The 72,089-nt window shown below is 34.8% G+C and overlaps 4 protein-coding genes across 4 annotated transcripts; all 4 read left to right on the forward strand.

Annotated features, from left to right (window-relative positions):
- Window positions 1-11,909: 11,909 nt before the first annotated feature.
- On the forward strand, window positions 11,910-12,860 carry LOC119506581 (olfactory receptor 6M1-like). The gene has a single exon (XM_037799588.1). The coding sequence runs from the start codon at window positions 11,910-11,912 to the stop codon at window positions 12,858-12,860; it is 951 nt and encodes a 316-aa protein (XP_037655516.1).
- A 17,511-nt stretch (window positions 12,861-30,371) lies between these two features.
- Window positions 30,372-31,304, forward strand: LOC119506186 (olfactory receptor 2G2-like). Its single transcript, XM_037799163.1, has one exon. It carries the CDS (start codon window positions 30,372-30,374, stop codon window positions 31,302-31,304), a length of 933 nt encoding a protein of 310 aa, XP_037655091.1.
- Window positions 31,305-40,132: 8,828 nt separating this feature from the next.
- Window positions 40,133-41,116, forward strand: LOC119506582 (olfactory receptor 2G2-like). The gene has a single exon (XM_037799589.1). It carries the CDS (start codon window positions 40,133-40,135, stop codon window positions 41,114-41,116), a length of 984 nt encoding a protein of 327 aa, XP_037655517.1.
- Window positions 41,117-50,896: 9,780 nt separating this feature from the next.
- LOC119506240 (olfactory receptor 2G3-like) lies at window positions 50,897-51,841 on the forward strand. The gene has a single exon (XM_037799230.1). It carries the CDS (start codon window positions 50,897-50,899, stop codon window positions 51,839-51,841), a length of 945 nt encoding a protein of 314 aa, XP_037655158.1.
- Window positions 51,842-72,089: the final 20,248 nt, after the last annotated feature.

The raw sequence follows: 72,089 nt of genomic DNA on the forward strand, positions 1-72,089 counted from the left end.
AAGCATTTATTGGCTCATGGTTTTAGAGGCTAAAAGTCCAAAATGAAGTCACTGACAAGGGCATTCTTTCTCCCAAATGTACGTAGCATTCTGGTGCTAGTTTGCTGAAATCATTGGGGTTCCTTTGCTTGTATCAATGCCTCCCCTCACATGGCAATCTCTCTCCACCTGTTTCTTTTTTTCTGCTTTTTGCTGCCTCCTGGTTTCTGGCTCTTCTTCATGTGTTTTCTGACTATTGGCTCATACTCTCTTTAAGGTCTCTAGTAAATTGGATTAAGACTGACTCTGATTTAATTGGGACATACCTTAACTGAAAACAATATCTCCAAAATTCCTAATTAAAAGGAGTCCACACTCACAGGATCACTAGATTAAGATTTAGAACATATTTTCCTTTGAGGTGCATAAATCCACCCACTACAACAACTAACTTCATACTCAATAGGGAAAGACTCAAAGTTCACCCCCCATCACAAACAATACCAGGATGCCAGTATTCACCACTGATATTCCACTTTTATTGGATGAATGAACCACTGAAATTAGGAAAGAAAAAGTAATTAAAGATGCTCATTGGAAAGGAATACTTAAAACTATCTCTTTTAACAAATGACATGGAATCATACCAAAAAAAGCCCCAAAGAATCTACATGCCAAAAAAATATATATGGCTAATGAAGTAACTCAACAAAGTTCAAGGTAAAATGTCAACATGCAAAAATCAGATGTAATTCTATACACTGCCAATTGAACAATCCAAAGGAAATTTAAAAGAGCAATTCCATTCACAATAGCATCAAAATAATAAATATTAGAAATGATTTTAACAAAGGAAGTTCAGGATTTGTAGAGTGAATATTATAAAATATTGCTGAAAGAAAGTGAAAAATACCTAGGTAATTGGAAAGTCATGAAGTGTTCATGGACCGGATGACTTCATATTATTAAGATGGCAATATAGATCAAAATTCTATCAAAAATCACTATCAAAATTCCAACAACCTTCTTGCAGAAATGGAAAGGCTAATCCCAAAATTCATACAGAATTTCAAAGACTCAGAATAGCCAAGATAATCCAGGAATAACATTGTAGGACAAACCCTTTCTGATTTCCAAACTATTTACAAATACACTGAAATCAAAACATAATAGCATTGGCATAAGGATAAATATATAGACCAATGGAATAGAATTGAGAGATAAGAAAAAGAAAACATATCTATGATGAATTGAGTTTAGACAGGATTTCTAGAACATCGAATGGAAAAAGAAGTTTCTTAACAAGCGTTGCTGGGATAACTGGATATCTGCATATAAAAGAATGAGTCTGAATACCTCCTTCACACTATAAATATAAATTGATTCAAAATGGATGAAAGACCTAAACATAAGAGCTAAATTGTAGAACATATAAGAAAACATTAGAGTTACTCTCAATGATTGTGTATATGACAATGGTTTCTTAGATATGGCATCATAAACACAAACAAGATAAAATAAAATTGACTGGAATGCTAAAAATGTCTATGCATCAAAGACTACTTTATGAAAATGAAAAGATAACCCACAGAATGACAGAACAATATCTACATATTGTTTTAACTATCAAATTTTTTGCATGTGTTGCCCATGCATCCATCTTACTTTGGTGAAGCCAGGTACTGAAGATAAAATAGAAATTTCAAATGGAGATTTACAGTAATATGTGTGTATATATATTATTTTTGCTTTTACTATGTAGAGCAGAAGGTAAAGACCTATCTTCTACTCTTCTCATAATGCCAAGTGTCTCTTGTATCTTTTATTTATTGAAATACAGCATGTTGTTTTCAGAATAATTTAAGTAAATTTAATTGGTGTTTTGCTCTCATCTTACTATTATGTTTGTCATATCACTACATGTAATATAATGTCTACTTTTCTTGCCCAACACAGTCTGCTTTTCAGTTTTTGTTAATGCAGAAAGTCTACATATTTTTGAAAAACATCCCCAGTCCAGAGTTAGAGTACCTAATACCACACATAAATGACATGTGAGCCTAATTTTTTGGTATATATAATTAATAAAAAAATAAGAAAAATATTTATCTTAGAGTTTTTGAAAGGGTTATGAGCTAAGCTTTCTTTGCACAAAATTATAATGTATGCTGAAACTATGGGCAGGCCAAAACAGGTTTGGGGAAATGTTCTATGTTCCTGTAACATATTCTTTGCTTATGGTGTCTGGATGTCCCTAGGATTTTCAAGAATATTGTTTGGTTAAAGCTTTGTGTATGGTGGCAGTTTATGATATCTCACTGAGAACTGCATAAGAGTAACCTCCAAAATGACCCCCTGACTCCATTCAAAATCTCTTAGCTGAAGCCAACCTGGCAGGTGAACTCACTGCCCTTCCTCCTATGTGGGACCTGACTCCCAGGGGTGTAAATCTCCCTGACAATGCAGGATATGACTCCCAGGAATGAGCCTGGACCTGGCATTGTGAGATTGAGAAAATCTTCTTGACCAAAAGGGGGAAGTGAAATGAAACAAAATAAAGTTTCAGTGGATGAGAGATTCCAAATGGAGTCAAGAGGTCATTCTGGAGCATATTCTTATGTGCTATATAAATATACCTTTTTAGTTTTTAGTGTATTGGTATAGCTAGAAGGAAATACCTGAAACTCTCAAATTGCAACCCATTAGCCTTGATTCTTGAAGATGATTGTATAAATATGTAGTTTACATGGTGGGACTGCATGATTGTGAAAACCTTGTGGATCATACTCCCTTTATCCAGTGTATGGATGGATGAGTAGAAAAATGGGGGCAAAAAGTAAACAAAAAACACGGTGGGATGGAATGATTTGGGTGTTCATTTTTACTTTTATTTTTTATTCTTATTTTCATTCTTTTTAGTGAAAGAAAATTTTCAAAAACTGATTGCAGTGATGAATGCACAATTATATGATGGTTCTGTGAACAGTTGATTATTCACTGTGGATAATTGTATGGTATGCAAATATATCTTCATAAAACTGAATTTAAAAACCAGCTTTCTTAGCTGTAGGAACTCTATTTTGTTTTATTCCTTTTTGACATTTCCCTCTTTTGATCAAGATTCTTCTCCAAAGTCATTGTTGAATAACATTTGATATTAATCCCTTGGCCCCAGGGAGGTTCATCCATAGGAATCATGTCCCATGTAGCAGGGAAGGTAGTGAATTTATTTGCAGAAATTGGCTTAGAGAGAAGGCCACATCTGAGCAACAAGGAGGTTTTCACGGGATTGACTTTCAGTTATTAATTGAAATTAGGCTTAATTTCATTATTAGAGAAGTAAGTTTAATAAGTACAACCCTCAAGATAGAGGGTTTGGCTCATTAGCATATTTCCATTTATGAGGCAAGGGTCATATATTCCAGAGTTTATTTTCATAGATCTCCATCTTATATATTCAAACAGGGATATTTTTTTCCCAAAAGGAGTGGATTTTAGAATTAGACCTTGCAACATTTCTTTATAACAGTGATAATAAATTGGGAGTCCTTATTGCTTGAGAGGATAGTAGGAATTCCTCAGGTGGGGAAGTTTATATTTGTATGCTTTTCTTCTCCAGTCTCTCAAGGGGTCTTGTATATGATTTTTCATTTTATGCATAGGACACTGAAATGTGTCAGGGTATTACATCTACCTGTACAGATTATCAAGATCTTGTTCTCTATTTTAAGTTCCATGCCAAATAAAGCTGAGTTAAGTGGTTCAAATAAACTGACTAGACAAATTAAATCAGATAGTGTGCCATGGAAAGTTGAAATTTTGGACAAAGTAAATCTCTCCTCCCTTGGTCTCACACAGAAATTAAGTCCCCAATACAAACAATATCACCCTCCACATTGTATTCTGATTTACCTTAGTCTTAAACAGATCAGCCCCATTCATATCCCCCATAGAAATGTGATCCATTCTTCATTGTCTTCAATAGTTTCAGTATGGGTGTTACCCTCAAGAATTAATAAAGCTCTTTTAGTATCTCCAAATTTGGAGAACTCCAACTCTGAATCTCAAGTATCACACTCCCAAGGTTTCAGGGAGCTACCAGGTCACACACAAATAGAAAAAGTACCTCCAAATTTAGAAATAACAACCAAAGCCCAGGAACAAATGTAACTGATAGAAGAGCATACAATCTAGGCCCTAATTCCCTTATGAATTATTTTCAGAAACAAAAATATTTGACAATGAACTTATATTGATTGCCATGAACCATAGATTATAGCAGGTTGTTTTTTTTTTTGGTCTCACAGTTACATTTTTAGTGGGGTCATGTTAATAACAGGTAGAATATATTCATATGCTTTCTTTGCTTCTCTTAGAAAGCCTTTTTTTGTTGAAGATGGATCTCTGATCTGTAACTGATTTTTTTGCACTTTTAGAGAAGTATCTGAGTAAAACAATATAACATACCAGGAAATTTGGTTATTTCCATGACATATAAACATTTTTCTAAGAATAACTAAAACTATCACCAATAATAGTATTTTGTTTCCTAATGTCATGCAGATCAGTCTTAAAAACATATCATGGACACTGAAAACACTGTCAAATCTCTGGGAATTCCATAAAATCTCTAAATATTTATATGAATAACATTTCACCCATACCAATTCAACCAACAGAATGTTAGAAAATCCTTTTTCACTGGGCAACACTTTCCATGCAGCTCATAACATACCAAATTAATCTATTTCTGAAACTGTGGTTAGGCCAACACCTGTTTTGGAGGGTGTCCTCAGTTTATGTAAACTTTTCTTCTGAGCTTGTTTAACTGCAGGTCACATTACCTGAGCATGTGCAGAAAACACTGACTCTTGTCCTTTAGACACCTCTGAGACACGAGGAACAGAGGTCACCTCCCTTGGAACCAAGATTACAAGGGGTCCGGGAGAAAACAGAAGCAAATCAAATGTGAGTAGCCCTTTAGTAAGGAAGATCCAGCCTGAAACCCACTCTGCTATATGTGGACAACTCTATAATTAACCATTTCAACTATGCCAAGTCAAATCTCCCCACTTCTGTCCACACCTCTCACCTCCCATTCTCATAAAATCTCCTTTAGCACTCAGTTTGGGGTGACAGATTTGACTCTTGTCTCCTGTCTCCAGGCTAGTCAACCTTACATCAGAGCACTTTCTTTTCTCAAAATCCTGATGTCATAGTATTGGCCTCTGTGTGTGTTAGGCAGCAAGCCCTCACTTGGTAACAGTGCTGAAAAATTAACATCTCATTCTAGTAATCAGAAGTCTGAATTTTAAAATTGCTTGTTTCCATTTCCCTAATTCAATGTGCTATGTACTGAATAGTACAATTGCACCACCTGGAGCATCACTGTCAACAATTCTCAGTCTAAGTCTATTAAAATGTTCCTATTTTTATGTGGCTGAAAGTAAGGTTTCTCTTGTTTCAAAATGTTCTTCTTGGCTGGTATTTTCCAGTTATTGATATTATCACTTCAAAGTGGTGATTCTGACATCTTGGAACATAGGGCAAGCAGCTAATCAACCTGAAATAAGATTAATTGTTCTATGCCTTACCCCTTCCTTTGCCGGGAAATCTTTGGTACTCATTAATGTAAATATAACTTTAATGAGCATGCTAATTTCTGAGAGCAAACACTAGTAAGTGGTGAGTTTTGAGTGGGGGAACTAAAGTTGATTCTTGCAAGGCATTAGAAGGCTATTTAGAATCTCTTTACATAAGACTAACCATATGTTTTAATTTCTTTGGCTACTAAACAAGGGTTATGCTTAAACAATGGGGATTTGTTAGCTCATAGTTATGTGATCTGGAAAAAAGTCCAAATCAAGGCATCACCAAAGGTGATATTTTCTTTCCCAAAACTGGTATTCAGGGGCCAGCTTCCAGCAATCTTAGGTCCTGGGCTCCTCTGTCACATGGCAATGCACATGGCAGTCTTCTGGCCTCTCTAGTTTCCATTGATTTCAGCTTCTGCTTCTGATGATTACTCTCTCTCTATCTGACTAAATTTTATTCTACTTAGAAAAGAATCCAGCAATAAGATCAAGACCCATCCTTATTGAGGTGGGCCATACCACACTGAAATAATCTCATCAAAAGGTCCTACTTACAATGAGTTCGCATCCACAGGAATGGATTATGTTTAAGAACATGTTTTTCTCTGTTATGTGCAGCTCCACACCACTAGACAATGATACCTTTGAACAGCCCCCCAAATAACAGAACCACACCCACACCCACACACAATTGAACAGTCATGTGCACACACACGTACACATTGTGCACACAAAACATATTTTCTGAAGTGAAGGCTTCTCAGATACGGAATAATGATGAATTCAGCCCATGTCAAAGAATGATAAAAGAATAGGGTGCAATTAAGCCATCTTGGCAGATGGTGCAATTTAACTATTTAAAATATAGAACATTGGTTTAGGAATATAGAAATAAATATTTTGAAAATTCAGTATACCAATTTCTAGAAGATGTTATTTTCTAAGCACCCATTACACTTTTATGCCCAGAAAGCCTACCTTGAAACCCTCTCAAGAACTCTAAGAAATTGTTTTTCTTTTTCTTACATAAAGTTGTTTCCTAGACAAGTTAAAGAAATTAGTTAACTAATATGTTTCTTATCAGGTTATGTATAGGCTCACCATATTAGTTATTGTCAAAGGAGGACACTATTATTGATGAAAGGAGGCACAATTAATAACTTACAGAGACAACAGGCAGAACTCAAGACTCCCTGAGTTTGGCAAACTGATGTGTATGCTATTCTACTGTTATATCTACTCACTTTAAAACAGGATAATGATACACAACTATATAATTATTGGTTTTTTTTTCCATAACATTTCACTCAAAATGTGGCCTTCATTTTTCTAAATGGAAGTGAGTATCTAATTTCTTCTTGTTTGCTTCCATTGCCCTATAATCTAGGCAAATTGAATTGCAAGCTATCCATTGTACCTGTGACATCTTTTAACCACTTCTGCCCTATTCGTGTTCAGCGTTTCCTTCTCCAGAATCTTCACTTCCCACTACCTTCAAAAGTTAAAATTCTACCACTTTTATTGGCCTCCTGAATTGCCAATATCTCCATGATGTTCTTCCATCCTAAGAAATTTCTCCTAGAGACTTAGTTTTATTATCTCATATGTCTGACTCTCCATAGTTCTTTATCTGCGCCTCTTTGATAATTTACATTATTTTGTACTGTGCATGGTTAATGTATGGAGTAATTGTGAAGGGTAGCATTCGTCTCTGTGCCTTCATAAATAATGGATAGATAAATTAATAATGTAAAATATAAATCAGGCACATAGAACATATGCTTGTGATGGGAGACACAACATATGCTTGTGATGAAAAACACAACATACGCTTGTCAAGGGAAAAAGCAGAACATAAAATTCTACATAATGGTATTGCTAAACAAATATGCATATATATAGAAATGCTCTGTAAAATTACTATGAGTATAAATGTTTTCATGTTTTCAAGCTAGAATAAATCCCTCTTCATGGTAATTTTTCATGTATTTCTTTGATTTTTAAATTTTCTATTTGAGCATCTTCATTACTTTCAGTGTGGGAATTGTATAACTGACATCAATAACTCCAGAAATCATCCCAGAAATTATGGAGATCTGTGGTGGGTGTATGAGGTATGTTTCTTGTAGATGGATAAAATTTATTTGGACATATAAAAGTAAGACATGAAGAAATCAAATACTGTGTTCCAACATTACCTAAATGATCAAATTGTGCACTTCTGATTTTGTAGCCATGGAGATTGAATGGGTGGGTGTGCAATGGAGTAATCTGGGAACTCCCTTCATAGAGAATTGTATTAAGTGATGCATTTAAGAAGATGACATGGAAAGAAGTTAGAAAGAAAAATGTGTTCCAATGGAGGTTAAGATATAACCTGGGGAAATTTTCATACATATTCTACAATTTCTGAATATGACTTATAAAAAGTAGAAGGAATTTAGTTGCCCTGAGAAGGAAAATATTGGGATAGAGAAAGCAAACCTTGTTCCCTTCTGCCTCAAAGGAATGTACACACACACACAAATTCCTTCACAAGTGTTTTGCTTCCTTTCCTAACCTTATGTGATGCCCCTTCTCAAATATGGCTCACTTGAAACCAAATTTAAGGTTATGACAAATATCACTGAATCCACTTTCCTATATACCCTTTATTCCCTTGACAACTCCCAAATTTTATATTTTTTATCTTCATTAATTTCCAAGCCATTGTGTGGAAATGTCATTTATAATGTTCCACAAAACAAAACAAAACAAAACAAAATCCTCACATTTTGGTACTCTATAATACTAACTAGCCATACTACAATTATTCTGTTAATCTGTTCATTCATACATTCATCAAATATTTCAACCACCTACTATGTGCTAAATTGATGATTGCTAAAATACCTTAAGTGACCTTTATACTGAAAAATTTCACTGCTAAATACTTGAGAGGTATAAAAATAAGTGGAATATAGAATATGTGCAGAACATTTAAACATAGATGTGCATAAAATTCCAGCAGAATACAGAGGGGATGAAAGGTAGCTGAATGTGTAGCTAGATAGAACACAAAAAGAGTGGGTATTAGTATTAGGTCTTGAAAAGTGAATTTCTCCTAATGGAAAAAAAAAGATAGAGGGACAATATAGGGAGAAGAAATTAATGTGGTTACTGCTTGATGAAGCATATAATGTATAGCTGAATATAATTAGAAATCAAAGTTGAGAGATACATAAAGAAAATTGTGTAAGATCCTACACACACAGGTAGGGCTACAGAGAATGCATAGTGGACCTTAAAGCAAATGAGGAAATGTGCCATGTCTGGAAGAACAGATAATAAAATGGTACCCCTTCTGGACTGATGAATATATAAAGAAAACCCACCACCCCTCTCAAACATGCCCCCCACTTGCTCTTTATGCATAGCAAAACATGCTTAGCCGTGCTGCCATCATACAAGCCTCAAAACAGCCATTTGGATAATATATGGACAAGTTATCTTCCACATTTATTAAACACAAGATAGAGAAAGCATTTTTGAATTTTCACCAGACTCATCCTCTGAAAATAATTTTTAAAAAGTAGAGGCAACATGTCCTTGTGTTATAGGGCAGCTAGTGTATTTGTAGATAATTCGAATTCTACCTTCATTGTTTTTAGGTAAGACTGCACAGAAAAAGATTTAATCATGTTATTTGAAACTCATTATACTTTTGTTCTTATCACTTCACCTGGGAAACCAGTTTTTTTCCCATTTATTGGAGTCTCTGAGGAATATACTCATTAAAAAGTTAGCAAACCCTTGCAGAGTTAGTGGAAACTTTCTTTATCTCCACTCAATCAGCTCCTCTTAAAGACTTGTTCATCTCTGAAAGTCTTTCTTCCTGACATAGTTTGTGCTTTTCAATTGCCCTGTAGTAATTTGTCCATCCTCACAAGGGGTCTGGGTTAAACAGTTCTTAGGAAAACCCATTCTCTTGGCTCTGAAGAGCAGTTTTAAGGGGGAAGAGTGGTGCAAAGATGGGTATTTCTTCTGATTTTTCTTAGTTGAAATTATTTTCCACTGGATGTGGGTTTTTTTTTTTTTTTGTTAAGGAAAGACTATGGAGTGATAGAGGAAAAGGTTTTCTGTGCTTGTAAAAAAGATGGGAATCTTACTGAGTATTTCTTAATTGTGAGAATATTAAGGATAGAATATACATGCACAGGTGAAGCTTCGGATTTCTTTGAAGGTGAGAGTCTACAGAAATTAGATGAGATCTTTATTCAAAATTTGTTTCAGGTAGATCAGAAATGATTCATATCAATGAGAAAGTAACTTTATATTCTCATTCATTTTTCTTTTGTGATGATGAAACTATGCTTCATCTCTGCAATGTTTAACTTTGTTCATTATTTACCTTAAACCCCTCTCACACTCCTAAAATCCAAGATTAATTCTGGGAACCTTCTCTGAATGGTTGATCAAAATTCTATAGCTATGGAATTTCTCCTATTATCTGAGGGAGTTTCTCTCCCTCTCCCTCTCCGTCTCCTTCTCTTTATCTCATATGAATGCATGTGGCATGGAATTAGGTTATCAAAATAATTGTCTTAGCTTGTGAATTCACTATCAAATGTTGAATGTATGTCTGATAGGTTTGCTCTTCTGTCCAGTTAATATTTCCTTGCCTTACTCCAATGTTTTCTGTCTCCAGATACAGAGTTCATGAAAATAATTTATTGATTTCAGATAGTATATGCCCTATTGAAATCTTTTATGTTAGTTGCTTGTTTTCTCTTACAATTTTCCAATGAAAGAAATAAAAATGGTTGAATGTGCATTTCTTAATTTCCTTTCATAAATATTATGTGATCTCTCATATCATGTAGTTTCATGACATTTCAACATTCCCTGGAAATTATAATATTTTCCAAATATTAACCTAATCAACATCTGCTTTTTTTTTTTTTTTTGGATTCACTTTGAGTTTTCTGCTCTGAAAAAAGTTTTCCTGCTCTTAATATTATCACACCAATTTCTGTTCTGTTTGTCTGTTTCTTTTTTCTGATGTCTTTATAATAATGCTTCTGTTTATCATTTTTTGTTTTTGTGTATATTTCTGGCAAGTTGCATATAGGCACATAGGGATTTTGTTCCTGTTTCGGACCAATAACTAGGAAAATTATTAAAATCATATTTATTTATACATTCTTAGTGCTGTGCTTTTATTATCATTATTATTTTTTAAATAGTACATTTAATCTTTTAATAATTTAATATTTGCATATGGATTTACTTCATTTTCCTCATTTTTCTTTGTTTAGAAAATCTTATTTGATGCCTCTTGTTCCTGTCAAAATCATATAACTCCCCATAGTTTATTATTTTGTACTTATTCCTTTTATATATTGTGTTTTAAACTTGGGTAGTATTTGTACACTCAACAAAGTTATTGTAAATTTAGGTTGGCCTAATCTTCACAGAGAAAATCATTGTCTCAGATCTTTTGCACCTGTGACTAATTGATCCACAAACCTTAGTCAAACTTTCTCATATTCCCATCAAAAATTGATTAAAAGAAAATTATTCAAAAATTGGCAATGACTTTGTAAATCTGTGCCTTTGTTTACATATACCATTTGCATGATCTACAAGGCTTTTAAGGATAGATGAAATCTCAATGGCCTTTGATGCAATTCAAAAGTAGAAAAAGGTTTGAATAGAGGAATATCTGAAAATCTAAAGATGCAATCATTTTAAGTATCTGAAGGATAATCTGATCCATTTTGATTTCTCTGCATTTTCTGTCAGTCAGACAGCTAAAATCCTGTGTAGGAAAGTCCTTCCATTTAATCGGCAACCATATGTGTCCACTATCAATTGTGAAAAATGAAGATGTAGCTGCACATCACAGACGTGGACCTGGAGACCTGTACTCTCAGATATTTCTTCTCACTTCTTAGACAGTGCAGACTCTACACTTTAAACTTTGAAACTTTGGTAACAAACTGTCATGATATGTACAAATAGCAAAGGAATACTTTATTGATACATTTATCAAAACAGTTACTTGACAAAAATTTTATTGTTGAAATAAATATTATTTTATTTTTGATATTATTTTTAACACATATTCCTGTGGGAACTAGGGAATATAAAAGGATAGGTGGTTAGAGAAGTTGATTTTCATATATTCACGTTAATTTTTGTAAAAAGATATTGCACTGAGCCATAATTTCAATTATGTTGAAAATGATCAAACTAACCTCTTCTAAATTTGTCTTGAATTCTGTGTTTTAATGAATGGCTCATATTACTGATCTACTGTAACTCTCTTTATAGTAAATAGTTCAAAATGAGGAAATGGGGAACTGGACATTGGTGACTGAGTTTATTCCTGTGGGAATACCCACCACCAGAGCCATTGGAGGCCTCTTGTTCTTCATTTTTTTATTGGCTTATTTGGTGACCATCCTTGGAAACACCCTCATCATTACCCTGATTTTTGTGGATTACAGGCTCCACTCACCCATGTATTTCTTCCTCAGCAATTACTCTTTCAGTGAAATATTAACCACCACCTGTGCTGTTCCCAAGATGCTGGCAGGCTTCCTATCAGAGAGGAAGACCATCTCATTTGGAGGGTGCTCTGCACAGTCTTATTTCTACTTCCTTTCTGGATGCACTGAGTTTATCCTTTTTGCTGTCATGTCCTATGACCGCTATGTGGCCCTCTGCAATCCCCTTCAGTACCCTATAATCATGACCAGCTCACTCTGTGTCTGTCTTGTCATCTTCTCTTGGGTGGGTGGCTTTCTCCTCATCCTCCCCTCCACCATCCTTAAGATAGGACTGCCTTACTGTGGCCCCAATAATATTGATCACTTTTTCTGTGATAGTGCCCCCCTCCTCCACTTGGCCTGTGCTGACATACGTATCATTGAACTGATGGATTTCCTCAGCTCCGTTATCCTGCTCATCACCTCCCTCTCACTCACAGTGGTCTCCTATACTTACATCAGCTCCACCATTCTGAAGATCCCCTCAGGTCAAGGACAACGCAAAGCCTTTGCCACATGTGCCTCTCACTTCACTGTGGTCTCCATGGGCTATGGGATCTCCATATTTGTGTATGTTCATCCATCACAGAAGAGCAACCTGCACCTCAACAAGATCCTCTTTATCCTCTCCACTGTCATCACACCACTCCTGAGTCCCTTCATCTTCAGTCTACAGAATGAATCCATGAAAGACGCCCTAAGGGACACCTTGGTCAAGGGGCAGAACTTTCTCAAAGGACTGAGGTACATGTGACAGAATCCTTGTGAATAATTCTAACCCTGTGGATATTCAAACTTACCAAGAATAATTCCAAACAAATCACATGGTATTTGTAAATGGCACATAAATTCTAAGTTATGGTAGCAACAACAATTGTGTTGTCATAATATATTGGGTTTAACTGGTTGTTAAAGGTGTATACCAAAAGACAAATAGGTAAATGAAATGAGGTACATGTATGCATTGAAATATGACTCATACATAAAAAGGAGTGAAGTTTTGAGACATGCTGCAACCTGGCTGAAACTTGAAGATATCATGCCTAGTGATAAAATCCAGACACAGAAAGACAAATATTTTATGATCCTACTTATATCACATAATACAGATTATGCAAATTCATAAAGTAACAAACTAGAATTCAGGTTACCATGGGCTGGACTAGTGGTAGGGAACTGGAGTTGATGTTTAATGAGTACAAAGATTCTGTTTAGGGTGATAGAAAAGTTTGGTAATAGATGGTGGCTATAGTAGCAAAAAAATTGCAATTATAATTAATGCCACAGAATTGTCTATTTGCAAGTGATTAAAAGGGGAAATTTAAGTTGTATATAAGTTACCAGAATAAAATAAAATAAATTATAAATCTGCAATATAATTGGTAACCCCTAATCAAAATGATTATAGTTAAAAGTATAATTTTAATAATATTGTTTCATTAATTGTTTCAAATTTACCACACTAATGCAAAGTGTTAACAATCAGGATATTTGTATGTATGAGCAGAGAGTACACAGGAACTCAGTAATTCCTACATGATATTCCTTTAAACCTACAACTTCTCTAATAAAAAATGAAAAATCATTGCAACTTAGAGGTGGTAATAGAAAGCAGTTTGGGGTAGAGTGCAGTATTTTACAAAGACCTACAATTGTATGTACTACTTGGTTGAGAATGTTACTGAGTGATTTGTATGTAATATGTTCAGTCCTGTGGAATATAGGGTGGAAAAGTTTCAAGGCACCCCACCTCACCCCAAGGACACACACTTATATACATAGAAATTCAACTTTAGAAAAAATTTTAAGATTTTCTTCTTTTTGTACATGTTTAAACTCTAGCTTACTTTGGAACAGAAATTAGATCATTAATTTTTCTTATTTTTCACTTCAGTTTAGTTTTAAGTTTGCGTTTTACTAAGTCTTTGTCTTTAATATTTGCATTTTCATTATACTTTAATTCAAACATTAACTACTATATTAAGTACATATTCTTTTCCAAGTGGAAAACAAGACTATTCTCCAGAAATAGTTCTATCATAATATTACCTATCCAGAGTCCTCAGAAATAATCACTAAAACAGTTCACCTCACTTCCTAGGAGAACAATCTTTCATTTATTTTAAAAATATTCTATTTGATCTTTATTCCTTTGAGACTAATAGATCTGGTATTTTCTTTGTGTTGCATATTCTTACATATTCATTAGCATTCATTCATAAAATCATATGGATCTGATATTTTCTTTGTGGCTACATTTTCAAAGATATAGTTCAAACAAACATGTTTTATTAGTTACTATGTATTGTTCTTTTTATCTGACTTAATTATAAGTTTTATTTGACATAAGTGTTTTATTCTATTAATATATTTTTCAACGTTGAGTATTTATAGGTTGTGCAGTAATGTAGCATTTATATGTAACAAGGAAAGAAAAGTCTGACATCAGCAATTTGTGTTTTCACTCTTTTCCTTTTGACAGTTCATTAATGCTTATCAGTATTTTCAACTGTAACATAAAAGTCAATTTTTATTGTTCTTTTGTTTATTTTTATTTTATGTTTCCTTACAAATTGATATGATAACAAATTATCACTAACTTAGAGCTTTGACATAACACATGCATATTTTCTTACAGTTCTTGCATCTCAGTAACCTCAAATTGGCCTCAATGGGCTTAAATCAAGGTTTCATCCAGACTGCATTCCTTCCCAGAGACTCAATGGCATAATTCATTTTCTTGTCTTTTTCTGGAGCTTCTGGAGCATACCCACTATCCTTGCCTCATGACACCCTTCTAACTTCAAAGCTAGCAATGACCAGTCATTTCTTTCTCACAATGCCATCTCTCTAGTTCTGACTCTAGTTACATCTCTCTTTTGCCTTTAGGAACCCTTGTGACTACATTAGGTCCACCCGTATAACTCAAGATAATCTCTTTATTTTTACATCAGCTGGATAGCCATCTTAATTCTATCTGCACCTTTAATTTCCCCTTGGCATGTAACAAAACATATTCACAAAATCTAGGGATTAGGATATGGATATCTTTGGGATTCATTATTCTGCCTATCACAGATATGCCCATAGATCAATGGAACAGAGAGCATAAACAGGCCCACACAAACATGCCCAACTGATTTTTAATGTAGGTGTAAAATGAATCTAATGGAGGAAGACAACAAATGTCACTGTAGCAACTGGACAACCATAAGCAAATTAAAATGAACATCAAATGATAGATTGCCCACTATACAAAAATTAATTGAGTGGATCATGGACTGAAATATAAAGTGTAAAACTATAAAAAAAAATTTAGGAAAATACATAAGAAACATCTTAGGAACTAGAGCCAGACAAAGTGTTCCTAGAGATGCCACCAAAAGCACAATCCACAAAAGAAAAGAGACATAATTGGATCTCCTCAAAATTAAAATGTTTGCTCTGCAAAAGACCACATGATGAGAATGAAAAGCCAAAAAATGGTCTTGGTGGAAATATTTGAAAACTATGTATGTGAAAAACAATACACTTCAAAAATGGACAAAAGACATGAGCAGTCATTTCACTAAAGAGAATATGCAAAGGGCAAATAAGCATGTGAGAAAATACTCAATTCCAATTGGCATAAGAGAAATTAACTAAACCCACAGTGATATATCACTACGAATTAGCGACATCACCAAATGCAGATGAGGATGTAGGGCAATTTGACCTCTCATATATTTCTGGTTGTAATGTAAAGTGGTGCAGCCACTCTGGAAAAGTTTGGCAGTTTCTTAAAGGCCTAAACATACAACTAACTTCTAACTCAGAACTATCACTCATTGGCATTTATACAAGAGAAATGCCATATTCTTGCTCTTGAAGGAGAACACAATATACAAAAACCCCAAAGGATTTGGATACTGAAAATGTAAAATATTTCACATTTCCCCTTGAAAAATTATCACGAGATGAAAATTTTTGTAGAATTTAATAAAGAGGGCAGTATTAGCTTAGTACATACTAAAAGACAGAATAAGCGTAATCCAGGATCTTACTCTTCTTCTTATTTCCTTTAGATCTTACAATTTCCGTCTTATTCTGGTCTCTGAGTGAAGAGAACATAAAAGTTCCACTTAAGGAATATATCCATGGCAGATGATTTCTATGACTTTGGACTTTGATTTCATCATATTTAAAATGATCTAAGACCTCAAACTGAGAAGTTAACTTAAAAAGTGACTTTGAACTGGTGATCGTCTTTTGGAAAATGGTACTGCAGTTCAATCAAAAACAGATTCCTGTAGATGAAGCTTTACCTAAATTGAGGTCACAATATGAAATTAAGAAATGAAGGTTAAAAAAAACCCTAGTAAGTATTAGCAGACATAACAAATAAAAGGTTTCAGTCACCAAGAACTTCTCAGAATACAGAATATATATACTGTATACTGTATATATACAGTAGATAGAAGCTCTGGAAAACTATTCTTAAGTTGATTAGATTTATAAAATAAGAAATGGAAAATGCCAGGAAATATATGATACTCTCATAGAAGTCCAGATAAAACTCTAAATGAAAAAGTCATAGAAGTTAAAAACTTCATGGATTAAATAGTGGATTAGAGGCCACTGAAAAGAGAGTTCATGAAGTAGAAGCTAGACCTGAACTCAGAACAAAGAGGAAAAAGGAGAGAAAGCATGAAAGAGATGGTGAGAGACATAGAGGATGAGAAGAATATAATCATGTTTGATTTCTAATTCATAGATTTTCACTGAGTTGTATGAATACACAACATTTTTCATTGAGGTGGTTTCTAATGTTTCTTTATTGCAAATTATGTTGCAGTGCTAATGATAAACATGTTTCCTTGTAAATATCTGTATATATTCCAAAAAAGTATAATCCTTGAAGTAGGATTTCTGGGGATAAGGAATGTGTTTGTCCAATTTATTTGCTACTGCCAATGGTTTTCAAAGGAGGAAGAGTGTTCCCATTACCCACCCCCCCTCTTAAATTTTCACCAACTGGATATTTGTGAAATTGTATCTCATTATTGCCTTAATTTGCACTTCCCTGATTATTGGTTAGGTTGAGCACCTTTGCATATAGTCATTGGCAGTTCAGTTTTACTGTTGTGTAAATTGTCAATATCATAGCGTATATTTCTATTAGTTGTCTATATTTTCTTATTGATTTTAGTGTGATATTTATGTGTTCTGGATACAAATGAGTTTTTAAGTGTTTCAAATATGAGCTAACAATGTAATTAACAGGTTATGGCTTAATTATGGTGTCTTATTGGGCCAAGGCTTTATTTTAGTGAATTTACCACTGTTATGATTTGCTCTTTCTGTTTTTTGTTTAAGAATTATTTCCCTGCTCTAAATTATAAAGATTGTATTAATCAGGGTTCTCCAGAGAAACAGAACTAATAGGAGATAGATAGATAGACAGACAGATAGATAGATAGATACACGTATAATTATTATAGGAATTGGCTTATGTAATTGGGAATCAGTAAGTCTAAATTCCATAAGGCAAGCCAGAAGCTGGACATTCCAATGAAGGTGAAGTTGTAGTCCACAGAAGAAACAGGCTGACTGATGAAGGAGCAGAAATTCTTTTTGACTGCTGAAATTGTCATTTCTGCTGTAATACTTCTAACTGATGGGAGAGGAAACCCCTCTCATTGCTGAGGACAATCTCCTTTGTTGTTTGTAGAGACAATCAGCCATAGATTGAATCAACTGACTCTACATGCCAATCTATCTTCGAAACACCCTCGTAATAACAATCAGGTCATTGTTGGCTTGATCAATCAACTATACACCAAGTCACACATGAAATTAATCATCACAAAAGGTTTTATCAAAATTCACTGTTGTATTTGGAGTGGTACTAATGAATAGAGGGGGGAGAGAAATAGAGATACAGATAGAGAGAGAGAGATACAGATATATTGAAATACATATATACATACACATCTATCTATAAATTTAAAACATATAAATTTATATGTAAATATAAATTTTTAAATGCTTTATTTCATATATACTTTTTTATTAGAGAAGTGAGAGTTTATAGAAAAACCATGCATAAAATACAGGATTTCCACATACTACCTTATTAATAACACCTTTCATCTGTGTGGTACATTTGTTACAATTGATAAAAGCACATTTTTATAATTGTACTATAGTTCATGGTTTACCTTAGGATTCACTGTTAACACTTAAACTGTGACAAAACTCTGCTGTGAAATAAAGTTAACTAGTCTCTATATTTTTATATGTTTTATTTACTGATTGGTTAATTGAGCCATTCTTTTAAATGATTTATTCTGTTTTATGAGTATGAATTGCACTGGAGACAAAAATAGAAATAGATACACCAATTAGGAGGCTAACAATTTCATCCATAAAATAAATGGTTGTGACTTGAATTATGCTGGTAATGATAGGATGGGACAGATGGACAGATCCAGGATATATTGATGAACTTGAGCTAATTGAACCAGTTAGATGCTCAAGTTATGGTTGTGTAGGTGAAGACTATGATCCCTAAGTTCTTGGTTTTGCTTGCTCTTACTCTTTAGTATTATGGTCATCTCCCTCAAGTGGGTCAGAATGGGTCAAATAACAGCATTCTTTAGGATGCTCTGATAAAGGCTATAATAGAGAATATTTTGGAGTCTCCAACTCCCTTCCTACTCCCCAGACCTGAATTACAAAGGTGAGACTGAGGTGAAGGTGTTAGCAAAGCAATAGCAGAGACATATTGGAATAACCAAAGAAATGCTTGCTTGGTCTGCTTATAGTATGGGGTAGAAATGTGCCCACAGCTACAATAAATACCTGTTTTCCTTTTTCCTAAGCATGTATTTCACAGCTTCCTTAACAATTAGGTGTTGCCCTGTGATTAAGGTATAACCAATGAAACGTAAGTGGATGATGAGCGACACTTCCACATCTGTCCCATAGAAACTTCTGTTTTTAGGTGACTGTTACATTTATTGCACATGCAGAGCTTTCATCAACCTGAGGAATGAACTAATATGTGGATTGATGTTTGTTCCTGCTCCTGATGACCTGGAAACAAACTGGACGTTATTTGAATAAGAAATAAACTTTTATTGCATTGAGTTCATTATAAATTTGGGTCAATTTGTTGCTAAAGCCTAGTTCACCATAACTAATAGAGAAATTGGAATTAGAAATGGAGGGTGCCATAATATAAACCTTAAATATATATTATTTTGGAATTCATATTAATAGACTTTTAGCCATTTGAACTGATTTTCTAGTTTTCATATCTCTTCCATTTTTATTAATTCTGTTTTACTTTCAGTGATTTTGTCCATTTATCTTTAGGCACATATTGAATATTTTAATTCAGCATTCATTGTTTAACTTTTAATTACTCTTTTTCCTTCTAAGATTATTTCTTTTACATAAAGGCCTGTTCTTGTTTTTATGGATGAAATATCATTTATTCTTCCTCTAAGATTATCATATCTTTATTTTAGGGTGACTGTGTCCTGCTCTTGAATTGTCTCTGATTCCTGTGAATTCTTTTGTTATTTTTATTCCTGTGAATTTTATTTGGCTGTCTATCTTTCATTTTTTAGAATTTCCTCAAATATCTGCCATCCAATCATATTTAACAATAACTGATAAATTTTGAAGTTTCATTCTTGTCTGGTCAGAAGGTGGGCTTGCCATTCTGTCACAAGAGCTATTTCTCTGTAGATATTTCTCCAGAAAAGAATCCTCCAATATCTACCCAACTGCAGTTATTGGGCAATTAGTATTCTGGGTGTAGCATGAAGGAGAGGGATTATGGACCTCTAACTTCGTTAAAAAGACTCTTATTTAGTATTCCTGTGCCTGGCATTTGGTAAATCTTTGCCTTCCACTGTAATGAGTATTCTCAGGATTTGAAATTATCTCATTCCAACTCTCCATTCCTTTATTCCACAGATACTTACTGGGACCTATGATGTGTCAAATTTATATAGAAACTGAAATCCCCACATATGTGGAGCTTTCTTTCTAGCTACATTTAATAAGCAACAAACAATACATTATAGCTATCATATTTTTCAGAATTGTATTAAAAAATGTATGAAATAGTCATTACATGGTATGAATGAATTGATCAATGTTATGAAAAAACTGAGCAGAATTACAGGAATTAGGAGAGTAGGATGTTGGGATGGGATTGTAATTTTAAATAGGATTTCCAGAGTGGACCTCATTCAGAAAGGATGATATGATCACACCTGTGAAGGAGGTAAAGGAGTTAGTCTTGCAAATACATGAGAAAGAGTATTCCACCCATATAGGACAGCCACTGAATAGGGGAACATGTCTCGTGTGTCCATGGAAAAGCAAAAAATAACATTGTGAAGGGGCCTCAATTAGCAAGTCAGAGCTTAGAGTAAGACGGGAAACAAAGGGGAGGTGGGGCCAGGTTGGGTAAAGTCATACCGGCCATTTTTTCTATTAATGAAATTGTGAGATTACAAAACAATAAAGTATAAAATATGGGATTCCCATATACCACCCCACTATCAAAACTCAGTACTAGTGTGTTATATTTGTCACAATTGATGAAAGCACATTTAAAAAATTGTACTATTAACTTTAGTCCATGATTTAACTTATGGTTCACTGTGTAGTGCAATTCCATGGATTTTTTTAAAAAATTTTATTCTACTGCCATATACACAAATTAATATTTTCTCTTTTAACCACATTCAAATGTACATTTCAGTGCCATTAATTACATTCACAGTGATGTTCTACCATCACCACCACACATTACCAAAGATTTCCATGATTCCAAATAGAAACTCGGTGTGTTTTAAATCTCATCTTTCCATTTAAGACTAACTTCCCCCAAATTCCTACCAGCTATTCGAAGGATTTTGGATTTTATTCCTAATGAGATGGAAGGTCATTGTTGACCTCTGAAGCTATTTTATGACTTGTTTTATAAATATATATCTTTGATCAATGTTAGAATCTGGAGAACAGAATATGAATCTTACCAGGAATCCCGTGAGAGGTGATGGTGATCAGGAAAGGTATAGCACCATGGACTTGGTAAGAGCCATAGACTTACTTGATATAACACTGCAATGTATTTTGAAAATTTGTATCACTTTTTAGTCAACTCCTTTTGGTTATAATGACATTTTTCTGTCCTGAAACATGCTAAATAAATATGAGAAGCAAAATTTGACATTAGAGTTTTAGGATAAGATATGTTCATTATTTGCTCAACATAATAGTTTCTTCTCAGAAAATATGATACATGATGTGAAACACATGGGAATTGACCTCCATGTTTGAATGAACCCAATATATTTTCTGCACCAGTGAGAGGACGATGAAGTAACCTCTATATACCTCATTGGTCTGTGATGTTCGTGGCTATTTCTCCATATTCTGAAGAATTCTCATGACAACTCAAAGTGCTTGAAAAATTGGTGAAGTAAATAGGGCAATAAAAAGAAAGAAAAAGGAATGAAAATAATAAAAACTTTAAGTGTACAATTCAGAGGTGTTAATTATATTCATAATGTCATGCTATCACCACTACCATCCATTACCAAAATTTTTCATCACCTCAAACAAAAACTCTGTACCCATTAAGCAATATCTCTCATTCCTCCTCCCCCCAGGCCCTGATAACCTCTAATCTACTTTCTGTCTGTATGAATTTGTTTATTCTAGATATTTCATGTCAGTGGAATAATAGAATATATGTTCATTGTATCTGATTATCTCATTCAGCATAATAGTTTCATTCATCCATGTTGTAGCATGTATCATTCTTTTTTTGACTGAATATTATTCTATTGCATGTATATACCATATTTTGTTCATCCCTTTATCTGTTGATGGACACTCGGGCTGTTTTCACCTTTGGGTTATTTTAAATAATGCTGATACGAACATTAGTGTGTAATTTCCTGTTAGAGGTCCTATTTTTAGTCTTTTTAGTATATACCTAGAAGTATATTTACTAATCATGTGATATCTATGTTTAAACTTCTAAGAAATTACCAAATTTTTCCACAGAGGCTACACAATTTTATCCTTCCAGTCACACTATTTTAACCAATTTTTCTTTTGTGCACACAAAATACATGCAGAAAAGTGCATACAACAAAAATAGTCAGGTTAAACAGTAATTATAAGGCAAATACCCACATAATTGAAAATATTGCTAATATCTCAAATCCACCCCACTGACAATGCTTTCCTTTTCCCAGAATTACCACTCCACTGACTTGACAGGAATTGATTTCTTTAAAAAATTTTTTTTACCACCTTTGTTTGTCCTGTAAATTATTGCACAGTTTTGCATATTTTAGAAATTTATATAACCAGTGTCATATATTACATTTTTCTCAACTTAATGTCTGTAATATTCACCCATAGTGCAGATTTATCTAAATCATTAACTTTTTGCATAATCCTCCATTGAAGAAATATACCAATACTTTGATCCCTTCAACTCTTGATGGTCAATTGGCTGTATCTGGATTTTGGTGCTTTTTTACAATGATATTATGTGTGAATTCTTTATTTTTTATTTTTATTCTAGTAACATATATACAATCCAAAATTTCTCCTCATAACCACATTCAAATATATAATCCAGTACTGTTAATTATGTTCACAGTGTTGTGCTAAAATCACCACCACCCATTACCAAAACTTTCCACCATTTTGGGTTGTCTTTCCATTGACCTATTTGGCTATTTGTGCTCTGATACCACATACCTTGAATTATAATTATAAGATATCTCCATATTATGGTAGAAAAGATTCTTCCACTTTTCTTCCTCTTTTTCAAAAGATTTTTTACTTTTTCCATCCCTTTAAATTTCCATTTAAATTTTAGAACTAGCTTGTGAAATGTCACTGAAGCTTGCTTTTATTTTGGTTTTGTTATCACAATGCATCTATGACTCATTTCCAAGAAAAAAAATTCTCCCATTTTCTTAATCATTTTTGGGTAATAACTTACTATTCCATAATAGTCACATTTGAAGGTGGATGAGATAATTTTATGTGTTCAATATACCATAGTTATCTATAGTTTTAAATTATTTATCCATATATATATGTAAAGAATAATAATCTTAATTAAATATCCATGTCCCTATCACCCAAATTAAGTTACAGAACATCACCAATACCTTTAAAGCCTCCTACATGCAATAGCATCTCCTTCTTTCCTCAGACATGAAGAATAAATTTTCTATTAAAATAAGCAAAACTACAATATTTCCACTTCAAATTGCATTCCCAACACATTGTAGTGTACTTTCCACTCACACTGCAATATTCTTATTCTAGTGCTTATTTCATGCATGAAGAAGCAAAATAATATTCGATGACTCTTATACCCTAACTGTACTGACTTTCTGACCACTATCACATGCCCCCTCTGAGGCCCAACCTTGCAAAACTACTTGAAGACGTACAATATGTTTTCTCCTTCTTGCTATTTTTGTCCATTATAATTCTTTTCCTTGGAATGCTTCTTATCAACCTTTCCTCATATTGCAGGCTAATTTTTGTTACTTTCTCAAAACTCAGATCAAACACCCTCTTCTTCAGAGAACTCTTTTGCTCTTTCAAAGTGTGGATTAAATGCTTGCTCTTTTCTCTTACAAGGTAACATAATATGTGACACTGCCTTGGCTTCAAAAACTTTTATCTCCCTTCTGTTAATGTGTAATTTACTTGAAGTCAAGTTCACCATCACATCTTCATTTAATGACAGTGATTGGAAGAAGAAAAGTACTCAAGAAATAACTGGAATGAGATTTTGTTTAAAAATGGAAGAATAAATTTTGCTCACTTAATGTTTGATTTAATTCAGAGAGTCTATTTTGGTATTGAGGACTTAAAATGATTAGGGGACATGATCTTATCCTTTATGAGCTTTACAGAGAAAGTGCCATATTGTACAAATAATTATGTCATATTATTAAGTTTTATATAAGTTCAAATAAACTTATTTCAAACGTGAAGGGAATTTTGGTTTAAATAATGGTGATATAGATGGACGGATTCAAATAGTTCTCTGAATTAAATAATTCTCTTAATTCTTTAATTCTCTGAATATTTACTGAGCAATTGCTTTATGTCACACACTCAGCTAAGTGCTAGAAATATGATTGTCCAAATATTCTCATTTCCTGCCTTTGCAAAGTTCAGAATCTAGAGTGGGAGCCAGGCATTGAAAACAATTGATATGTGATTTTTCAATTGTTTTACATCATAAGAAATAAAACTAACAGTATGATGGATTTGTTTCAGATTGGCAGTTTGGGCAAGGCTTCTGAGAAATGAAATATGGAGACAGGACAGACTGTGAGATGAATATTTCGGTGTGAGTGGAAACTATGCTAAAGTGTATCATTATGGAGATGACATGGAAACATCAGGAACATAAATAAAATACTAAGCAAGTCTGGAGCAACTAGTAACTAGGAAATAAGCAAAGGAAATGCATGATGAGCTTTGTAATCTGTGTTAAGAACTTTGAAATCAGTTTAAAAATAATGAGAATACATTAAGGGGATTTAAATAAAAATCTGAGATGGGAAGATGGATGGATAGATGAATGGATGAATGGACAGATGCATAGCAGACTGTGCATGTGTTCAATAAAGCCTTGAGAGCCTTTTCAGAACTGTTATTGAAATTTCATAGTCTAAAAAAATAATGTATAAGGTGATGAAATTTATGACTTTAGGGATTACAATATAGTGGTCTCATAGGGTGTTCTTCTTTGACGAATTTATATTAAAGAAGAATTTCCTGGTGGGGCATGATATCCCAGGGGAACAACCCATGAACTCTCTATAGAGTGTGCAAGGATCCACGCTTCAGGGAAACTAATAGCTTCATTTCTATTCTCTGGAAGTCAAGGAAAGAAGAGCATCTTTAGCCACTACAAAGACTGTGCTTCTCTAAATAAGGTTTGTAAAAAATTTAGCATCTTTTATTGCCAACATTTTCTAGAAATTTGGAGTATTCCAAAATCTGGAAGGATGATATGTTCCCAGGAATTTATGGTTGAACTAGCATGCTGGCCAAAGGGAAATTCCCATGATTTTAGAGTTGGGTAAAATGAGGAATTCATTCAATTGGTTTCTAGTTATGATCACAATTATCTTACTTCAGAGATATCTTTCTAAAGTGTTTGTAGCAGCTTTATTTCTGAGCCTTGTTTTTGGTTTATTATTAATGCATAGTCTGTTGACTTTTAAAATGATTTTAATTTTTCTATAACAGCATGTCCAGAAGGTATTTTAATTTTACTTTCCATTTTCCAAGGGAAGAGCCAGAAGCATCCAGAGATGAAGCAATGAGTTCAAGGACCTGCAATGAATTGGTGGCCAACCATTTTGGATTAATGTCACCATGCAGCAGAATAATAGTAAGTGAACCATGTGTTTCCAGAGAAATAGGTCAGTGAGTTTGTAAGAGATGGCTGCAGAATGACTTCAAAACAAAACATTGCATTTGTGAAATTTTCAAAATGTTGTTTTCTCCCTCAGTGTTGTGTTTTTAATTGTACCTCAACACAACTTTTTTCAATTGAACCTCCTTAAGAGTGATGCACAAATACTTGGATCTGATGGTAGCAAGATCACCCTTTCCCATGGACAATGCATATATTGTGGCTCTGATGAGATTTACATTTTTGCAGCTCAGAACTTTGACAGAACTTTCACAGTTCAATTTTCTTCTCTATGCTTTTTTTCCATTTCAGGAGAAGGTGAGAATTAGTCAACACTTTAAAAAAAAAAACACCTAATTACTTAATTACTGAGATCACGCTATATGACTCTTGTAAGAATGATCCCTCCAGAGTGAGGTTCATCTAAGGGTTTCCACTGGGAAGCTCAGAGTATCAGTTACATGTAAAGTCCTTAACAGATTTTTAAGGATGATTTTTGTAGGATTTCCTGTACCATTTTCTCATATAAATAACATTTAAGTACTTCACAATATCTATCCAGATATTCCCATAACACATTGACTGGAGTAGATATGCTTAGATATGCTTAGATTTTAGGGTTCTTCATGTTGAAGGATAGAAACATTTTTGGACTGCCACTCCTCTCCCCATGTTTTCTTGGGTGAGCATTTGTGGATCAGAAAATAATACTTGAGATTAAACCTTATGTGCTGGCCTCATTCATGGCAGGTTTTATTCAACTGGTTTGAATAAGTTAATATCCCCAGCTCTAAAAGTGGTAAAGCTTTACCATATCTGCTAGTTCTCCCGCAATTGCATTCCTTATACTCCTTGTCCCTTTCCTGCTGCCATTGGCTGCCCCTAATAATAATCAGAAGCCCATGTACCACCAGTTCTGCCTGCTTAATATATTTGTATTCAACCTTCCTTCCTCTCCTTACCCAAAAGCAGTGCATTCTACATGTGTATGTGAAATAGGAATTGTTATAACACCAAGGTGATGCTGTTTTCTATCTACAGCCTTGAAGTGTGAAGGTCTCATAAAGATACTGTAAGATACATAATGTTTAGTAGCTAAATATCTGAGGTTCCTTCAAGGGATGAGCATAGGCTGGGAAGCCCAAAACTAAACCTCGAAACAGAGCAATTTTTCATTAAACATATAACATAGGTAAAAGAAGAGAAGAATTTTGGGATGTGAGCTCCTGGGCTTAATTACTGTCTCTCTCCTAATGTCTCCTTGGAGTATATTATTTCACTAAGTAGTTTCATAGAGATCAAGTTCTCAGAACAGAGATTGGCACCTGGTGAGCTTTATTTAAATGTTTCCTATTATCATCATGACCAACAGGAACTACAGCCATATTCTTCACTCACAATTCATGGGGTCTTCTGAGAAATAATATTTTACAGCCAACGTGGTTCCAGTTCCTCTTGGCAAGATACCTTAGATGCAACAAGAAACTGATGTTAACTCCCTCACTTGGTATATGGAGAAAGTTGTTTCCAAGGAAATGAAATCATTTCCCAAGGTGAGCAAGTGAGTCTGTGACCACTATGAGAGCAGTATCCAGATCTTATCTTCCCTCTCTTGAACCCCTTGGCAGCTGCAGGTAGCTGACATTACAGTCCTGGCAGTCTCTCAGGATAAATGCAGAGAACACATTTCTCTTTTTCCAAAACAGGTCAGAGTAGACAGAAACTTTCTGTACCCCAACATCCAGAACAGGCAGTGTATTCTGTTGTGAAGAGAGAAGCTACTCCCAAACTCGACAAGGTGAGAGTTACCACTGGGTTTATTTTCTAAGTCCCTGGACCAGACCTGGACATTTTGCTCTCTGGGGGGTTCTTTCAAAGGAACATGAAGGTGCATGCACCCCTGCTGATACAGACCAGGGCTGTCATTTCCAAGTAACTCAGTGCTTAGTGGATGCCTCTTCAAGCATACTTGATGATGACCAGTTTTTAGGTTCCCTGGAAGGACCCTCATGGGCTGCCTGCAAGGAGGAACATATACCAGGGTATTTGAGTTGGGGTGGCAGAGGAACATTGATTTATACATCTATTCCAATTGGCAACCTCAACTTTATTTATATCCATTCCAAAATGATCTGATGAGTTTTATGAAATTTTTCTTTTAAATTAAGGAGTTATGCCCACTCTCAAAAGCCATGCAAATTCCTCTTTAAATCTCTACTAAATGCATCATGACTGTCTTCTTCACATTCTATCTGTTGATAATGATTAAATCCTTCTTACATTTCTATTGCTTGCCTTACCTTTAGTAGTTTTTCCTTACTTTCTTCGCCTTTATTCACATGTCTAGGTACTTATCTGCACTTGGTTAGATGAAGGGAGATTTTTCATGGAAATGGCCTGAGACCATTTCACATCCATCAACCCTCATTCAAAAGATCCTGGAGGTTTGTCCTCTGTTCGTGTCATAAATAGGTGTGGATGGGAGAAATTGTGGTTGCACCTATAGCAGATTCTTTTATTTATTTTGGGGCTTGCTTGTTTCTTCCTGGTAGCCAACAAAGTTCTTGATTGCAATGTCTTTTTAATTTCATATTTCTGATATGTAGTGTAGGACCTGAAACATAGTATTTATCCAAGAAGTAATGATGGATAGATAAATTGATTTCATGTCCAAAGACAAATAGCTAAGTAATAGTTACTTAAGCCGTATTCAATACTTCAAATATATGTTATATTTCACAATAAGGAAATAACTGACACTGTGGAAATGTAACCCATAACATTCTTTGAAATTTGCTGACTACATGTTAAATTGCACTTGGAAAGTTATTGGTTTTTTGTATATATGTTATATTCCACAATAAAAAGATATATGATTACATTAAAAAATGTGCTCTAAAGAAAAGGTGTTTATAGTAGAATGGAGTGTGTGAAAATTGAGTATAAAATATAATGAAGTTAATGATAAGCCTTTCATATGTTCATTCATATATGTATTATATAAATATCCATTTATTTTATAAACATAGCTTCTGGACTACCGTGTGTTCTGTTTTAAAATGTATGACACTGTAGATACATTTATATTAAAAAGGAAAATTCAAACAAATCCACATCCCTCCTACAAAGACTTTGCTTCTCTTTTATTAAATGAATAATATCCAAATCAGGTTTACTGATATTTAAGGTCTTTGAAAAATTGACTCAAAATTATGTTTAATTGCCATATTCTGTTATTTGATTTAGCCCATTTATGCAATAACCTCTCTCCAAATTCAGTTACTTGCTTTAAATATTTTTTCTTTATTAGAGAAGTTGTGAAGTTACAGACCAGTCATGCACAAAATACAGGACTCTCATATACCACCTCATGATCAACACCTTGCATTGGTTTGGAATATTTATTACAATTGATATCATATTTTTATAATTGTACTGTTAACTATAGACCATGGTATAACTTAAGGTTCCCTGTGTGTGTAATGTAGTTCCATGGATTATTTTAAAAAAATTTTGTTACCATATATATAATCTGGTACTTCCACTTTTAGTCACATTCAGATATATATTTCAGTGTTATTAATTACATCTGCATTGTTGTGCTACCATCACCACCATCCATTACCAAAAGATTGCCATCACTCCATATAGGAACCCTGTATATTTGAAGCTTTAACTTCCCATTGCCATATCCCCACCTCATCCCCCAGCAAACTATATTCTTGATTCTGACTCTAAGAGTTTGCTTTTTCTAATTATCCAAACCAATGAGTTGCTTGATTTGTTTTCCTATTCCACCCTGTAAGGTAACCTCTATTTCTAGACTCATGAAATTCTTTAGGCCTGGATTATTTTCCTCTTTATCTCTTTAAAAGCAAATTGTCATGTTACCTTCAAACTAGCTTTGAACTTTACCATTCCACAAATTCCTCACCTCTTCTGCGTTCTCATAATATGTTGCATGCACAAATAAGATGGTTGGACTCTGATGTGTTTCATCATTGTGTCTACCTAATTTACCTATCCATTTGTATATTTTGTGAATGTAACATATCTCTCTGGTGGTTTTGGTTCTCTCAATTCCTATAAAATGCCATTACCTTTATATTGTAAAGTTAATATTTATGAAAAAAGTGGGAAAAACCTCAATCTTTGTGCTTTCTAACTTTATAATCTGTATGACCTTTTGTTCTGTCCTTAAGGTAAATGGAAAACCTATGGCCAACAGACCATGCATGACACTTCATGGGATAAGCAAATATATCACGCGCTGATATGTTCTACTTTGACCTTTTCTATTCACCTATTTCCAAAGTTGGTTTTCCCAACACCTGTTCTTTTTTTTAACATGATTTTATTGGGATATACTCACACACTATATAATCCATTCAGATTATACAGTCAACGGTTCACAGCATCATGCCATAATTATGCATTCATCACCATGATCATTTTTGGAACATTTGCATTACCTCAGAAAAAAAGTTAAAGAAAGAAGAAAACCCCATATATCCTATATCCCTTTTCCCCCCTACCCTTATTGACTACTAGTATTGTGTTCTACCCAATTTTAAGTCTTGAAATAGAGGTAGGTTAACTAAAATAGTGTAGTATTGTCAAAGATAGATATATAGATCCATGGCACAGAACAAAAACTTCCAGAAGTAGATCCATACAAACACAGCCTGCACTAAATCTTAATTATCAAGGATTTGATATGCAGTCCCTGAGGTTACTGCTTTATATGACTTCACCTCTCAGGAGTGAATGATCAAAGCAAGAATGATGCAGTGGACCAATGAGAGTGTCCTCCCTGGGTTCATTCTGATAGGTTTTTCAGACAGGCCTCAGGTGGAGATCATTCTCTTTGGAGTAATCTTGTTCCTTTACTTCATGACCCTTCTAGGCAATACTACTATCATCTTAGTGTCTGTCTTGGACTCTAAGCTCCACATTCCTATGTACTTTTTCCTCTCCCATCTCTCCTTCTTGGACCTCTGCTTCATCAGCAGTATCATACCCCAGTTTCTAGTCAACCTGTGGGGTTCAGATAAATCTATCACATATGGTGGCTGTGTCATTCAACTCTATGTTTCCCTTGCACTGGGCTCCACTGAGTGTGTCCTCCTGGCTGTGATGTCCTATGATCGCTATGTTGCTGTTTGCCGTCCCCTACACTATGCTTTTGTCATGCATCCTCGGCTCTGCCATATCTTGGCCTCTATGGCATGGCTCAGTGGAGTGGCCACCACATTGATTCAGTCCACTCTTACTCTGCAGCTGCCCTTCTGTGGTCACTACCAGGTGGACCATTTCTTCTGTGAGGTCCCTGTGCTCATCAGGTTGGCTTGTGTGGACACTACATTCAACCAGGCTGAGCTCTTTGTGGCTAGTGTATTATTCCTGGTGGTGCCTTTGTCACTCATCCTAACTTCCTATGGATACATTGCTCAAGCAATTTTGAAGATAGAGTCAGTCATTGGAAGACAGAAAGCATTTGGGACCTGCTCTTCCCACCTGGTGGTGGTCATCATCTTCTATGGAACCATCATCTTCATGTATCTGCAGCCAGCCAAGAGTAGATCCAAGGACCAGGGAAAGTTTGTTTCCCTCTTCTACACCGTGGTGACCCCCATGCTTAATCCACTCATCTATACCCTGAGGAACAAGGAAGTAAAGGTGGCACTGAAAAAAATTCTGGGGAAAACTTTATGATTGATTGGGACATGATTACCTAGAAACATTTAGGAGAGACTTACTAAGGGTGATCATTTAATAAATGATGTCTCAATAAACAATTTGTTGTGTTCATGATCCTATAAAAAGGTTTCAGTAGAAGAGATTAAACTGAAGCTTGATTTCAGAGTCAGAAAGATCTGAATTTGAATGCCCTTTTCATCACATAAGAGCTGTGGGACTTGGCCAGTTTGCACAACCATTACATTATCTCTAAACTGGGATGTATAATAGGACCTGACAAAAAACAAACTCAGTTAAAACCACATCACTGTTTTAAGGATTTTGCTGTTTTTAAAGCTTGTTTTTATAAAGTTTATTATATTTAATAGTCATAGCCATATATTAAACAGTTTCTAGAAAATTATTATTCAATTATTAGAAAGTTATTACAATTTTTCTTTTGCAAAGATCGAAGTATTTTGTCCAGTTGCTCAGGGCAGAAAGAGTGAACCCTAAAATTTCAGTGACATTGTTCTTTTAACTATAGCTATAGATTCCAGAACCTGTCAGGTCCCCTTTGTAAATTGTTATACTCTGGTTTTACCTTTACTGCTGTATACACACACCCTATTCCTGCATTATAAATTTTGGATTTATTTGTATTTCTCCTCTCACTAGGTTTTTGAGGACAGCAACTACATGATTTAATGATGTTTTAAAATAAAATCTTTACATATGACTTTACAATGACTTCCAGCTTTCTTTTTAAGCCCAGACCTTTTCTCTCCATACCCTCATATTCAGTTATGTATTTATCTATACCTGGGTGTATTAAAGCAATCTCAAACATCAAAACTAAGATTAAAAGCTCCCTAAGTTTCTGTTTGCTTCTAAGTGTCCCTGATATTAGAATAGGAAACACACAACATCCTGTCACCTGAGGCAGCATCTTTAACCTCTTCCTCCCTCTCATTTGCTGTATTTAACTTATCTACAATGCTGTAAACTTTACATTTTATTTATGTCTCTAGTATATCCACTTCTTTCCAATGTAAGTTTCAACCACCTGTCAAGTGGATTGTTGAAATGGCCTCACTTCCAGATGGAGATAAGTAAGTAAGCAAGTATGCCTTTCATGCACTACCAGGTGCACACAATTTTTAATGCATCATGAAACTTGTGCTTGTCTTATCTCCTTTTTTAAAAAATGGGTCTATTTATTATTGAGGCACTGCAGACATATATGTGAATGGAATGGTACCCATGCCTTTATAGAGTTACATGCTAATGGTCCAGCTAAGGTTTTTTGGTAGGTTTTCACTATATGATCATATCTATTAAAAAATAGAATTCAACAATAAGAGAAAATTCTCTCATTTCAACAAAATTGTAATATATCTATCTAACTACAAGATTGTTACACTAAAAATTTTTATTTGGATTTTTGGTATTGAATTGATATTGTAGCAAAGTAACATTATCTAAACAGTGACAACTCATCTTGAAGAAAAATATTTTGTATTATTATTGGCTAAATGAAAAATATATTAATATATGTATAAGAAAGGAAAGAATGCATGGGTGAGTTTTAAGGAGGCTGATGCTTTTATAGGATCCAAATAGTCTTAAAGAGTACAGTTCCTTGAAAGTTATTAGAAGAGTCAGAGGATACATTCACACAATATAGCAAGGAATGGTTGGAAAGAAAATGCTATCCCTTATACTAAGAAAGTCACAAAAATCTTTGAACTCCAATTAAAATGAGAAATGAGAAGACAAAGAAGATGTTTTCCTTACAATGTTATTTCAGAAATTGTTGATAAGGATGATTGGATAACCGTGTGAAAATGAAGACCCTCCTACTTTGAATAACTAAAACAACAATTAATATTTTACAATTGAGGTTGTTAGAAAAGAGGAATAGGAATAGAATTACTAATGTAAATCTTGCTTAAAAATGGAAAAGGGACATTTTATAGTTGTGAGAACATCACACAGTCAGTAGCCAACTTTATACAGTGGGCCAGTTACTCATGGGATTTATGCATTAGGCTGTTTCTCTATAAACTACTGAATGATACTATTTTTTGACTGCCTCATGCAGGCATTATAATGGGATAAACAGAATGAATTTAATTTGCAAATTATTGGGAATGTGCCAAGTGAGTTACTGGCACCTTACTGCATGTATACTTAAGTGATAGGATGAAATAAAAACTGCAGGTTTTTTAAAAAATTTTTTTCCATGACCATGTCTCAGGATCCTCTATTATGGAAATATTAATGAGCCACATATTTTCCACAGAGGAAAGATAGTAATTCTCTTGCCCTTCTGGGGATGTGATGATGCCACATCAATAATCCTCTTTTTTTCCCTTTCTTTCTTTTCTCCCCAGCACAAGTCCCATCCCTCTCAAGGAGGTAAGTCACTGGGGTTTCTCACTGTTAAGTTCTTTTTTCTCAGGAGTGAGAGCACTGGGTTTACTTTCTCCAAACATACCTACAAGCAAGCCCCAACATCTAGTTTTGAAATCATTTGATTCTTTTGAGTATTTGGAATAGGCATATCCATGTTGCATCACAACTGCATGTACCAAGAATGACATCTCTTGGAGTGGTTACAGAGAGATTCAGCCTCCAGAGAGACAGATAGCTTCCAACCTATAGCTCATGTTGTGATATTTCTTACTCATAACTACAGGTCAAACTTCATCTATGTACCAAACTTCCACAAGATGATTTTTAACATACTCTCACACTCTTCCAAAGAAGGGAGAAAAGTGAATTTTCATCTTTCTAGATGAACTAACATCCAGTTGTATATGACTCTACAACAACCTGACTGCTTCTTTTTTCAAGACTTTACATTTTGTTGCTGAGTTTGTCATTTCTCCAATAACTCCTATGTCAGTGGGATTTTGACCTGGGAATGCCTATTTATCTTCTCTCAGAACACAGACAGCTGGAGATGCCATGAACACAGGAGTAACTCCAGAGGTTGTAAATAGGTACTGAGAAAAGAATGATTATTTGCACAGTCATGATGGTCAGGTGTATGTTTTATTGCACATAGAGCAACTGTGGAGTTAAAGCTACTAAAGAGAATCCAGATGGTGGATTTCAAATTAGTCCTTTCATGTTTTCTCAGAATATTTTAGAATGCTTTCCCTTATAAAATAGAAATTCTGGGCTCCTGGCTTATAGTTACTAGGGTAAAAAGTGGTGTTTAGGATTTAAAAAGTAATAATAACCAGTATTTCATATTTTGTTGTTGGTTTTTAGAAAGGAAAAATGAACAGACTAGAAGGATGAATGATTCACAGCAACACTTGTATACTAAAAGGTATTTTAAGGAGAATCATAATTGATGGGTTCAGCACTGAGGCGGTACTTACAGCCATTTGGTGGGGAAAATGATGATGATCCACTATTTTCAAAGTGAAAAGTAATCAGTGCTACAGGACAAGTCACAGTATAGGAGTTTACATCATTTGCTGATTCGTGTGGCATTTCTGATGGACAAAGCCAAGAGGAATAAACTGGGGAATGGGGGCTAGAGACAGCCTCTCACAGATGAGCACAGTCTGCATAGCTTCATGTGAGAGAAGAGCAGCAGGTGGATGTGAGGAGTTCTGAGGGAGGTCCAGCTTTTATCAGTGTTCATGGTACACCCAGGACACTGTTCAGCATGAAAACAACTAGAAGTTTGCAAATACTTTGAGCCAGATGTTTTAGGACAGGGTATACTCAGCACTAACTTTATTATGAACAACTGCTTCTCTCTCAGTGTGGAATGAATAATCAGTGTTTCTTAAAAGTGATATGTGACCGTGTGGACACAGAAAGCATTATTTCCAAGAGTTTCAAAAACCTTAGCCTAATAAGATGCTCCAGGGTCACTGTGGATTGGTTATGGGAAAAGGTACAATAATGTCCACATTAGGAATTCTTTCCAGCTGCCTAGTCCAAAAGTTTGGGTTATGCCATGGTTTAGGGCCCATGCTCTAGTATGCACAGGATCCAAAATGAGAATTGTTGCACTGAAAGAAAAAAGAGAAATACACACACAGAGTTTGGGAAGACCTGGGAGGAGGTTGGTAGGATTTGCTGGCCCTTCAAAGAGACTCCTTAGGCATTATTGGTGGAAGGAGCAATTACTGGCATGATTTATTAGGTCTTAATTTGACAACCTAATTATTTCCAAGATACATTTGCATAATTAGAGAAATCAATCTACAAAAATTTTCTAGTTTAATTTAAAATTTTAATGATGCTGTTTTGCAGGAAAAATATTTTACAGTATTTTGACAAAAATGCAAATTGTTTACAATATTTTAATTACTTCTCTTATATGGAAATCTCTTTATGGAGTAAACTCTATTAAAATTTTACATAAATATTTCCAAAATTTACCCTATTTGTTAATTTTGTACTATTATCTTTAAAGTAAGATTGGATTCTTTTTTTTTCTGTATTAACAGAAGATTTTTCATTAATATTCACAGTTGCCTTTATTTTTAATTAAATTAAAATTAATGTTTAATTATTTTGCTTTTCATAAGTTTTATTTTATGGTACTTTTATAACTTCTTTAACTTACTCATTTCCTTATTTTATATTATTTAATAAGAAGTTTAAAACTGTGAATATTCTTACATTTTGATATTCAGGTATCTTTTGAATGATACACCCTAACCATCTCTAACTGAAATTTTGACATCTACTAACATTTTGTTATTGATTTCAGTTTTACCAGTGATGACTTAGAAAATACAGAGATCAGAAATTCTACTCTACATGTAATAAATGTTTTCATTAAGACTTAAAACCTGGTCAATGACACAAACCTTTTATCATCTGCATGCTGGATTTAAATCGTTTGTTATATTTTATGCATGAAAATTTGTCAGTGATGTCTTCGTTGTGAATTGTGTAATAAATGGTTATAAATTAACTGCAAGAATTACTGCTTTAGCTTTGAAATTAGCTTTCATGGTATTACTAAGTAATCTTTTGATGTCAAGAATAATTACTGTGAGAAATTGAAGGTATGTTGGTATTTTTGCTGCTTGACTTTTTATATCCATCTTTCTTAATATTTTTCTTTATTTCTTTCCACAGAAGTCTGTGCAAGTTACTCAAACTTATCCTTATTTAAACTCTAATTCTGCCTTCTTAAATATGGTTTACATCTCCTAATTTTTAATAGTTCCTTAATTAATTTACACAGCTCAGCCAATTCCTTCTTTTAATTCTGCTTTTGTTAGAAGTCACTTGTTCAAAAACTCAAGGTTTGTTTAATCTTTTTCATAGTTTGGAGGAAGAAATTCACCTTTTCAATATTTTTACTTCTTCTTGGATCAATTTTCCTTCAAATGCACATTCTTCACCCACCTTTTGTCTCTTAGGGCCTTTTCTTTTGTTTTTCTTTGTTTTGCCTTGCTTTTGTAGAAAAGATTTTGTAGGGCATGAAACCTAAGTCTTGGGTTTTATATTTTTTGCATACTCCTCATTCTTTGGGAGTAGACAGTGATCCAGGCTTGGTCTTTCCCTAAATATAAGGGAATAGTTTGTTTTGTCTTTTTTTCTGTGTTTTTCTGGGTGCTGTTTTACTAGGCTTTTTAAAACTTGAACTGGAGGATAAAATGTTGGTGATAATTTATGTTACGTTCTACTGTCACTTGGTGTGCAAGTGCAGTGGATATCTGGAAGTTTCATACTGATATAGTTTTCCCAATCATTTTTCCTTAAAATAATTAAATCTTCTCTCTGGGACTATGTCCATCTCCCCTTGGCCCCCAGCCATGCCACTTATCAACAGAGTTAATTTTCCCAGCAGTGGAGCCATCTTCTATAAGGAACTACTCCTCTGGTAGGATATTTGATGTCCCACGGACTACTACCTTCTATATCTTATTTTGCCAGGGTTAGTGATGCATAGGATGGTGCTTAGAGAAGAGGTTTTTGCTGTCAGCATCCAAGTGTTTTTCATTAATTTTCAGTATAACAGGCACATCATATATGGACTACATGATATAGCTTATGGGTGTTTCATAGTTTTAGGACTTTTCCTTTTTAGATAGATATTTCTTTTACATTTTCTTTTCTTTTTGTTAGTATTAGATTTAAAATGAAAAGTTATGGAAATATTGCATTCACTCAACCAATAGCTACCTCTCCTTGAAAACAAAGTATTTTTTAGAACTCATTTCAAACTTTTCTATGATCAGTTATGTATAATGTTTGTAATAAGCAATGAAGATGTTTGAAATACTCAGAAAAATATTATTGTGAAACAGAATCAAATTAAATGGTATGTATGTGTGGAATTCCTTTCCTTGTATTCTGCAATGCACCTGTGGAAAATGCCTGGATAATACTACAGTTTTCTTTGAGTATGCTCATGAATGCTTACTCTGGGGACTTTAAATGTTCATAATTAAGGAGATATGTTCATTCGGGAAATATACATACATCAAATATAAAGCCAGAGATTTGGGGGCTCAACAACAGGAGGTTCTGACTTGCAGTGGCAAAGAGAGGACTAGTGCTAGTTAATGTTGCATAAAATTTATCAGAATAAAATAAATTTTAAAAGGAAACCCTTGTTTTTGTAGTAGCAATGAAATGTTTAAAGCTTCCTACTGGAAGACATTGGGGGAAAATGAACAAGTTAATGAGGACATAGCAGGGTGTTTCAATTTTTTGAATTACAATATTGTATGGAGTTGATGAAAAGTTGCCACATTTTTAAGTGCCCCAATCACAGTAATACTACTGATAAATGTGGAATTATACATGCTTGTGGCATTTTCAATTTGTGAGGGAATTAGAAATTTGAGAGTTTTATGCAGAGGGTGAAGATGAGATCATGGATTTAGATTATAAACACAGGAAATTTTCCTGTCATGTCACTGAGCATTTACCAAGATTGAGCAGAAAGGTTTTATGTCCCACAGATTCTATCACAGGAATTGCTCTGTCATTGTCTAGTTCTACTTGAGACATCACTATGGACTGTTGGTAGTGAGCCTTTTCTTGACTACTTCTATCAATAAGTACAGGGCCCTGGCGATTACTGCTGCTATTTCCTTGTTTAGTGACCCTGCATCATTTCTGATATTCTTAAGGTCATTCCCACCCAGAAACAGTAGGATAGATACAGTAGGGAGTTAACAAAGTAAACTTTCATGTAAGACTAAGAAATAGGGTCATGTTCCTTTGGGTTGAAAAGAACTGGCTTTCCTTGCTTCACTACTATGTTGTTTAAGTGAATTTGGTTAATAAAATGGAGATTATGGGGACCTACAAAGGTCTGAGGAAAGAAAATAGGATTTATCAAGGAAATGCCATATCTGGGACTGCAGTGATCATAGAAGATCTATTTACATAAAAATGGCCTTTAATTTAAAATTATAGATACTTTTGTTCATTGCTATTAAAAATAATTAAAATATTATTATTTTTTTAAATTATTGAAGATATTCGGCTGAAAATTCCCTAAACTATATTTTGGAATTTCATTCCAACATGAAGTAAATGGGGTAAATATTCTGCAGTGGAAATAAGTAAATATTAATTATCAAGACAAAAATTAGTTTCAGGAGAATTAGAAAGGTTTTTTCTCCTGTCCCATTTTTGGGCATCTCCTCATTCATTCATTTGGCATTGATTTCAGCTATCTATCTATTGACTTGAGGTGTTTTTAGACTCTCTTGGGAAAATCAAAGAGGTATAAAATGATGAATGAAACTTGGGAAGACTGCTAAATGAATTTTTGAGAGACTACTGTGTGCTGAGCACTCTAAGGTTTGGGTTCTGTGAAATCACCAGCTATTGTGAAGAAACATACATGCAACTTAGTCAAGTCAAATATTTAATAACAAAGATTACAGGAGTGTATAGTATTAAAGGGCCATTTTTTTCTAAGGGATTGGGAGAAGTCTCCCTGTTAACAATAGATTTGAAGAAAGGATTGGCCTTTCTATAGTACAGCCATAATTAGTAGATTACTGAGTAGTGTCATTACATAAATCAGATATGGTTTCCACATTTGGAAATGAAGATCCCTTTACTTGCTTGCTTCCTTTACCAGGAAGCACATTTTGCATTCACACTTTGAAGATGGTTAGAGAGAAAATAATTCCAGGAAAATAAATTTAAATGCATAGGAATATAAAAATAACAGATAACATTTCATCTCCTGAAAACCAGAAAAAGTCCCTGAAAAATAGAGAAAGTAAAAACCAAAAATAAATAAACAAACAAATACTCAGAGAAGGAATAAGAAAGGTAGATAGTTTGTAGAATCAACTGGGCCATGGATTCATACGAAATGGATCCAAGTGTTGCATCTCTTGGTAAGTAGATGCTTTGATGAGGTCATTTAAGCTCTTAGAAGTTTTTAGTTAATGCTAACCACATCTAATTTATTTCAACCATGTAACCTTAGAAATAATTTCCACAATTCTTGATGATGAGAAATATTTTTCCATAATAGAAAATTTCTTAAAAACTAGGTCTTCTGTCTTTAGTTGAAATTATCTGAGTTCCCTGTTTTCTGTAACTAGAAAGATATGTGTTAATGTAAGGGTAAATTTGGTGGAATTGTAAAGAAGCAAGTGTCTAAAGTGTTTCCTATAATAAATAATGGTGTTTGTTGATATGTCCACTTTCTTTACTTTGGAGAACATTAGAAGACAGCTAAGAGCTGAAATGGGTAGAACACACACATTAGGACAATAGGTAGAAATAAGTCACTAGATCTAAGGACATGAACTTATACTCATTTAACATAGGATGCTTTTATGAGAGGTGACATTGTCACTCACTTGACCTTGTGTAATATGCTATCTTTCTCAGCTATGTCTCAGTGTTCTGGAAACCACTTTACAAATGGGGATGGTGAGGATACCAACGGCAGCAGCCTGACAGATTTCATCCTGTTGGGGTTTTCTGATCATCCTCAGTTACAGGAGGCTCTGTTTGTAGTCATCTTGATCTTCTATTTACTAACCATTTTGGGTAACACCACGATCATACTGGTATCTCATTTGGAACCCAAACTTCACATGCCAATGTATTTCTTCCTTTCTCATCTCTCCTTCCTTGACCTATGCTTCACCAGCAGTGTTATTCCCCAACTCCTGGTAAACTTGCAGGATCCCATGAAAGCCATTACATATGGGGGCTGCATTGTTCAACTCTATGTCTCACTTGCCCTGGGTTCCACAGAGTGTGTTTTGCTCGCAGTGATGTCCTATGATCGCTATATTGCTGTCTGCCGTCCTCTACGTTACACAGTCTTTATGCATCCACGTCTTTGCATGATCCTGGCATCTATGGCATGGCTCAGTGGGGTGGCCACCACCCTGGTACAGTCCACTCTCACCCTTCAGCTGCCCTTCTGTGGTCATCACCAAGTGGATCATTTCATCTGTGAGGTCCCTGTACTCATCAAGTTGTCTTGCATAGACACCACTTTCAATGAGGCTGAGCTTTTTGTGGCTAGTATCCTCTTCCTCATAGTGCCTGTCTCATTCATCCCGGTCTCCTATGGCTACATTACCTGGGCTGTTTTGCAAATCAAGTTGACTACTGGGAGACAGAAAGCGTTTGGGACCTGCTCTTCCCACCTGATGGTGGTCATCATCTTCTATGGAACCATCATCTTCGTGTATCTGCAGCCGGCCAAGAGTAAATACAAGGACCAGGGAAAATTTGTTTCCCTCTTCTACACTGTGGTGACTCCTATGCTAAACCCTCTTATTTACACTCTGAGGAACAAAGAGTTTAAAGGGGCTCTTAAGAAAGTTCTAGGGAATATTCTGGCTGTAAATTTTGCATGATTATCAAAAAATTTCTTAGAGTGATACGGTGATAAAAACCGTTCAATAGGGCCACACTTTGGCCATTTTATTCCATTTTCTTCCAGTTGGTTCCCTACTCAATTTTTAACATTTGGTAAAATGCATGGAATATATGCATCTAGTCCTGACTTACAATGGCTCAGCAGTAATATACAATGAAATATTTAGTCAATCTATGCTTCAGTGTCTTTTCTTCAGAATGTATTATTTAAGTAGCAAATATGAGATTATTTTAAAGGCTAAACACTTTACAAGATTAAGGTGAACATACAGACATTAAAGACAAATGTAAGGTCATTTGTCTGTCCTTCATTCATTAACCAATAATGCAGTCTCTCAGTATTGCAGCCTTCCCTTAGCTCTAGATATAAAAATGTAGCTTAATTCTTTCCAAGAATTCAGAGCTGGATGTAATTAGGATGACTGTGCAGTGAGCATACTGTCATGAAGCAAAAGACTTTTTATTTTGTCATATATTCCATCCACTTAGAACTTGGAAGAGATGTGTGGAGGTGCAAAAACACCATGAGAACAAAAATAATACATTAAAAATGGTGGACAAAGCAGCTGGATGGGGCCTCATTCTTTAATTTCATAGCTGAATGTATGGTTGAACCAACGAACCATTTCTCACTACCTGACAATGGATACTGTTTCCTGAGAGAAATCACAGCTATAGAATTTTTTGTGCCTTGCAAATACACACAATTAGTAATGTTAATTATTGTTATTATAAACTATATTTTATAGATAAAATATTTTCTCATCATTTTGAATTTTATTTCCCAGATAAAAACTTAAACAGCTTTCATGATTTACAATAAAACTGTGATAATCATTTATCATGATTTCACTCTAAATAGTCCTTTTATATAGCATTCTTTTTCTGAAAATGAAGAAGTTTCACATATTGATTTTGGGAAATTTTGTGGGAATACATAAGATTCATATTCTACTTTACTGTATTACAGCAAGTACGGAGTTGTATAAACTATTTTAAGCAACAGTGCCAGATTCAAACTTACATCAAAAAAAAAAAAAAAAAACAGTTCAGTGAGATGAGAAAGAATATTGTGGGAAGATCCTGTAGTTCCACATGTGATAATCATTTCACATAAAGAGTAAAGATGTCAGGAATGACCTATCACTTATGACTTACGAGAAACAGAGAAGAATGTTGCCCCAGACAGACCTGAAGGATGTGAAAGTCTAAACCAGCTGAAGAAGAGTTTCTAAGACTAATATATATAGAGAGGGTGATTAACATGTTTTCATGAATGAAATAAATTCAAAAGTGTGAAAATATTGAAGGAACAAACTAAAATGCAGTGTGACTGGAGCAAATATTTAGAGGTGAGATGCGAAGGTAGAAAACTGTCTGAATTGGTCAAATAATGCAGGGCTGTGTAAGTCAGATAAGGCATTGGAATAGTACAAAATGGGAAGCAGAAGTCCTAGGGACAATTAAGTACTATTGCGTTGTAGTCCTTGGTTAATGCTTTCATTCATCAAACCTGCCCCTCCTGTCACTGATTGGGCAGGGGACTACAGCTGAGTAACTTTCATTCCTTGGAATCGATAGATTACTCACATCTAGTGTCCAGCCAAACTTTGAGAAATTATTTGGAAATTGGAGTTGTTTATAACTGATTTCTCCAGTTCTCTTGGATGGATGCTGTGATAAAAGCAGAGGTAATGATCAAAGGAATTAATTAAATTCAATTGATTATAATCAATGAACTTTTATAAAACATCTTTATTGAACACTTCAAATGCCAAAGCAATTGAAGGATTTTTATTTTTAAATATTCTATGATGCTTTCTAGTCCCAATTATACTGTGAGTCATACTGGCATATCTCATATTAGGCAATATAAAAATAAAAAACAGCCTATGTCTTCAGAGTGGAGAGAGTTCAAAAAAGGCTAAAAATGTATAGGAATAATGTCAGGGCCTTGATATTGAAGAAAGGATAGAATTCAGACACACAAGAAAGTATAAATTTTTTCAGCACATCAACCAATGCTGATGCAGTGTAAAGAACACCAGACTCAGAAAAGCAGTCTTGGGTTTAGGTCCTACATTTTCTTATTACTATTACAAAATCCCAACACTTATTTTTGACCTATGTTCCCCTTTATTTAATGAGATAATTGCATTAGAACATAAGATATCTTCTTTCAGCTTAAAACTTGCAACTATCACTGGCATTTGGGGCATCTAATAAATGTAGGCAGATTTGAGAAATATTTAGGTGTTATCTGTAATTTGGGGGACTAGCTATTAGGGATAAAAAATAAAAAAAAAATATTGACAGTTACATCAAAGATGGGCCTAAGTTTCTAGTTTACATAAATTGGGCTGATGGTGTTCAGTTGAAGAGCAAGGGCTTTGTTTTAGTTTGCTAATGCTGCCAGAATGCAAAACACCAGAGATGGATTGGCTTTTATAAAAGGGGGTTTATTTGGTTACACAGTTAAAGTGTCCAAGGTAACACATCAGCAATCGGGTAACTTCACTGGAGGATGGCCAATGGCGTCCAGAAAGCCTCTGTTAGCTGGGAAGGCACGTGGCTGGCATCTGCTCCAAAGTTCTGGGTTCAAAATGGCTTTCTCCCAGGACATTCTTCTCTAGGCTGCAGTTGTTCAAAAATGTCACTCTCAGTTGCTCTTGGGGTGTTTGTCTTCTCCTACCTCCTCCAGAGCAAAAGTCTTTCAACAGCCATCTTCAAACTGTCTCTCATCTGCAGCTACTCTCTCAGCTTCTGTGCATTCTTCAAAGTGTCCGTCTTGGCTGTAGCAAGCTCAGTCCTTCTGTCTGAGCTTATATAGTGCTCAAGTAAACTAATCAAGGCCCATGCTGAATGGGTGGGGCCACACCTCCATGGAAACTATCCAGAGTCATCACTCACAGCTGGATGGGGTGCATCTCCATGGAAACAGTCAAAGGATTAGAATCTAATCAACACTGATACATCTGCCCACCAAAGATTACATCAAAGACAATGGCATTTTAGGGGACATAATACACTCAAACAGGCACAGGTTTAGAACTGAACAAAATACATTTACAGTGCATGTCCAAGTGGACATATTTGGTTGAAAATTGGATATGAAGATCTGGTCCTCACTAGAGGAATCTAATAAATGTAATGATTAGCAGATGGGTTCACTTAGGGAGAAATTAAATAGTATTAAGAGACAAGGACACTGGACTGATGTTTGAGCAATCTAACATTTAAAGATGTGGGAGAGAAGGATAAAATAACAAAAGAGACCATAAATCTAGACATGTTTACTGATGGTTTTACTATGAAATTTCTTTGCTCTAAGAGATAAAGATGTTGCTAGTTGTGGGGAGTTATATGGTGCAAATAATTTAAAGTACAGGTGAAGGGATTAGCTTTAAAGGGGATGAGAGGAATTTTCTTTATTGTAACTGGAAGGCAACAGGAAGTGGCCAATACAGGGAAGCTGTTTGTTTGTATTTTATGTTGGAACATTTTGTGGCTTCTTTTATGAAGTGGAAGTCTCAGACTGATACTTGTACTGGTTTGAATCTATATGTCCCCCCAAAAGCTGCGTTCTTTAATGCAATCTTTTGGGTTTGACTTATTAATCTTTTGATTGGGGTGGGAACTTTTGATTGAATGTTTCTGTGGAGATATTACCCAACTTTGGGTGATATCTTTGATTAAATTATCTCCATGGAGGTGTGAACCTGCCCATTCAGGGTGGGTCTTGATTAGTTTATTGAGGTCCTTTAAAGAGAGCTCACACAGCAGAGGAATGAAATGCCCCAGGATATGCTAGGCCAGGACTCACCGAAACCGAGGGAGCTGACACAGACCCAGACACTTGGAGATGCAGACAGAAAGACATTTGGAGATGCTAAGCTAGGAGGTGAAGCACAGAGTTTGCCCCAGAGAAGCTAAGAGAGGATCCCTCTAGGCTTAGAGAGAAATGCCCTGGGAGAACAAGCAAGGTTGCCCAAAGGCTGAGAGAGAGAAGCAAAGAGAGACAGAAGCCCAGAGATATTTTGGAGAAAGCCATTTTGAAACCAGAACCTGGGATCAAAGGACCAGCAGATGCCAGCCATGTGCCCTCCCAGCTGACAGAGGTGTTCTGGATGCCATTGACCTTTCATCAGTGAAGGTATTCTCTGGTTGATGTCTTAGTTTGGACACTTTTATGGCCTTAGAACTGTAACTTTGTAACCTAATAAATTCCCTTCATAAAAGCCAATCCATTTCTGATATTTTGCAAAACAGCAGCTTTAGCAAACCAGAACAATACTGTACCAAAAAAATGTTTTGCATTAGGGAAATACATACATCCATTCTCCCTGGATGATCCCCTGAAGTTAGTCACTTCTCTGCTAATTCCCTTCTGGGTACACAAGTTACCCCAGAAGACCTAGTAAATGTGAATAAACATCTCATTACCATTAAAACAGTTCTTCGGGCTTTGTTCCTGTGAGAAATATGAGTCTTCAGCAGATGTCGTTCTGAAGCTAAGTTGCCTATTGGATTGGGACCAGGTTTGACACAGAAACACAAAGCTAAGAAAATGCTGTATAATCTTCTGAAGATGTGGAAAATATGAACACATTTAAATAATTGTGGTACTATATAAGACCTCAGTTTGATTTAGCATTTTACTTATGTGCACATATATCTTGAAGAGATTTATAAGTTATTGAGGTAGCAACCTTATAGTTTTCTATCACTGCTGGGCTTGTTTTGTCATTAATGTAACATGTAATGTTGGGCGAGAAAACTAAACTATTTGGATTCAGGTTTTGTCTCTCAATTATGAGGATGTGGAAATTTCTTCTTACTATTCATAAGTGCAAGGTAATGTCTTGCAATTAATCAGTATAATTGATTGACATTTTAAATTTAAGCTGTCTCTTACAGGAACAACATAGAGATGATAGATAGATAGATAGACAGACAGATAGATAGATAGATAGATAGATAGATAGATAGATAGATAGATAGGATAGTTACCATAAAGGATTATGACTCAAGCTATATGTCATTGCAAGCCTTTGGACTCTGGACTCTCTGCCATCTCAAATGGAGGAATAGTGTAAGTACAATGTCCTTAAAATGAATTATTAGGTTGGAATGTATTGAGAAAGAATAAAATATTTTCCAGTGGATCATTCTTTATTGACTCTTAACATTGTGGTCTCATATTTTAGTTTCCTCAGAGATATGTAATTGCATTTTTTTTGATAATTTTTTAATTAAATTCAGTTTTATTGAAAGACATTCACACACCATACAATCATCCATGATATACAATCCACTGTCCACAGTATGATAACATAGTTATGCGTTCATCACCACAATCTATCTCTAAACATTTTCCTTGCATCAGAAAGAACCAGAAAAAGAATAAAAAATTAAAGTGAAAAAAAACACCCAAATCATCCCCCCATCCCACCCCATTTGTCCTTTAGTTTTTATCCCCATTCCTCCACTCATCCATACACTAGATAAAGGGGGTGTGATCCACAAGGTCTTCACAATCACACTGTCACCCCTTGTAATCTACATTATTATATAATTGTCTTCAGGAGTCCAGACTGCTGGGTTGGAGTTTGGTAGTTTCAGGTATTTACTTCTAGCTATTCCAATACATTAAAGCCTAAGAGGTGTTATCTATATAGTGCATAAGAATGTCCACCAGAGTGACCTCTCGACTCCATTTGGAATCTCTCAGCCACTGAAACCATTTCATCTCATTTTGCATCCCCCTTTTGGTCAAGAAGATACTCTCAGTCCCATGATGCCGGGTCCACATTCATCCCCGGGAGTCATACTCTGCGTTGCCTGGGAGATTTACACCCCTGGGAGTTGGGTCCCACGTAGAGCGGAGGGCAGCGAGTTCACCTGTCGAGATGGCTCAGTTAGAGAGAGAGAGGGCCACATCTGAGCAACAAAGAGGTACTCAGGGGGAGACTCTTAGGCACCATTGCATACAACTTTAGACTCTCCTTTGTGGTAATGAGCTTCATAAGGGCAAGTCCCATGCTCGAGGGCTCAGCACATCAAACCGCCAGTCCCAATGTTTGTGACAACATACGCTAGGGGATCAGCATCTCAAAGTTTAGAGCTAGGCCTTACAATTCAGGGATAGAGTTAACTGATGTAAGAGCTTACAATCTAGGGACTATGTAATTGCATTTTAATGATGCTTATGGGGTCAACAAGTTGAGGATTGGCATAAATCAGAATCTTCACTACAGAAGATAGTTGCTTATGCATTAAATTAGGCCCTTCCCTGCTCAGGTGGGTAACTTAAAATGAGGCTTTAAAACACCTGAGCAAATACTGAGAAATCTAAAACCATCAGTCTTGTACTTTCACCAAAGGGCAGAGTAGACACAGAAGAACAGTACATCTGGAAAATGGACTAGACCAGAAGAAACATCAGTCTTATATTGGACTTCTTCAAATTGAGATAGGACATGATTGTGAATTTTCAGCCTGTTCCAAGGCTTTCTACAGCAGGTGGCTTGAGTAATGAACAAGGGTTTAGTGTCACAAAAGCAAAGGCAACTTCATTTTTTCTCCCAATTCTTGTATTCAGAAAGACCCAAGAAAGTGTCTGGCTCTGGGAAATAGTGCAACTAAAATGCATTAGTTTACTCAGCAAATATTCATTAGTTATTATGCATCAGACTTCACACAAATTACATGTAATAAAATCAGTAAAATATGACCCTTCACTTTTAGACTTTTGGTTTAGTAGACACATACAGACATAAAAAATTTAGGTTAATGGTGTCCAACAATTCCTATGATAGAAGTAGATTTAGAATAAAGGATGGATACAAGATAAGAATTGCTAAATCCTACCTGGGTGGGCATTGGAGTGTGTGATGACTAATCAATCAATGAAGACTTTGCACATAAGCGACCAGCGACGAGTCTTGAGAAGGGAGGAGATGCTTTTCACGTGATGGAAGTTGGAGGAAATTATCTTTTTTATGGGGATAATCCTAAGAAAAGGTATGACTGATGACTAAATTAAAGGGAAAGTAGGGGGAGTTCAGACCACTCAGAATGGTGGTATAAGTTAGGCGTGTGGAGGGTGGTGGATGTGGGAGGGCATAAACCAGCACAGGGAGTGTCTTGAATGCTTTGTTGATAGTGCACACTTTTCTTGTAAGTACTGGGAACCATTCAAAGGGAAATATCATATTGGAGAAACAAAGATAACTCTGGCTGCTGACAGTGGCTTAATTCAAATGAGCATTAGCAACCAAGAGTATGGACTGCACTACATCAATCTTTGATCCTTACTTTAGCCTTTTGTCTTTTCTATCCTTCCTTCCTCCCTTCCTTCCTTCTTTTCTTTTTCTTTCTTTCTTTCCTTCTATCCCCAATCCGTATCTAAATGGTCAGATAAGATATTGTGAAATATGAGTTGCATATATCCCAGCTATATTAAAAAACCCACAAAATTTCTCTAGTCTTAGGCTAACTTTTAAAGCCCTTCACTATTTAAACTATAGAATTCTTGACTTTCAAATCTTTATTATTTCTCCCTTTGCAAATACACAAACTTATTAATTGTTTTTCTAAAGAAAATACAAGGAGAATTTTCACTTTTAGTATTTCTCACAAAGTTTTCCTCTACTTGAAATCTTTCTTATCTGTTGTTTTGGTCTTTGCTGGAAAGCTCAGCTTGCTTTGTGTTTGCTTCTCTGAATGTGTTTGTGAACATTTCCTTCTGTAAATTTGCATCATTATCTATATTTTTTTTCCATTTACTATTCATTTCTATCATGTTTAGTGCACATATGCTCAATTCTAGGAACAAACAGCCATTGCATTGTGTAGAGGAAGGCTCTTGAGACTAGCAAGAACTGACATTCCATAAACATTTCATGCAACCTCCTCTGGGGGAATTACACCTCACCTGGCTCTTCAGGGAACACAGATATGCACACTAGACACAGTCAGTTTATTCAAATTCCATGCTATTATTTCACAATCAACAGAGGAGAATGCCTTTTGACTAGTACTTCTATAGGGGAAGGTAAAATAAATTCTGAATTGGAAGAATTGGTAAGTCAGGAAAAAAATGTTTTGGAATGAGAAATATAGTATGTCATTTTTACATTTTCCTGGTTTTCTCATGTGAAAGCATGGAATCAAATTCTTCATTATTTTCCTTTTCCATTAAAAAGTCATTATTCAGTTAATTTTGATATTTTGGTAAATATCAGTCTATTCATACCACATAACCCTGGATTAAAATGTATTTACTTTTCAGAAGACCTTTTGAAATATCCAATATTTGAACTCCTTGACATCAGTGACCTCGCCAACACACTGTATACCACTGCCAGATCAATATTTCCAAAAGAAATTTGAAAATGTCACTTTCCTTTCTGCTCAGAGACCTGTAGTGGCATTACACTGCCTCCACTTCTAAGACAAAAACTTTATTTCACTCAATGATCTGTACAGTTTGGCTCCAAATAACTTTTTCTAGGTACACCTTCAATACTCACCTTTCCGAATCTTTTTATAAACACAAGAAGTGAATTGCCCACACACTCTATCCAATGGCTAGTTCTCTAATGACCAACTGACTTCAAATGTTCCTCACTTTTCCAATAAGCATTTGTTATTTCTGCTTAAAATTTTTGTGTTTTTGTCATGTTGACAGTTAAGGAGTTTTAAAAGATTTATCAGAGAACCTTTACAAACAATTTTATATTTCTAAGGCGAATCTAATATATCTGTAACTTTTTATTAATGATGTATATTCTGTTGAATATGTTTTCATTTTTATGATGAATATTAATGACTTAAAACAAGGTTGTTTAAATAATATTGATTCAAAATGCAGTTTTAAAATAATTTTCACTTTTGTCATTCAATAATTGAGTGAACATGTACACTCAATTTTTTTTATCTATCTTGCTTCCTCAAATACATATTTCCTTTTCTTCTAGTTGTTATATGTCCTACATATCAAAAATGATTTTCTTCTATCCTATTCCATCCTGATACTACCCATTTTAAAATTTTAGTTTTAGTTTCATCAATAAAAAATTCTTCAGTTTCCACATTTCAAAGCAATTTATTTCTCATGTGTTATTTTGAAAACTGATTTGAAAACTGTCTTTTTTGGTTCAGCCTTAGAACATCATTAACATTTGTTTTAAAAATTTTAATTATTCATTATGTAACTGTCAGTTTTGTTTCCTGTCTGCAAATAGACTATTAGATGAATGACTACCTTATCCCTGTTGAAGTAATGCGTAAATACAGTCTGTACATGTATGTGTGTGCGTGTGTGTGTGTAGCAGTTGTAAGATGAGGAAGATTTCTTACCCTCATTTGTGCCTAGGACCAAACCTGAATATTTTAGACTTTGTACACAGATTTTGGTCCACAATTAAAAATCATGAATATGGTATTTTCTTTTTTATTTTGAAGTGCACTTATTTTCAGAAGTAGATGATGGCACATTTCTAGATACATGTGCAAATAGCCACTTTGATCAGCTTTAATAATGAGTTCCCAGAAAAACCCAGAATTGAAATTATTCATAATTTTCTAAAGAGATGCATTAGACTGGAAGACATATGGTCCACATTAGGGGAAAAAATGCGAGGGTTAGACAACTTGGTTTCTATGGTCCTTTCAGTTCTTACATTTTTTGATTCTCAAAAAAACTGTTCAAACTTCTCATTTTTCTCTTAGCAGGTGATGTTCTCCCTGGAGGTATGGGAAGGGCCAATGACAGTTCCCTGGTAGGTTTCATCCTTCTGGGCTTCTCTGACCACCCTCACCTGGAGGCTGTGCTCTTTGTATTTGTCCTTGTCTTCTATCTCCTGACCCTTGTGGGAAACCTCATCATCATCATCATCTGGTACCTGGATCCTCCTCTCCACACCCCCATGTACTTTTTCCTCAGTAACCTCTCCTTCCTGGACCTTTGCTTCACCACTAGCCTTGCCCTTCAGACCCTAGTTAACCTGAGAGGACCAGAGAAGACCATCACTTATGGAGGGTGTGTGCTCCAACTCTATATCTCTTTAGCCCTGGGCTCTACAGAGTGTATTCTCTTGGCTGTGATGGCCTTAGATCGCTATGTTGCTGTCTGCAAACCCTTACACTACATAGTCATCATGAACCTGCAGCTATGTCAGCAGCTAGCATCCATCTCCTGGCTGAGTGGTTTGGCCAATTCTTTGATCCATGCTACCTTCACCTTGCAGCCACCTCTCTGTGGCAACCACAGGCTGGATCATTTTATTTGTGAAGTGCCAGCCCTCCTCAAATTGGCTTGTGTGGACACCACCATCAATGAATTGGTGCTTTTTGTCATTAGTGTCCTGTTCCTCCTAATCCCCCCAGCACTCATTCTTATCTCCTATGGCTTCATAACACAGGCTGTGTTGAGGATCAAATCAATGGTCGCCAGGCAAAAAGCATGCAACACCTGCTCCTCCCACCTCATTGTGGTGATCATTTTTTATGGCACCATCATCTACATGTATCTCCAGCCGAGGGACAGTTATACCCAGGACCGAGGCAAGTTTATCTCCCTTTTCTACACTATGGTGACTCCCACCTTAAATCCTATCATCTACACTTTAAGGAACAAGGATGTGAAGGAGGCTTTGAAGAAACTGATCTCAGGAAAACTGTGCTCTTTCCAGATGTGATACACAAGGAATTGTCACAAGCCATGTAGTTATATTCAACTTATTTAGACAAACCCATGGTTCTAAATTACACACCAATTGGACTACTGCTCACTTATCTCATAAGGCCTTTTCCCCTGGCTTATGTGTAATTAAGCAAAATGCATATATGTTTACTTAAATGAGGTCTTGAGACATAGAAAAGAGAGCTCTGCATTGTTATAAACTGTGATTTTTACCACTGACTCTTTTATTTCTGCCACTTATTTTCCAAGGGTTCAAAATTCATCAAAGAGTTGCCAAACTGTTTACCTAGGTAATGGGTTTTTTTCCTTCAATTTCATTGAATTCCTCAAGTTTTTTTTTTATTTTAGTTTTCTGCCAAACAACCCTCTTATATTTACTCATAAAAGCTCCCATTAAAGCTTTGTATTGCAGAAGAAATTTCTACATGTTGTCTTTACCAAGGTGGAAAAATAGTTCAGATATATTGACCAGTATGATATCATATTCACTATTATTTTCCTTAAAATATTTATCATTAAAAATTCCTTTAAAGAAGAGTAAAGGAAACAAGATATGTATTAAACACATTATTTACATAACTTAGTTAATATATCTGTTTTGTGGTCTTAAGTCACTGCAAGCATTTTTAAGAGAGAAAATAATTAAATAATTTTATTCTAAACCATTTAGTACATTGGATGTATAAAAGTGATTGCAATTTAAACATACTAGTATATTCTTAATAATTATTATTACTTAAGGATAATAAAGAAATTTTGTTTGTCTCAGTCAAATACTATCCATATCATCTCAGCAAATCAGGAACATACTACAGATGAGATGAGCAGGCTTCTGATTTTTTATTTTTTGCACTGTGAACACACAGACCCCACTTTATAGGCAAAAAGCCAATCTGCATAGGCAGCAGCCAAGAATTCTATAGGGGTGTGTGTGTGTGTGTGTGTGTGTGTATAGTATAGTAGGTTGAACTCAGAAGTATAAAATAAATAGCTAAAGACAAATTTTATTAGACTGAGAATTAATTCATTCTTTTTTGCTGGTATGTTCTCCCTTATAAAAGAGTGTGATTAGTTTTTGAGACTGTTTTTATTGTGGAATTTACAACAAAGACGTGACTTTTCTAATAAATTAATTAAGGCTTTTGTTTTCTCAAAATAGGCATGAAATAATGTGTATAATTTGTTTTCAGGTTGATTGATTTTATTGTTAAATGGGGAGAATAAAACATTACTATAGCAAAAATGAGTACATCATCACAGTATTAAAATAAAGCCCATAAAATGAACTTTGAAAGAAATAAAGTCAAGCACTTGGTAACTTGCTTTATCAAAAGACAGGTTTGAACTTTTCACACTGTCAATAGCTTATAATATGGAAGAACAGTAATTATACAACAGGATGCTGTAAAGTCATTCATGCTTACATTATTCAAAAGCAAAAAAAAAGTCAACACCAGGCTTATTTATGGTATGCATGAGATATGCTCAATTAAATTGGACTTTTGTCAGCAAAAAAATGCATTTCTTTTATTTATTGATGATGTTAAAGTTGGTGCTGTATGTTGAACATAGCAAAGATAAGTACTTTTTCTTGATCAGAAGTAAAGGATTACCAGTCTCACATAAGTTTTGTGTTTGAAAGGAAGTGAGATTTGATATAAATTTAGAGGATCTGAAACCTAATGCCTTCCATCATTCTGATTAATGAACAGAGAATTTGGGTTTTCACAACTATGATACACTAATCTGTTCCAGAAATAATGAAAATAGTGAAACTAATGGATTTAATTAAATCAGAGTCATAAAATATTTATTTTTAGAAGATTCAGGATGAAGATACAAGTAATGTAAGGCATTGCTTTAAAACACTGAGGTTTCTTTCCATCCATATCCATAATTTTAGGTGTTTTAATTCAGTGATATCTCATTAAATATTTAATTTAATATATGGTAGACATTATTGCCCCAGAGTTGAAGAATTGCAAGGTTTAAGATGAAGATAAAGCTTTTCATAAAGAAGATAAACTTTTGGTAAAAATAGTTTGCTTACTCTGATTTAAATAACATCTGCTATATAACTAATAATATTTTCACTAATTGGGTTAAAATTGTGAGATATTATTTGAACATTCTACCAAAAGCATCTAAACAGATGTACTTTGTGCACACTACATGAAAGGCTACAACCAAATTAGTTTTCCAGAATATCCTGATAAAATGTTTCAAATTTCATGCATATGAATTTGAAATTTTATGAGTTGGTAACCAACATACTGCAAACACAAGGCTTCACCAGAAAAGCTCTCCATATTTCTAGTTTTTTTTATACATCGGAATAACCATAACTCTTTGGAAAAATCATTAATAATTGTTCCCAGGCCCAGCAACTTATAAACTTAGGTGATAATTTTCTAATTTAATAAGAAAAAAACATACAGGGTGTTTGGATTAAACTGTTTTTCACTAAGCAAGTCATATGAAGAAGTGATATAACACTTCCTACCGTTATGAAACTATTATTTCATGTTCACTATTACATTTTTAAGATCACATATCAGAAACATAGATCTTGATAGAGGATAGAGGGGAAAATGTGAGGACACTGGGGGCTAGAAGGGAATGAGAAGGGAGAGTTGAAGTTAAGAGGTTCTAGTTCCAGGTGAGATGGAGTGAACACATTCCACTTTGTCTCTTCCATTGAATGCAGCTATAAACTCTGGACAGGATAGATGGAGCATGTCTCTGAGGACAATAAAAATTAAATAGTAGCAAGAAGATGTAAGAAGATCAGAATTTGAAATACCATCAAACCAGTGATAAGTATACCATTTTTCCTCTCTGATCCTCATATATCTTGGCCCCTGCTATGGTCTCAGTTATGAAGGTGCAAATTTTCTTTAAATCTGAAACATTATAAAATAAAATTTATTTATGGATTTCACATTCCTGAAAGGTGGAATACAAGTACATTTCTTTATTGTTGCTGCTGAGTTCAAGTAAAATCCCAGAGTTTTATATATAAAACAAAGACAAGAGGATTCTGGAAGATGGAGAGAAGAAGGAACACCCAGTAGAATCCCAGGTCCTGAGTAATGACACAGTTATGAGTTCCCAAGGTTATCTTTTTGCCTCATATATCCCAGACTTGGTCCTAGAGAAACTAGCAATCCAGAAACACCAAAAGACACAGACAAAAAGGGCTCCCCAAAATGCCTTCTTTCTTTTGCTAAACAGTCAGGAAAAGGGCAGCCTAGCAATACAGAATACTTTTAGATAAAAACTCCTATATTTCCACCAAATACCAAAGGGGGAAAAAACAAAACAGTGACCACACCTCAACCCTGCCTGAAAAAATTTGAGTGGAGAAAAAAGACTTCTATCCTATCTGGTCTAAAATGAGACATCTCAGTTCCCCTGCTGAGGAGATGTCAGAGAAGGTCAGTAGGGTGCCAGGACTTTCAGCTCCACCTAGTGGAAACAAGCCCTTTGTCAATCACCCCAGCAATGTCAATTGAGACAATGTGGGGAATATGGACTTCCACTTCCATTTAATTTTAATGAGTTTCCCCTTCCAGTCCTTGCTTTGGTGATGTCAGAGGAGGCCTACTCAAGGGTCCAGACTTTCACCATAGCCCAATAGTAACAAGGCCACTCTCTATGGTGCCATTGGAAGCCATGTGAGGAACTGAAACAAGCTATTGCTGCCCATTCTAACTTACCCCTGCCCAATAGTAATGAGGAAATGTTCCATAACACCCAGGTATTAATGGAGGACAGACATCCTCTCCTACATGACTCAAGGCAGTAGCTCAATGTACTTACTCTGCCAGAGCAATTTCAGAGAAGGCCAGCTAAAAAAGAAAATTTAAACAATTCAACAAAAACTATGAATGCACATGAGGCAAATGAAAAAAGACATGTAAAATCTCAGCAAAGAAATAGACAATATAAACAGGAACCAAATAGAAACTTCAAATTAAAAATGAAATAAATTAAAAATAAAGCCCTCCTTGAATAGGTGCAAAGGCAAAATGGAGGAGACAAAGGAAAGAATCAGTAAGTTTTAAGAAAGAATAATAGAATTTCTCCCCATGCAAAATTGAGAGAGCAAATAGACTAACAAAATGATAAAAACCTCAAAGGCATGTAGGACTATAACCAAAAATCTAGCATTTGTGTCATGTAAGTTCTGAAGAAAAGGAGAAAGAGGGTGGAGCTGAAAAATTATTGAAAGAAATAGTGGCTGAAAGCTTCCCAACTTGATCAAGAGACATAAACCTAAATATCTAAGTGGATTGAACTCCAAACAGGATAAATCCCCAAATAACTCTGTATGAAGACATTGTGAAACATCTGAAAATTAAGGACAAAAAAATGAAAACAGTGAGATGGGAACCACATTTTATCCATATGGGGAAAGAATTGAATGGCAGTGGATTTCTCATGAGAAATCATTATAAAAGCCAGAAGGGAATGGCACAATTTTCAAAAGATAAAAGAAAAGACCTCTCAGTCCAGCATTCTATATACAGTGAAAATATCTTTCAGGAATGGAAGTGAAGTCAGGACCTTCTCAACTGAAGGAAAACTAAGAAAATGTGTGTTCAGACATCTACTCTAAAAATATGTGTAAAGAAAATTTTCTAAATAAAAATAAATTGATGAAAAAAGGAAACTTGGAATATCAAGAAGGTTGAAATAACAATGAAAAAATGTGGATAAACAATAAACTTTCCTTCTGTTCTTTAGTTTTCTAAAATATGTTTGACTGTTGAGGCACAAATCGTAACAATGATGATTTTATGATATAAATTGGAAAAGTAAAGGGAAGTGAAAGGAGAGAAAATTTTGACACTTCACTCAATGTGATAAAGTGATGACACCAGTAGACTGTAATGTTATGTACATGTGACATAATATCTAAAGCAACAAATAAAAACATTAAAATGTTATGCTGAAAAACAATACATAAAATTAAAATGTATTTCTAGAAATGTTTCAAGTAATTCTCAGTAAAGGAGGAAAAATGAAAATAGGGAAAGCAAACAGAAAATAGCATAAAATAACAGACTTAAGCCCTAGCAAATCAAGAATTGCAATAAATATAATAGCCTATATACATCAATAAAAAGATATTGACAGAGTGGATAAAACAAGCATCGACCCAACTAAGTGTTCTCTGCAAGAAACTCCCTTCAAATATAATATAGATAGGTTGAAAAAGGATAGAGAAGATAGGTCATGCAAACATTAATAAAAAAGGAAGAAGGATTGACTATATTAATATAATGTTTAAGTAAGTTAAAAGCAAATAAAATTTCCAGTAATAGAAATGGACATTGTATAATCATAAAAAGTTATAATCCACTGAAAATTAATAGCAATTCTACATGTATATGCCCCAAAGAGCAGAGTTTTAGAAAAAGGAGAAGAAAAAATTAATAGAACTGAAAGGAGAAAGAGACAATTCTACAGTTAAGTTGGAGACTTCAACAGCCTCCTGTCAACAACTGAAAGAACAACTAGACATAAAATTAGCAATAATAGAGTAGCATTCAACCATACCATACCATCTATGTGTGGAATCAAATTAGCATTTGCAGAAACCTCTATCCAACTGCAACAGAGCACACATTCTTTTCAAGTACTTAGGAAACATACCAAGTTTTACTATAATGTGGCCATAAAACAAACATCAAGAAATTTATAACAATTGGAATCCTGCAGAATGTGTTATTTGACCACCAGGGAACCAAACTAGGAATCAATAACATAGAGATAGCATAAATATGTCTTAAGAGACATAAATTTTTAAGGGAAATATAAAGTATGCTGAAATAAATGAAAATGAAATACAGCATATCATATTTTGTGGGACATGGATAAAGCAGTGCTAAGAGGGAAATATTTGGAAGTAAATACTTTATTTAGAAATAGCCACATATCAGTAATCAAAGCTCTCACCTCAAGAAAATAAAGAAATAAGAGCAAAATAAACCCAAAGCAATGGAAAGTCAGTAACAATAATGATAAAATTTGAAAACAATGAAACTGAAAAGAGAAAAACAATAGGTAACATCAATGATGCAAAACTCTGGGTCTTGAGGTATTCAATATGCTTGCCAAACCTCTAGCAAGTGTGGCAAGAAAAATAAGAGAAGATATAAATTACTATTATCAGGAATGACACAGGATATAACTATAAGCACTGCAAAAATCAAAGAGGTAATATTGGAATATTATGCATGACTGTATGCATATATGCATGACAAACTAGATTAAGTGGACCAATAATGAAAAAAAAAAATCCAAAAACTACCACAACTCACCCCATGTAAAATAAATAGTTTGAATTGACCTATAACAATTGAATCATTCTAAGACTCCTGAAAAAGAAAACTCCAGTTTCATTGATTTCACTGGAGAAGTCTACCAAAACCAGACAATATAGCACAAAAATGTCAATCAAGATCATAGCCACAAAATTCCTTAAAAATATGTTGAGATATAATTAGATGGTATAGACAAAAAATTATATATCACTATCAAGTGAGATTTATTTCAAGGATTCAAGTCTGATTCAACATTTGGAGGTAAATCAATGTAATCCACCATATTATCAGGGCTAAAGAAGAATAGTCACATGATAATATCAGTTGGTTCAGAAAAGCATTTACCGGAACTAAATATATATTCATGAGAAAAACTCAGCAAAGTAGGATTAGAAGGAGCTTCCTTAGTTTGATTAAAAATCATCCATGAAAAACCTACAGCTAACATCATATTTAATAGTGAAAGACTGAATGCTTTCTACTACAACTGTGTATAAGGCAGGAATAAATGTCTTCTTTTATCATTGTTATTCAACATAGTACTCGAAGTTCTAGCCAGAGCAATCGACCGAGAAAAGGAAATGCAAGGCATAAAAATCGGAACAGAAAAATAAAAATATCCCATTTTTCAGATGGTATGTTTGGAAAATCCCAAAGTATCTTAAAAAAAAAACACCTAGATCTAATAACTGAGTTCAGCCAGACTGCAGGATACCAGATAAAACAAAATATCTATTTTATTTCTATATACAAGCAATTAACATGGGAAATAACAGTGTTAAAAATACAATACCATTTACTATCAGTCATTAAATGAAATATTTTGGGTAACTCTAAACTTGTGCAGGAATTATATGCTGAAAACCACAAAACCCTGGTGAAAATAAAGAAGCTTTGAAAAAAAATATTCATGGGTTGCAAAAGCAAACACAGCAAAAATGTTGTCTTAATGAATGCTATAATGATACAGCAGACTAATCATACTAAATAACAGGAATTTATTGTCTCCTGGTTTTGGAGGCCAGAAGTCCAAAATCAAGGTTTTCATAGGCCATGCTTTTTTTTTGAACTCTGTAGCTTTCTGGTGGGGGCCTCCTTGCAATTGATAACTCAATCTCTGCATCCATAATGTGGCAATCTCTCTCCCCCTTTCTCCCTCTCACTCCTACTGCTGTGTCCATTTTTCCTTTGCTTATAAAGTCTTCAGTCATTAAGGCCCACCTGTATTCAGTTTTGCCTCATCTTAATAGAATCTTTGAAGACCCTATTTACAAATGAGTTCACATCCAAAGTACTCACGGTTAGGACTTGAACATACCTTTGGAACATACCTTATGGATTGATATGAGTCATTCCATAATAATCCATAACAGACGTCAATTCACTACAGATTAATACAGAAAGATTTTTATAGATACAGACAACATTATCCTAAAATTTATGTGGAAATGCAACAAAACTAGAGTAGCTTAAACAATTTTCAAAAAGAAGAATAAAATGGAATGGTTTACTCTACTCCAATTTGAGATTAATTATATATCTACAGTGTGGTACTGACAGAGGGATAGACAGATAGGTCAATGAAACAAAATAGTAAATCCAGAAATAGCTCTACATATGTCTGGCCAACTATATTACAAATTTGTAAAAACAATTTAGCAGAGGAAGTAGAATCTTTTCAACAAATGATGTTGGATCATTTGGAGATCCACAAGCAAAAAAAAAAATTTAATGAACCTCAATATAATTTTCAACACTTTTAATAAATTAACTCTAAATGGATTATAGATTTAAATGTGAAATAAAAAATGATAAATTTTTAATGGGAAAAAAACAGAAGAAAATCATCCAAACCTAGGGTTGAATGAAGAGTTCTTACACATAACATAAAGAGCATTATCCATAATTTTTTAATGAAAAAAAATAGACCTCATCAAATTGAAAACTATTGCTCTGTAATATTCCCTGTGAAGAAGATGAAAAGTCTTGCAAACCACACATCCAACAAAGGAATTGTATCTAGAATATACAAAGAACTCTCAAAACTCAACAGTGTCATGAACAAAACAACAAAAAGCAGGATTTACCAGGTTAGCAAAGCCTTCTTATGAAAACATGAAAATGACAGAATGTGAAACAAAATTTAGAAGCTAATCATATCCATGGACAGTTATAACAGCAATTCCACAAAAAGCGATATGTAAAGGTACCTATTCCCAAGTTAAGTTATACCTTGAAATATGAGGGTGATTTCTAAAACTGAAATATACAATTCCATTCATACATGTTCAGATCAGAGAATAAATGTTCACTTAATAGATGTGGAATAAAATATGTTATATAATTCGGGGTCAGTTAATGTTTTAATAAATCTCAACAACCTGGGATTATAAAGTTACTTTTTACACTCAGTAAAAATATTATAATTGTAGAATCCCTAGCTAATACAGAATGGTAATAGGAAGAATCACAGGAAGGAATGTAGGGATAAAAAGAGTAATAGTATGAGAAAAACAAAACATTTTCTTTCTTTGCTGATGATATATTAAGTAGAGGAGAATAAAAGAGACTTCATAATTACTCAGTTTGAAAGATCTAAATAATCCTGATGATTCAAAATCAATAAACAATGAACAAATTAAATTGTATTTAATTCAATCAGCTGGATTTAATCCAATCAGTTGAAGACTTTTAAGTGTGAGAGAGAGGACCTTCCCTTCTTTGTCTAGAGTTGAAGCATTTCCTGAGGAGTTCTTTGAACACCTTCATTGGAGTTGCCAGTTTGCTGCCTGCCATATGGAATTTGGACTCATGCATCCCCATAGTTGCATGAGACATTTTTATAGAACCTTATGTTTAGATATCTCTTGTTGATTCTGTTTCCCTAGAGAACCCTGACTAATACAATAGCCATTATGAATGAAGTCACCTGTGGGAGGATGATGATCATTTCTTGACTTAGTGGGATGATTTCTGGGTTCAGGCATGTGGCAGCAACATTCTCATTACCCTTTTGTGGCTCCAATATAGTACATTAGTTTTTCTGTGACATCCCTCAGCTCCTAAGCTCTTAGATTACAAAGTAATTTTATTGAATTTCATGGTTTTAATTACAAGTCTTGTAACAATCCGTTTGTTTCAAGTACTCTTTCCTCTGTGCATATATTTTCTACCATCCTGAGGATTCCATCCAAGCAGAGTGTATCAAAATATTTTCTATCTGTATATCACATCTAGTGTTTGTAACACTCTTTACAATATCTGGTAATATTGCCTATGTCAAGGCAATCTCAGACTGTCCCTCAATGTTGGATCTTCTCATGTCTGTACTCTACTCAGTCATGCCCCAACCCTGAATCATATCATCTATTGTCTAAGGAACAAGGACATGAAGGCAATCATGAGAAGAGAAGCTTAACAGAGAATTTGATTAGGGAACAGGACTCCTAAACACTTGTTCTAAATAGGCAGCTTGTTAGAATCACAGGCTTAGATTTTGAATTGATTGCTAAATTCTTACTTGGTTCTTTTATATATTGAAGCTGTTATTTTGTTCCGGTCTGCATATATGTGTTAATACAATCCTGGTATGCACCAGAAGTTCCCTTGGGGGTGTATATTGGTCATGGTTCCCCAGGGAAACAGCAACAGGGTATTTCTGTAAATATGAGGTTTTATAAAATTGTCTCATGCAACTGTCGGGATGCATGAGTCCAAATTCCATGGGGTAGGCTGTGAGCTGGCAACCCTGATGAAGGTCTGAGGTGAACTCCCCAGGAGATGTTGGCTCACTGAAAAATAAATGGAAGTTCTCTTTTCTCTTGTAAAAGTGTTCAACTGATTGGATTAAACCCAACTGATTAGATTCTCTCAGAGCAGAAGACTGATGCTTTAATAAACCAGCCTCCTGTTTTATTAACCAGTCATGAAATGTCAGGAAAAGGCCTGGGCTTTCTTGACCAGACAAATGGGCACCATCACCTGGCTAAGCTGACACATGAACCTAACCACCACAGGGTGTGAGAAATGTTATAACTTGTGCTTTTAATTAATTTTTATGTTTCATCTGAGTATTTTTATACATTATATATACCTAATATATTAAGCACAGTAGAACAAGATTATATATATATATCTATATATGTATATATATAGATATATATATATATGTAATAATAAACAACCAAGCAAAAAAAAAAAAGAATAATTGGCATATGCTCAATTTTCTTTTAACCAATAGGAATGTGCAATCATATAGGCTTGAGATCAGTGCTTTGCAGGCCAGTTGTGATGCACAAATGGGATAAACTATCTGTAATGATTTTATAAATAATAAAAATTCACATAGATTTATGGTGCTGGATATAAGAAAGGTCATAAGGAGAAAATAAATGGCCTTAATTTTTCTTTAACAAATGCATCAGTATGTATTCAGCTAAAATTGCCTTCAAAATCCCTTCCCATTATCCCTTTCCAGAGGGAAGCACTATCTTAAAGTTGTTATGTATCATTCCCAAGGGTGTTTATGCATATATATATATATATATATATATATATATCTTTATAATGCATTGTGTTATTTTAGGAATTAATATTTTAAATATAAATAAATAACATAAAGCTATCCCTTTACAACTTTTTTAATTCAATATAGTCTTAATTAGATTTAACAAAGCCAATATATGGGTTTATAACTAAATAACTTATATTACTTTATAGTATTTAATTCTATGATTAAATTGTGGATTACATTTATTTCCTTTCTGATATCAGGTATATTGCTTCCATTGTCTTGGCACTTCTGACACTATGGCCATTAACTTCATTGAAAATGTCACATTTTAGACAAGTGGAGATATTTCTCTATGGTAGATACCTGGAAGTATAACTGCCATGGCTTTTCAAACTGGTTGAACCCTTAATTTTCATACCAAAAAAGGTATGGAAATATCTCTTACATATATTTTTGATAACACTTAGAGTTATTAGCCTTCCCAAAGACTTTAAATAAGATGGTGTAGAAGGCTATCAAATTGTTCTATATTCTTTCTCTAATTACAGATGAGAGGGCAAAACTTTTGGATTTCATAAATGAAACTGACATTTAACTCCTGCAAATTGAACAAGTTCTATATTTGGAGGCGCAGCTTTATAATCTGTAAAATGTGTATATAACTAACATCAAATTTGTTTGAGAATCAATTTCTATAAAACATATAAAGTTACTAGCAGGTTGAAAGGTAGTCAATAAGAAGTTACCTTGGGAAAATCTCTTAATTTTTTAGTTATTGAGATCTTCAACTAACTGAATTAAAAGAGTTGAGCAATTTTCATTTATTTCCCTTCCAACTGTAAATTATTATGATTTGCAAAATGGAGAAAATTGTCAGGGCATTGAATTCAGATACATCTCATCTCTCTTCATTTCCCTTCTGCAGATATTTAACTGAACTATCCAAACTGACATTCATGACTTTTCAAACTTCTTTAGATCTGAGGAAGTTGAGTGTAAAAGATACTTGGTTAAAGCATTGTTTGTTAGCCAGACACTCAAGGTGCACGACTGGGTTGGAAAGGATAGTGGTTAGAACCAGTGCTGACATTTTTTAATTCATATGTAGGTATCAGAATGGATATGGATTTTGTCCTTTTGCCCTGAGTTCAAGGACACACTTCATTATTTCAATTCCTCAGTGATTAATTACTGTGCCGGTTTAAATGTATTGTGTCCCCCAAATGCCATTATCTTTGTGGTCTTGTGGGACAGACGTTTTGGTGCTGGTTATATTTGCTTGGAATGTGCCCCACCCAGCTGTGGGTGGTGACTTTGGTGGGATACTCCCATGGTGGCGTGACCACACCCATTCAGGGTGGGCCTTGATCAGTGGAGCCATATAAAACATGCTGACTCAAAGAGACCGGATGGAGTGCAGCTGTGAGTGACGTTTTGAAGAGGAGCAAGCTTGCTAGAGAGGAACGTCCTGGGAGAAAGCCATTTTGAGGCCGGAGCTTTGGAGCAGAGGCCAGCTGCCTTCCCAGCTAACAGAGGTTACCCGGACGCCATCACCATCCTCCGGTGAAGGTACCCGATTGCTGAGGTGTTACTTTGGACGCTTTGTGGCCTTAAGACTGTAACTGTGTACTGAAATAAACCCCTGTTTTATAAAAGCCTATCCATCTCTGGTGTTTTGCATTCTGCAGCATTAGCAAACTAAGACAGATTTTGGTACCAGAGAAGTGGGGTGCTTTTGCTGCTGAGTTTGCAAATACCAAACATGTTGGAACAGCTTTTTAAATGGATAATGGGGAGTTTCTGGAAGCATTGTGAAGAGCTTGATAGAAAAGGCCAAAACTGCTTTAAAGAGACTGTTTGTGGAAATATGGATTCTAAAGATAGTTCTGACGAGGCCTTGAACAGAGATGATCAATGTGTTGTTGTGAACTGGAAGAAAGGCAATCCTTGTTTTAAAGTGGCAGAGAATTTGGCAAAATTGAGTCCTGGTGTCAGATGGAAGGAAGAATCTGGAAGCAACAACCTGGAAGCTGAGGAGATCTCCAGACTACATGTGGAGGATGTATCCTAGCTTCTCCTTGCAGCTTACAGTAAAATGGGAGCAGAGAGAGATAAACTTAGAACTGAACTCTTGGGTTCAAAGAAACCAGAAGCTGATGGCTTGGAAAATTATGAGCTTCCAGGGGGTGGAATCCCAGAAGCTACAGCCCAATGTGAGGATGTAACCAAACATGGAACCCAGCCGCCATTTCAGTAAAAGCCAAGATTGGAGATGGAATTATCCAGAAAGGATTTGTGGAAACTCCTATTGTCTGATGGCTTTGACCCCTGTGAGCTTCACGCAAAGCCAACAGAATTTTTGCGAGAACTTTATAGACAGAGCCGCTGCCAGTCTGGACTGGAGGAGACAGACAAGGAACAAATTGCAGGAAAAATTTCTTCAAAGACAGAGCCATGGAGGTTGAGGTCTAGAGTCAAGAGGCCTCGGGCTGGGAGAGTGGAGCAGGCCACATGCATGGAAAGGGTGAGTTTGCCCCAGAGGTCGAGGGTGGGCATTCCACCTCGATGCTCTGGAAGAGTTTTGCCACCCGAGGTCCCAAAGAGGGTGGAGCACATTCCCAGGGAATTGGGGAGGGCCTGGCTGCCACCACACTGTTCTGAAGGGGTTGAGCGTGTGCCCCGGAGATGGAAGGGAATCCAGGAGCAGTCCCGATGTTTGAGGAGGATGGGGCCGAGAAGGTGGTCTCCCCAATGTGTGGGTATGTTGGAGCACTCACCTAAGCATTTGGAGAGGAAAGGGCTGCCGAAAAGGCCCTTAGGAAGGGTTAGACTCCCGCTCTCTCAAGCCCCAAGGATGCAACGTTATTCTGTTAATGTCTCTCAGACTTTGAAATCTAATGGAGTTTGTCCTGCAGGTTTTAAGAACTGTTTTGGTCCTGTTAACCCTGTTTTCCTTACTCTTTCTCCTTATGGCAATGGAAATGTTTATCCTATGAATGTCCCTCCTTTGTATATTGGAAGCATATAACTTGTTCTAAATCCACAGATCCAAGCTAAAGGAAAAATATGCCTTAGGACTGACCACGCCTATATTTGATTTTGATGGGATTTTGTACTTAACTTTTGTTACTGAAATGGTTTAAGTTTTTGTGATATTGTGATGAAATGAATGTATTTTGTATTTGGAAAGATAATGTCATTTTGGGGTCCAGGGGGTGGAATGTGCTGGTTTAAATGTATTGTGTCCCCCAAATGCCATTATCTTTGTGGTCTTGTAGGACAGACCTTTTGGTGCTGGTTAGATTTGCTTGGAATGTGCCCCACCCAGCTGTGGGTGGTGACTTTGGTGGGATACTCCCATGGTGGCGTGACCACACCCATTCAGGGTGGGCCTTGATCAGTGGAGCCATATAAAATATGCTGACTCAAAGAGACCGGGTGGAGTGCAGCTGTGAGTGACATTTTGAAGAGGAGCAAGCTTGCTAGAGAGGAACGTCCTGGGAGAAAGCCATTTTGAGGCCGGAGCTTTGGAGCAGACGCCAGCTGCCTTCCCAGATAACAGAGGTTTTCCGGATGCCATTGACCATCCTCTGGTGAAGGTACCCGATTGCTGAGGTGTTACCTTGGACGCTTTGTGGCCTTAAGACTGTAACTGTGTACTGAAATAAACCCCTGTTTTATAAAAGCCTATCCATCTCTGGTGTTTTGCATTCTGCAGCATTAGCAAACTAAGACAATTGCTTAGCTTCTGCTGGCAACATACTTCTCTAATGACTAATTCTTAGAGTCGTGCAGCTAAAGGGCAAATAGTCTAATACAGGACAAATGCAAGGTAGTACATTTGTGCTTGTGTGTACATGAGTTTAAGTGTGAGAGTATTATCTTTGAAATTTGGGTTCACTCACCCTTCTTCACGTGTTGATATAGTATAAAAAAGATTTTGTGCCAGCCCTTAGCTTTATGTCCACCATAGTTGATCATGCAACCAACAAATCTAAAATACCTAGGCTCCTCATTAATTCATGCTTCTCAATCTCATCACTTCTCAGACCAAGAAATTTCTTCTGCACCAATATTGGAATATTATAGTTAAAATTTTTAGTTATGTTTGCCTCTTAAAAAGAGGATTTATAACAGCTTCATTTGTAGTAACCAAACTGGGAACAACCCAAGTTATTAAGTGAATGGATAAAATATTTTGGGGTATATTTATACATCAGCATTCTACTCAGCAAGGAAAAGGCATGGATTATTGAAACAGAAGAGCATGGATGAATCTCAAAATAATTATTGAGGGAAAAGAGGTAGGCAAGAAATATTTCATACTGCATAATTTCACTCATAAAACTCTGTAGAATGCATACTAATTTATAGGGACAGAAAGATTAGTGTATGCCTGGGAAAATGACAGGGAGTAGAAAGAGTTAAAAGGGAGGAAATACAAAGGGGTGTGAATAAACTTTTGGGGTGTTGAATATGTTCAGCATCTTGATGTTGTTGATGGCTTCATGGGTATATATGCATGTTAAAATTTATCAAATTGTGCATTTTATACATTTGCAGTTCTACTCCAATAAAGCCATAAAAATGGTTTTGGGAAATATCACTTTTTTATTCTCTAAGAATTTTTGTTAAGATTTTAATTACTACTTTCTTGAATAGTCTGCAGCACATTCTTCTAAAGGTCATGAATTTCATTGTAGAAATATTATTGTATATTAATTTGAGTTATTAATTGTTATAGGATTATTCAGATTCAGAAGTGAAATAAAATAAATATACAGACAATTATACAGTATGCTGAATTGTAAAATTAATCCCCCATGTGAATGCAACCTAGGTAAAAATGTAGAAAATAATTAACACTGAGGAAACCATAGCATTGTACTTTAAAATCACAACCCACTTCCTGCCCCAGAGTGATAGCCATTACCTAACATAATTATCCATTTCTGAAAAGTAGGCTGTTGGAATTTTCACTGGGATTGCATTGAATCTTTAAATCAATATGGGTACAATTGACATTTTGGTGATATTTAGTCTTCCCATCCATGAACACAGAATATCTTTCCATTTATTTAAGTCTTCTTTGATTTCTTTTAGCAATATTTTGTAGTTCTCTGTGTCCAAGATTTTTACATCCTTCGTTAAATTTATTCCTAGTTATTTATTTCTTTTAATTGCTATTGTAAATGGAATTTGTTCTTGATTTCCTCCTCAGATTTCTCCTTACTCGTGTTTAGAAACACTGCTGATTTTTGCATGTTGATCTTGTATCATGTTACTTTGCTGAACTTGTTTACTAGCTCCAGCAGCTTTGCTGTAGATTTTTGGGGACTTTCTCCATAAAGGATCATGTCTTTTGCAAATAGTGGAAGTTGTACTTCTTCCTTTCCAATTCAGATTTTTTTTATTTGTTTTTTGTGCTTTATTCTTCTATCTAGAAATTCAAGGACACTGTTGAATAACAGTGCTGACAGAGCATTTTTGTGTTGTTCCAGATCTTAGAGAGAAAGCTTTCAGTTTTTCACCACTGAGTATAATGTTAGCTTTGGGTTTTTTTTTTAAAGATACTTCCTTTATCACAGTTGAGGAAGTTTTCTTTTATTGCTATCTTTCAGTGTTTTTATCAAGAAATGATGCTGGATTTTGTTGAATGTCTTTTTGGCATCTAGGGAGATGATCAAGTGTCTTTTTTCCCTTTGATTTGCTAATGTTGATTATGTTGATTTTCTTATGTTGAACTACCCTTGCATACCTGGGATAAAACTCACTTGACTATGATGTATATAATTCAGTTAATGTGCTATTGGATTTGACTTGAAAGTATTTTCTTGAAGACTTTTACATCAGTATGCATTAGATAAATTGTTCTGAAATTTTCCTTTCTTGTAATATCTTTATCTGGCTTTGGTATTGGACAGATGCTGGCCTCATAGAATGAGTTAGGTATTGTTTCCTTCTCTTCGGTTTTTGGGAAGAGTTTGAGAAGGATTGGTATTAATTCTTCTTGGAATTAATGGTAGAATTTATATGTGAAGGCATCTGGTCCTGGACATTTCTTTGTTGGAAGGTTTTTGATGACTGATTCAATCTTTTTTCTTGTAATTGGTCTGTTGAGGTATTCTATTTATTCTCTAATTTAGTTGGCATAAAGTTATTCATGATATCCTCTTATGATCCTTTTTATTTCTGTGGGGTCAGTACTAAGGTCTCCCCTATCAATTATGATTTTATTTACTTGCATCTTGACTCTTTTTTCCTTGTCAATCTAACTAAGGGTTTGTCAATTTTATTGATCCTCAAAGAACCAACTTTTGGTTTTGTTAATTTTCTCTATTTTCTTTGTTCTCAATTTCATTTATTTCTGCTGTGATCTTTGTTATTTCTTTCCTATGCTAGCATTGTGATTAGTTTGCTGCTCTTTTTTCTAGTTCCTTTAGTGTTGCATTAAGTCTTTGGTTTTAGCTCTTTTTTCTTTTTTAATGTAAGCATTTAAGGATATAAATTTCCTTCTTAGCACTGCCTTTACTGCACCCCATAAGTTTTGATATGTTGTGTTCTCATTCTCATTCATCTTGCGAGATTATCTTATTTTTCTTGCAATTTATTCTTTGACCCACTGACTGTTTAAGACTGTGTTATTTAACTTCATATATTTGCATCTTTTCCCATTATCTTCCTGTTATTGATTTCCAGCTTCATCCCATTATGGTCAGAGGAAATGTTTTGTAATTTCAATCTTTTTAAATTTGTTAAGTCTTTTTACTGACCCAACCTGTAGTCTGTCCTTGAGAATGATCTATGAAAACTTGAGAAGAGTGTATACATCCTGCTGTTTGAGGGTGCTTCATTCTGTATAGGTCTCTTAGGTTTAATTCATTTATCATATTATCCAGTTTCTCTCTTTCCTTATTGATTCACTGTCTAGAGGTTCTATCTTTTGATGAGAGTGTTTTGAAATCACCAAATGTTATTGTAGAGCCATCTATTTCTATCTGCAGTTTTGCCAGTGTTTTTCTCATGTATTGGAGGGGCATAGTTAGGTGCATAAATATTTATGAATGTCATTTTTCTTGATGGATTCCCTCTTTTTTAATATATAATGTCCTTATTTGCCTCTTATAATAGTTTTGAATTAAGGTCTATTTTGCCAGATATTGGTATAGCTACTCCAGCTCTTCTTTGGTTATTGTTTGCATGGAATACCTTTTTCCAAACTTTCACCTTCAACTTATTTATTTTCTTTCGGCCTAAGGTGATTGTCTTGTAAACAACATACAGATGTTCATTCTTTTTTTATCCATTCTGCCAATTTGTGTCTTTCATTTGGGGAGTTTAATCTGTTAACATTCAGTGTTATTATTGTAAAGGCAGTACTTGCTTCAGACATTTTATCCTTTGGTTTTATGTTTCCAATATTATTTTTGTTTTTTGTTTTTTTAATCCCTTTTAGCTACCCTTGTTGACAATCTTCATTTCTGCACAATATGACAAGCTGCTCTTTCCTGTATTTTTCTTTCAACTCCCTGCTATAGCTCCCAATAGTATTTCCTATAGGCAGGAAAAGTTTCTTGTTGATGAACTTCCTCAGTTTCTGTTTATTCATGAATATATTCATGTCTCCCTCATTTTTATTTTTTATTTGAGAATGTATAGGTTTACAGAAAAATCATGTAAAAATGCAGAGGTCCCACATTCTCTCCTTCCCATTATTAACATTTTGTATTAGTATGGTACATGTATTACAATTGATGAAAATATCATAATTATACCATTAACCATAGATGACAGTTTACATAAGAGATTGCTCTCCCTGTTGTACAGTCCTGTGTTTTCTTTTTTTATTTTTATTCTAGTGACATATATACAACCTAAAATTTCTCCTTTTAGCCACATTAAAATATAGAATTCAGTGGTGTTAATTACATTCAAAATGTTCTGCTATCACCATCATCTATTACCAAAACTTTTCCATTACCCCAAATAGAAATTCTTTACCAATTAAGTATTAACTCCCTGTTCCCTACCCCCACTCAGCCTCTGGTAATCTGTATTCTAGTTTCTCACTTTATGAATGTGCTTATTCTAATTATTTCATATCAGTGAGATCATACAATTATTTGTTGTTGTTTTTTTTTGGTCTGACTTATTTCACTGAACATGATGCATTCAAGATTCATCCATGTTGTCACATGTATCAGAATTCATTCCTATTCACAGCTGAATAATGTTCCATTGTATGTATATACTACATTTTGTTATCCATTCATTGGTTGATGGACATTTGGGCTGTTTCCATCTTTTGGCAATTGTGAATAATGTTATAAACATCAGTGTGCAAATATCTGTCTGAGTCCCTGCTTTCAATTCTTTTGGGTATATTCCTAGAAGTGGTATTCCAAGGCCATATGGTAGTTCTATTCTTAACTTCCTGAAGAACCACCTATTTTCCACAGTGGCTGCACCATTTTACATCCCCACCAACTATGAACAAGTGTTCCTGTTTCTCCACATCTTCAACATTTGCAATTTTAATGTAGCTATCCTAGTGAGTGTGAAATGGTATCTCAATGTGATTTTGACTCGCATTTCCCTCATGGCTAATGAGGCAAGGTTCTTTTCATGTGCCTTTGGACCATCTGTATATCTTTACTGGAGAAATGTGTGATCAAGTCTTTTGCCCATTTTTTATGTGTTGCTTGTTTTTTGTTGTTGAGTTGTAGGATTTCTTTATATATTTTGGTTATTAAACCTGATCAGACATGTGGCTTCAAAATATTTTATCCCATTGTACAGGTTGTCTTTTTACTTTGATGCACAAAAGGTTTTAATTTTGGTGAAGTACAATTTATCTATGTTTTCTGTTTGTTTCTCATGCTTCTGATGATACTTAACACAAGGTCCTGAAGATGCTTCCCTATGTTTTCTTCTAAGATTTTTATAGTCCTAGTTCTTATATTTAGGTCTTTGATCTACTTTGAGTTAGTTTTTATATATGATATGAGGTAGGGGTCCTCTTTCATTCTTTTGCATAGTTATCCAGTTTTCCCGGCACCATTGTTCAAGAGACTATTCTTTCCCAATTAAGTGAACTTGACACCATTGTCAAAAATCAACTGGCCATAGATATGAAAGTCTAGTTCTGAACTCTCAATTCAACTCCTTTGGTTTACATTTCTGTTCTTGTTCCAGTACCATGCTATTTTGACCACAGGAGTTTTGTTATAAGTTTTAAAATGAGAACATTTGAGTCCTCCAACTTAATTCTTTTTCAAGATGGTTTTGATTATTCAGAGCCCCTTATCCTTCCATATAAATTTAAGGATTGATTTTTCCATTTCTGAAAAGAAGACTATTGTAATTTTTATGAGGATTACATTAAATCTGTAAATCAC

This window comes from Choloepus didactylus, chromosome 11, assembly GCF_015220235.1.
Source record: "Choloepus didactylus isolate mChoDid1 chromosome 11, mChoDid1.pri, whole genome shotgun sequence".
Lineage (NCBI taxonomy): Eukaryota > Metazoa > Chordata > Mammalia > Pilosa > Megalonychidae > Choloepus > Choloepus didactylus.

Excerpts from the sequence above, each read along its gene's own strand:
- LOC119506581 (XM_037799588.1), top strand. The coding sequence starts at position 11,910 with ATGGGGAACTGGACATTGGTGACTGAGTTTATTCCTGTGGGAATACCC.
- LOC119506186 (XM_037799163.1), top strand. The coding sequence starts at position 30,372 with ATGATGCAGTGGACCAATGAGAGTGTCCTCCCTGGGTTCATTCTGATA.
- LOC119506582 (XM_037799589.1), top strand. The coding sequence starts at position 40,133 with ATGTCTCAGTGTTCTGGAAACCACTTTACAAATGGGGATGGTGAGGAT.
- LOC119506240 (XM_037799230.1), top strand. The coding sequence starts at position 50,897 with ATGGGAAGGGCCAATGACAGTTCCCTGGTAGGTTTCATCCTTCTGGGC.